Here is a 72,089-nt window from a genome sequence, read left to right as displayed (position 1 = left end):
ATGCATCCACCCATCCATCCACCCACCCACCCTGCATACATACATCATTCATTCATGCATCCACCCATCCATCCATCATGCATCCACCCATCATGCATGCATCCATACATCATTCATACATCCACCCACCCATCCTGCATCCATACATCATTCATTCATGCACCCACCCATCCATCCATCCACCCATCCATCATGCATCCACCCATCATGCATGCATCCATCCATACATCATTCATGCATCCACCCATCCATCCACCCACCCACCCTGCATCCATACATCATTCATTCATGCATCCACCCATCCATCCATCATGTATCCACACATCATGCATGCATCCATCCATACATCATTCATGCATCCATCCATCATGCATCCACCCATCATGCATGCATCCATGCATCCATCCATACATCATTCATGCATCCACCCACCCACCCACCCTGCATCCATACATCATTCATTCATGCATCCACCCATCCATCCATCATGCATCCACCCATCATGCATGCATCCATCCATACATCATTCATGCATCCATCTACATAAAATGTGCCGTTCAACCCTTTTATCACTTCACTATTAATATAAAAAATCCTGACCAATCAACTCCCACTAGGCTAACACAGAAAATGTAAACTTACCTGACCCCAGGGTCGTGCCTTCCCCGCCCCAGGACCCACCTCAGTTGAAGAAGGTGCCACAGTGAGGCAGAGTTTAACTGCCCGTGAATCCGACGTCAGAGGGCGCGATGAGTGACGTGCAGCCCTGGGCTGGACATGGTTTAAGCCCAAAGCGCCCGCTGCTGCATTTGAAAGTGACACTTCTGATGTAATTAAAGGGCTGGCTCTGAAGACCCACCAAAACGGCAGGCCTGGGCTGGAAACAGGAAAGCACTTAGCCTGCTGTAAATACAGCACTTAAAGACAAGCACTAAAGCGAGGGCCAGAGAATGATAGCTAGCCAATTTTGCGTTGCAGCACTGGATTTACAACTTTGACACTAATTTTAAAAGTGCTACTTTTAAAAGCTGTGTTAAAGATGGCAGTACAATACGTGGTACAGTAATTCACAAAATATGAAGGGTGGAGCCCCGTGCCCATGTAAAGAAGTGTTAAAGCAATGGATTCGAGTCAATGTAATTTTGATTACTACCTACTTTAGCATAGCCTCACTGGCTTCCAGTTGTAAATACTTGGGCCCAGATTTACTTTAAAAGTCAAACAATGAAACGCCTCAACCAAAGTTTGTGTGACAGGGAGAGAGCAGGAAAGCACCATATCTTCTAAGATATGGCACTATCCTGCTCTTCCTTAGCTGTGGACTAAAATCAGACAGCCGAGTGCCACACATACAGTGTTGCTCCACTGTGCAAAGGCGTCTGCATGAGTCTAACATAGGTCTTGTGCTGCAATTGTCCCCATCCCATAAAAAATATTATGATTAGACTGACTTTAAACATTTTCTGACTTTGTTTGTGTGCTGACCAGCAAAGCACACATGCAAAGTCGGGAAAGAAGGGGGAAATTAAAGCACTTCTCCCTTTTAATGCATGCTTTCAAGTGGTTTTAATTTTTAGTGGACAATCCTATATACTATTGTTAGTAGGTAGGGTTTTGCGTAAAAAACCTTTGGTATTACCCAGGAATGCCCACGTACCACCCATGGAACCCCACTTGGCCTAGAGTGTTGGAAAGCATTGCTTCACACTGGCTTGGGTTACCTTTTCTTGCAAACCAATGGAAATATCAATTTGCATTGGTTTATAAATCCTAAATAGAATTTTTAATGGGGTCTTGTTAAGTACTCCGGACACAGGTAAGTGAAGAATAAGTACTTTATTGTCGGAAATACACCACCCTCTGGTAACACCTCCAGCTCGATGTGGGCTGTGACAGCAACTGGCAAGTAGCGGAGCTTGCACTCCAAAATGGAATGCAGAATGGAAACTTGCCAGCTTGCACGAGCCACATACGAGCAACACATAAACACCCCCCCTACCCCTCTTTCTTTTTTTTTAACAGAGATAAAAAATTACAAAAGAGATAGAACAATAATAAAGAAATACCACAAGGAAATGATGGGCAAGTACATTTAGGAAGAAGCACTCAAGATGAATAATTAGACATTCATGCAGATTTCTTCCTGATTCTTCTGCCCATCACGTTTGAGCCCTTCAGGATTTCCACAGTAGAGCAGTTGCTGGAGACCATGGGTTCAACCGGAGTAATATTGACAGGTGAGCTCTTTACCTCCTTATCCTCACATAGAGAATCAGTGTCATCCCAAATATTATTCTTAATGCAAGGAGAAGTTTTAATATAAACACTTTTGTCTCCTCTGAGGATAACAATACGTTTAGGATTCCAAATCTTACCATCGCTTAATTTGATAGCATTTTTTAAAATATGTATTACTTCAAAAGGACCTAAAAATTGGCTAACATCTTTTTTTACTCTTCATGGTTTCTTGAACCTGACAAACATGCCAACCTCAACATTGGTGTTTACTTTAGAGCCTCTCTTATGATCATACTTAGACTTATGCACCTCATGAGTGTCCTTGATCCTTCGTCTCACACCATCCAAATCCATGTTGGAAGGTGTACTCTCTACTAACCATGCAGGATTTATTTTTGTTCTAGCAACTTTGCCCCTAATAATTACAAAAGGAGTACATTCAGTTATATCATTAATAGCGGTGTGATACATCCAAACTGTTTTGTGAACATGTAATTCCCAGTTATCATCTTTCATACCGGCAGATTGGACAGCACCTTTGAGTACATTGTTAAAACGTTCAATCATGCCGTTTCCGCTGGGATTATATAAAGATGTAGTGTGATATTTCAAACCTAATCTATTGAAATAGTTCTTTTCTTTAAGGGATAAAATTGACACCATTGTCGGATGATTTGCGTAGGAATCCATTCTTCCGTGAAAATAGTGTCTAAAAAAGACAATACAACATCTGTATCTACCTTGTCCACAATCTTGACAGTAGGCCATCTGGAAAACACGTCTATGGCAGTGATAGAGCGCAGGCTCACCTGCTCAACATACTCACCTGGGCCCGTATATCTATGTATATATTATACAAGTAAACCTACACACTCTATTCAATTGTTTTTTTTTACCATTTGGATTTTTATACCATTTATCTTACCAATCCAAGTCACCGATACCTAAAGTCCTAAAGGATCAAGGGAGTTAGAGAGAAATAGGTAGCAATAATAACATTTAGCATTTCATAAATAACCACAAACTCGGGAAAGGTTTTAAAATCTTTCTCTAAGTAAATCTTGAAAGACTTATAAAACATGAAACTCAAATTAATTTCTTATTATGTTTTTAGACTAATGCAGATTTAAAAACAAACATTTGAAATAACTTGGAGAGAAATTGTCATTAAGCATTTGAACAGAGGGGGAAGAGAAAAGGGAAAACAGTACAATGACAAACCCACACTTAATAGTTACCTTTTCCGGCGTGATGACCAACCCTGGTCATAGCCTGAGACAAAGAAATTGGATCCCTATGTACAGGTGCCAGCAAAAAAGAACAGGTGCAAGCCAGAATCAGGACAGGTTACAGACCAAATTGGATCAAGACAGGACCACCACAGGTTAAGACTCGCACCACAGTTAAAGTTCAAAACGCCAGCGTTGAAAACCCTCTATGCAGCTAACATTCGAACTCCGATTGGGGCATCGATCTCCTTCCCAATAACCCCAAATGGATTATCAAATCTTCTGACAGAGTGCTCCGCCAGCAACTCTGCTCTCGATCACCTATTGAGTGCGTTAGGTCAGTGACAGGTCAGCTATTCGGACAGGTCTCGACAATCTAACTAACTAAGCCTACCCTAGTTATACCATTTTTCAGGTCAGTGTACCACCCCCAAATGTTACAAATGTGTAAATCCCACATTTTATTGGACAAGAATGAGGAGTAGCCATCACACCATATTTTTTTAGAGGCAACTTGTCAATCATGTATTCATGACATCCCCTCCCATAACTTTATCAACCCATGTTCCTTTTATGAAATGTATCAAATGTTTTATTTTAATAAACAATTTTAGCAATTCAGCTTCCTCTGTCAAGGCAAGAAGTTCATTCTTCTCCGACTTCCATGTCCGTCTTGTCCATGATTCAAGGTTACAGCTTCTGTAACTTCAGGACTTGTCGCGCAGTGCAAGTTTCTCCATAGATGGAGTTCAGCAAAGCATTTAGGCCCATTCAGTTTATCGTGTAAAAATAGAAAAGAACAGTTTTAGAGACACAGAATAAATGAATACACTGTATACCACTTCTTTCTACTTTACTCCCATTATTTTATTTTATACTATTGCGTTAGAGATTATGCGAAACAGACAGCTTAGCAAGGCAGCGGTGCACGTTAGGACAAATACGGCCATCTTAGTTCTATTGCGCAGAAGCAGATGTTTTTCCTCCAAGCATATCACGTGGGCATGACAGACACATGCGCAGTAGAAAATCCTGCTTAGCAGCAGCCATTTTAGTGCAAGCGATTATTGTTAGTAAAAGCACATTGACAAGCTTCCCCTAGATACCTAATATGTTGTGTAATGCAATATTAATAAGACAAAAACATGTTAATTAGTACATTAATGTTATTACGAGAGGGTTGAGTGCAAGCAAGTCACTTTACGTGTAAAACCTTGCTCCATTAATACCCTCTTTGATGATATTTATATGACAGGGGTGCATCCTGGCACCGATCCTGTTTTGCCTCTATGTCAACGGGGTAATCGCCCACCTGAACTCGGTACCGAATTCTGATGCCCCCAAGCTTGCTGGCAGCACGATTATGTTCGCAGATGATACGTTGCTATTGTCTAAATCTCCCATGGGGATCCAACGAGTACTGGATGGTTTTGAGGCATTTTGTGTTGAACGGGGCCTAGAGATAAATGCTCTCAAAACTAAATTCATCATTTTTAATCCCCCAGCAACTACATGCCCAAATACGAGTATAGGCACAACCAGGCTGGAAAGGGTCCAGATCTTTGAATACTTGGGGGTAATCATAAATGAAAGCATTGCCTGGGCCCCACATCAAATTAAATCTTAACTTAAATTGGCCCAATTAGCAGGAGTATTCTCAAGCTTTCCAATAAATCTACCATCAAACCCATTGGCCCACCCCTAGAGATATACAAACTGCAGGCAAGGGGGGCAGTAACGTACGGTGCAGAACTCTGGGGTTACTCGTGTAGATCTGAGATCGTTGTCACAGAAAATAAATTCCTCAGACAGCTGCTAGCTTTGCCCCCCAGCCCGCCTCTCCTACCGCTGAGGCTCGATCTGGGCCTCAGACCAGTAGACGAGGACTTGGGTCTTAAACTGCTAACATTTTGGCGAAGGGTCTGGACCACACCGGAGCTCCTCAATTACAGGCAGGAGCTTCTAGAAATCCTAAGCCTCCAAATGTGGGGAAAATCCCATGGTTTAAGTATATAAAAAATGAATTTGGGAAGTTGGGAGTTCCCCTACTGTGGTCTGACCCGGAGATAGCTTGCAATAGGGTCTCACGCAAGCACCTGGCAAAACTGTATTATGATAGCAAACTAACTGCCTCCATAACTCACAAATCGGCACCGTATCTGAAATTTTTTTAATGACCAAAGACTTTTATCATTTTGAGTATGTTTTAGATGACATTTTTCCCATTTTAACCAGAAAATTATATTTACAATGGAGATACAGCACCCTGCCAATTAGAGCTCGTACGAGCAAATGGTGCCCGTCTTCACCAAAAAACTGCCCTGGTTGTAACTGCGAGCAGGAAAATGATTTGCATATATTATTTTTTTGTCCAGCTTACCATAAGTCTAGAAGGTATTGGATCATACTTCTCTGTAAAAATTTGGGTTTTACACATTGTATGCAAGCCTACAGAATTCTTAAAACAGATTTATCCAGTGCGACTGTTTTTGCTGTAGCAAAATTTTTGGCAGCTATGTGATATAAGTGTAGGTTTTTAACAAACACTGGCTAAATTTAAATTTATTCGCACAAGCACTTTATAACTGATTGTTATAGATGATTGGATGGATGTATTTTAACTGTTAGGTATGTTAAGTATCAACTGATGGATGTATTTTAACTGTTAGGCATGCTAAGTAGCAACTTGGCTTTTGATATCTTTATTCTGCTTCCTTTTACTGCCTTGACCATTCTTGTATATTGCATAATTTCTTTTATTTGTAAAATGTTGCGAAATCTTTTATGGCAAAAATTTGCCGAAATAAAGAAACAATGATGATGATATTTATATCATCACTAATTAATGAAACAGATACCAACTTTACACTTCACCCATTTCAATTTCTTCAAACTTTCTGTTCTTATTCCTTTCATTCTTCATATGAAAGTCTTTCGCCTTTTTGTATAAATGTCCATTATATTCTTCAAATTCTATTTCATTGATACTTCTTTTCTTTTCTTTTTTATTTACTGCATCTGTCTTCTTATGTTTACGACATTTACAACAAATTATTATTCCTAAAATCATTTGGGCTATTCCCACCATTGGCATCAGTATTTTACCTACAAAGCTTTTCCCTATGTTAGAAAACGAACTACCTATGGAGAAGAGACCATCCGTTAATCTATTCCGTGCATTATCAACCTCCAGTGGTTTAAGTTCTTTTTCTAAATATGTAATATTCCTTACATACCTTTTCAGTTCTACACTTTTGTCAGGTATGTAAGTGCAACAATGTTGCGCCCTTATCATTCTGCAGACACCGCCCTCTTTTGCCAACAATGTATCAAGAGCAAGTCAATTTTGTAAAACCATTGATCTTACTGCAACTAATTCAGTATTGATCATCAAAAATCCTCCAGCAGTGTCAGTTGATAAACGATCCACTACTGTCGACAATTTGCAAATTCTTTCAGTATTTAAAACCACTCCCACTGACGGTATCAATGCACTAAATATGTCACCTACAATTTCTGCTACACTAGCTCTTTTAGTGCGTATTAGTTCATTAGTATCTTCATTGCTTCCAGTGATTCTATTTATGTGGTATACCTTTGGGAATACTATTCCAAAATAGCAAATCCCATACCAATGATCAGGCAATTTGTAATATGCTTTGTTCCCACAAATATGATAAATAAAAGGAAATACCGGTTCAGTTCCATCTTTGAAACCCCAACCCCCAATTACCTTATAATTGTGTTCACATTCACTAGAACCAATGAATATATTGTTATAATAACTTGTTTTCTCCCTATGGAGACAGAGTTTCCCTTTCTTTTCAAAGTCCAGTAACATAGCAGCATGAGTCTTGCCAATCAAGGTGTATTCTTTATTTTCTGCCCATTTAGGAATTTCTCGTTTCTTTTCTGTAACTTTTCTTTGGAAATCCTCTCTCCTTTTCTCAACTAAATTCAAAAATATTTTCTTTTCTTCATGTAAAATGCATGTTAAATTATTCTTGTGCCGAGGATAAGTCTAACGTAGGAAACCTCCCACATCCGGTTTTGACTCACGCAGGCAGTGTTGCAGGCTGAGTGTTGCGGTGAGCACAAGTCGCTGACCCGGTCGCGGTAGCCGCGCAGTCCGGCGGTCTCAACAGCTGTTCTGACCCAACGGCCCCGGGGGCCTGCAGCCCACTAGAGACAGCCCAGTGAGAGCCAGGACCCCGCGACAGACAGCCCGGTGAGAGCCTTGACCCGGACCTCAGCCAGCCGGACTCCCGGACCCGAACCTGATCGGACCGGGCTCAGTCGGGCTCAGTCGGGCCCCACCCGGTGGCAGCGAGCATCAACATCAACATCCCCCCGGCTGCTCCCCCGGCTCCCAGCCACCTCCTGCACACTCAGCATACTTGGCGGCAGAGGCAGTCCCGCGGCAGAGGTAACCCGCAGCTTGGGGGCTGCCGACTGTTCCCCCTGCCGGGGGTCCAGATTTTGCTGGGATTCGGTCGAGGCGGCGGGAGCCGTAGTGGAAGCAGTAAAAGGCAGGGGCCACCTCCACCCAGGGCCACCTCCACCCAGCTGCCCATATCAAAACGAGCCGACCTCCCGTGAAAGGAGCAGGGAAACGCCGCAGGAAAACCCAGAGTGGCCAGCTGCTTCTATCACACGCAGCGCCGGACTGCGAGTCAACCACCCCCGTGGGGTGCAGGAAAACGTCGCAGGTAAATGCCGGGGACGCAATATTTTGCCTCTCCCCAGAATAGCAGTAGCAGCGTGTGGTGAGCCGTGGGCTGGCAGCGTGAGCCTCATCAGTTACGCCGAGGTCCCCGACTGCGCCCCTCCTGCAAGGGGAGCCCGCAGATCCCTGTGTTGTTGGAGGGGGGAGAGGCTAGCTCCACCGAGCCCTCTCACCCAAGTTGTGGGCGTTGTGCCAGTCAAATCTGGCGAGATAATCAAACTTTGAAAACAATGAGGACCAGAAATTCGAACCTAATACAACTACAGGAGAAGCCCGCCCCCACAGATCAGCCAGGAGACAGAAGGTGAAGCTATTCTACCCTCCAGGGATAGGGGGCTCCTACCTAGGGCCAGGGCTCAGAGACGGAGAACAATCAGGAGGAGCTGGAGTAACCGGAGCAACACCGACGTCACCGGAGTTTCCAGCGGAATTCCCAGCTTCGATACCAGCAGCCCCATCAGGGAAGACCCACAGCCACCTAATTCAACAGCCCACAAGTCTTGCCTTAGCACAAAAGAAACATCCATTAGGCCAGTAGGATACAGAGATATAAGAGATTTTCTGAGCCCTAAAGTACCCATACCAGCCGAACCCCGCCCGACATCAATCAACTTATCCACTAAAAAGGCAATGGAGGTCGGGCAGACTCCAAGCCCCACAGCACCCCGGGCATCTGGCATTCCTCTTTCACCAAAGATAATCACTCTTTACGGCGGAACATCTCTCAAATCTGTGACACTAAACGTGGTTCCACCTAGGCCTTTTCATACAAGCCCCCCAGTTTCGATCCATCAATGCCCAGAGGACTCTCAGTTGAGTCCCACCCAAAATGGAGCGACCACGCCCAACATGCCGAATAGCATCTATGTTGACAATGAAGGAAGAACACCGACATCACCTGGCACTCCACAAACCCACCCCTGAAACCGTCAAGACCGAGTGCCCTGGAACACGACGAAATGGCCTAACTTCCAACTTCCGCGAGCAGAGGTGCGGATAAGTGGGAGAAGCCCCCTTTGATCACAGCTCATCTATCGCTGATCAACGAGGCCCTCATCTCAATGACAGCGCAGCAATAATGCACGCGGACAAGCTCAACGCCCAAATTAACATTTTACAAATTGTGGCGGGTCTAATCTCCGGGATAGACTCTAAATTGGACCACCTGAACTCTCTGATCCGCAGAGCACAGGACAGTCCACACTTAAAGCCAGAGTGGCTGCAGTCCAATTCTGCACAGTCTAGAAAAATTACCAAACATCATGACCACATTAACCCTTCCCATGCTCGTGATGGAACCGTTCCGTCACGAGCCTCGGGTGGGCTGTGCTGGTGACGGAACGGTTCCATCACGGCCCGCCCACCGCGCCTGCGCTGATGTTCTAATGGGCGGGCTGGGCCGTGACGGAACCGTTCCGTCACAAGCACAGCTCACCCGAGGGCCGTGACGGAGCGGTTCCGTCACGAGCACGGGACCGCCACGCGGCCCAGCCTCCCCCTTAGCGCTGCGGCAGAATAGCCGCCGCAGAGAAGGGGTTAATCGAGGATCTTAAGAACGAAGTAAGCAAGAATCAGAATTCAACCGCACAGGACATTGCCCAGGCATTTTCAAAAACACAAGGTATAACAAATCCTCAAATCTGTAGCACAGAAATTCCTGAAGGGGAGAAGACCGCAGGCCCGGTGCCTTCAGCGATAACTAACGTTAGCGGAACAAATGTATCCAGGAAAAACAAGAAAAAACTAAGAAAACTCAACAAGGAGAGAAAAAATAAATCACACGTCACCAGCTAAATTCGGCAATGGCTACTGCCCGACAACCAGATGCCCGGTCACATTGAAACTCAGAAAGTGACCCACCCGGCAGTCATAATTAAAACGACAGGAAAAACGGAGTTATCCGCGGAAGCCTTACATACAACTAATTCAGCAATAGACCCGAGCATGCTGGTCCATCCTGCAGCCCCCCAGCTAGCTCGGGCATTGAAAACACAAAACCAAGTGCCCGCTCCGCAAGGACAATGTGATGGGGAAGTAAATCAAGCCCTTCTAAGTGACTGCGAGTCTTGCCCAACAAGTTATCTGCCCTCCGCTCACACAAAGACCACAATTAGCAGAGTGACTCAAGCGACACCAGTCGCTAATAAATTAATAGCGACCAACGCAATGTCGGAAACTTTTCAGTGCGCACCTCAAGGCACTTTTGGCCCTAAACCCGAGCAGGCCGGGAATTGGACACTCAACATCAGTCCACTTAGCCCACCTCTCGCGGCGGCACCCCAGCAGACAACAGGGCCATTTAATCAGGCAAACATCCATTCGTCCAGCGCAGCACAGCCACCACTTATTGGCATACAGGGCAAAATTTGGAAGGACGCGGACTCTGCTAAAAACTTAACTCAAATAACATCGCAGGACCGGAAAATAATGTTGTACCCAGAATACATCTCACAGGGCAAGTGGGACATTCTCAACCGTAGCAACCTCCTAACACTCTGCGCAAACATCACAGGGCTGGAAGGGACAAAAAACACAGACATTGAGACCATTTCCTTCCTTCCGCCGGACCCGGAGGAGATAAATGAAACTACAGAGCTAACTTTTACCAGCGCAAATATGGTAGATGTATTGAAGAGACAACACACGCTACTTGAAAGCTGGGGCATAAAAATAAAGCCTCAGCCCGTACAAAATTACCCCTCAATCTTAAAAACTCATTACCCGCTCTTCAGTTCGGAAATCCAGGAACAGCCCACTGGGGGGAACACATTCTTGAACGCTCTCCCTGCCCACGCCCCACATGTGGCGTCCATTCTTCAGGGGTCTAAAGGCAGCGCGAGCACAGGCTCAATCAACGGAACCCCAATTAAGCTAACAACAAACTTGAGTCAAGGCAAACGCTTGTGCGTAACAAGGGGGTGCACGAGTAAAGACTGGTCCTGGCTGCCGTTAGCGTTAAACCCCAGCTCCTAACATGAACTGCCCTGGAGAAATAGGTCGTTCCTCTGAACGTACGATTAATGGGCAAGTGAAATACACAAATCAAACCCTGACCATCAAGAGCTTGAAAATTATGACCTGGAATGTCGCAGGACTTAAAACGCTGTTACAAAATCAGGCCGCAATGACATTCCTGGAGGAGGCAGATATTATCTGCATACAAGAAACGTGGGTGATTGATCCACTCTCACTAAGAGGATATGCAGAATACGGTAAACCTGCCATAAAGACCAACATATTCGGAAGACCATCAGGTGGGACATGTGTTTATATCAAGCACTCGTTGAATCTAGAATTCACGGAAATAAATAATCTACCCAACATGCTCCAGGCGGGCATTCTGAAAGGCCCCCATTTGATCAACGGATCTTTTTCTATCTTAATGATCAACATTTACTATAACCCGCATGGGTCTACAGCCAACTTGCCCACGTTCATAAATATTTTAGAGGCCCTATTATTACAGTTTCCGTCATTGGATTTCATAATTCTCGGTGACCTCAACATCCACAGTATAGGGGTCACACCCACACAAAGTCACCAGTCTGGGGCTACTAACACACTGAACGCCTTATTAAAATCTTACAAACTGGCGACAGCACATTCAGTCCATCTAAAGAACATCCCAGGGGCCTTTGTTGCCCCCACGTATAACAATCAAACGACAATCGGCTATATCATCCTAAGTGACAAACTGCAACCCTTGATGTCGGACTACTCAGTTCACCTGCGCAGCGACAGTGACCATGCCGCCTTAACAATTACATTGAACCTAACAGCAAAAACACCCCATAGGCTACAATATATTGGGGCCGCAAACGGCGAAGAACTAATAAAGCTACCCAGAAGAATTAAATGGGGGCAGGCAGCAACCATCACGTTCAATAATTGGACAAATTTGTGGGCAGGTTCGCCACCGAGTGACCACAACAGGGGCGCGATAGCATTATGGGATGGAATCACTGGGACCTTAGCGGCAATACTTCGAGGGGATACAGCTAGGGTAACCCGTTGGCACCCACCATCCACATTCGGACTCAACCGGTCAATCAAAGAAAGTGCCAAACATCTGAATATAAAACGAAAAGCATTCCGGAAAAATGGCACACCTTCAAATAAAAAACAGCTACAAGAGGCTGCAAAAAGCCATTCGAAGAAGGTGTGGGCCGTAAAACGCGAACATTGCGAAGTACAATGGCTGAAAATCTTCGATCCGCTGAGCCCCGGGAAATCGCAAGAGTTCTGGAGATATTTAAGCAATCTCGGACGAGGTACAATCACAGAGAAAACTCCCTCGAGGCCTCTACCTGGGTTGCCCATGTAAAAGCTGTATATAACGAAGACCAAGCCACCCTTCACTCAAAGAACATATCTACAGTAAGAGAAGAGGCAGATTCCATCACCCATGAGAAGGCCCCTCCTGGAAAATTGATAGTGTCTAAAATCTTTAAAAAAATCAGGCAAAACGGTGCACCGGGCCCCAACGGCCTCCCAGGTCTATTGTTTAAAGCAAACATAGAATTCTGGTCAGAAAACCTGATCCACCTATATGCCGAATGCTGGCTCCTGGGGGACGTGCCAGACTCCTGGAGAGGCTCGCTCTTACACCCAATCCACAAGAGAGGGCCTAAATCGGACCCGTCCAACTACTGAATGATTGCCCTCCTGGACATCGAGGGAAAAGCCTATGCCAGTGTCATCTTGCTAGAGCTTGCAGATTGGGCAAGCGAAGAACGCCTTTTGCCCCTCTGTCAAACCGGATTTAGACCCGGGTCTTCAACCGTGGATAACATCACCGCACTTTCTTACCTGGCCTATCAAGCACGGGTGCGCAAAAACCTCCCTTTATTCGCCTGCTTTATCGACTACTCTGCAGCGTTCGATGGTGTAGATCGCGTTATCCTATGGAGAAAGCTGGCACAATGGAATATCAACCCGACCCTGTTAAGAGCAATTCAGTCGCTGTATCAAAATACATGGGTCAGAATCAAACTTTTGAGTGATTCCGCATCCGAGAAGATTGACACGGATCAAGGTCTAAAACAAGGGTGCGTTTTAGCACCACTGTTGTTTAATCTATACACAGCAGACATGGAGACAGCCCTGTCCGGGGCAGCCTTAGCGACTCTGAGGATCGGGGGGACCAAAATCCAGTTCATGCAATACGCCGACGATCTGGTACTCCTGGATCACACTAAGATAAGCCTTCAAAAGGCGCTGACTGCCCTGGCAATATATAACATGAGGTTCCGTGAATTCTGAACCTGGATCATAAAGGTCATGGTTCTGTTACGATTTTGGTAACAGCGAACCGTAAACAGTGAGCTCAGCAAGCATGAGTGTTTTCGTCATGTTACAGCGATGGATTCACTGTGTATTTGAAGATTTCGTTCTGTACCTTTGGGTTCCATTTTGTGCATGGCAGCCACTTTGTGGTTGCCCTCACATAGGCCGATGACTTTAGCTGACTCTTAGATGACCTGAGTGAACTGACCCTGTTGCCTGAAGCTGTCCTTGCCAAACCAGTTTTTGCCCTTTAGCTGATCAAGATAGAGATCAAAGAGCAGGACATTGATGAGTTTATGGTACATGCACACACCCTTCTATCTTGCTTCTCATCTGTTTCTGTTGCTTTTCTTTATGACCTGTTTACGATATGGGTTGTGGTCTTTTATTATGGGTTTGTTCAGCTTGTGTAAGAAGGAATGTTGGATTTTTTGCATGCTTGCAAAAGCTAGGACTGCCCCTTACTTTTGTGCTGAGTCATGTAACCCTAAAACATATAAAAGGCCTCTGTCCTCTGTATTCCTCAGACTACCTCATTCAGTTGCTACGGCTTCTGTGTGACGTGGCCTCACTTTTTAAATTTAATAAAGATGTCTTTTTATATTTTCAGCTTCTGTGCCAAGTTCTTTTTTATTAGTAAGTATTCCCTGAGAATGAAGATTACCATTTCTTCAAATGGCGCCCAGTGTGGGGCTCATCAGAGAAGTGGCTTTCTGTGGGAGTGATCTTGTCAGGAGACTGAAATCTACTGAGGAGGACAGAACAGGATTCTACTAAGAAGGTACTCTGTGCACAGGGATTCTGGAGATTCTTTGATTCTGCAGCCCAGTATATTTCTGATCTTCCTGATTGTGATCCTCCACATGATGTCACTCCTGACTGAGAACCTTTTTGGCGTGAGTATTCTAAAAAGACCGTTAGGTCATGTAGAACTTGACAGTTAGAATTTGGATAACCTTTTGATTAGTAAAAGTAAGAGTTAGGTATAAGTGGGTCGCTCCCAGTCCTTTGTTCTTTGGTTCTTAGTTTTGCTTGGTCCTTAGTTTGGTTCTTAGTTTGTTTGGTCCTTAGTTTTATTTGAAGATTGCAATTTTCAAAAACAGAGGGTCTTGTATATTTACGAGTGTATCGATAGAGATAGCCCCTTGAAGTTTGAAGCTAGATTAGTGAGCTATAAGATGCCTGATCTTAGCAAATTTGGAGCTTTGTGTTGGCCAACTTTGTAAACGTTTGGATTAGCTGGCTTCCCCTAAAGGGAATATCTAAATAGGTTTAGATTTAAAAACATATTTCTTCCTTGGTGTTTTTGTATCCCCAGGGAATTAAAATATGACATAATACAAAACAAGGATCCTTTGTTCTGCGCAGTTTTATGAACAAAGATATGCAGAACGATTTTGTGTGGTGTTCCGCTAGCCAAAGCTAGTGAATTGAGTGTATTTTCGCTTCGTGGACATATGTCAGTCTGTTGGGCTGTTTTTGCAGTCTTTTGAAACACAATTGAGAAGCGTTTCTTGTAAATATGACTTACAATTAGTATTTGCAAATGGTTTGGTTTAAGTACAGTCTGTGGGCTGTCCTTTATTTCTGTCCTGAGTATTGATATGTGGGTTAAATGTGTGTTTAAATGTCTCTCATTAGTGCAACTTTTGTACGTGAATAGCGATGACGCTATTCACGAAATGCATGGCGCGCCGTATTGTGTGTCCTGAGTGTTTTTGACCCTTTTCTGTTTATGTCTGAAATGAGCTCAAATGTGTGTTTGTGTTTTTTTTATGTTTTCAGTCTATTAAGCAAAATTTTGTAAGCATATTCTTGGGTCTGTTGCTAAATAAAATTGTCCTTTTTAAAAAAAAGATAAAAAATGGCGCAAACACTTTGTCATGTTTCAAGTTAGGCGTCTGTGCTTGGGCTTATAAACGAATGCGTCTAAAAATGATAGGCAAGGGATACAGTTTGCTCTTACAAGTGGAATTATCCAAAATAATTGGGTTTATTAAAAATAATTATTAAATTAGGAAAAATATTTATTAAAATTAAGTGCTACAAAATTCGTGTTTTACTATTCATGAAGCTTAATGCTCATACTATGACATCCCAGCATTAAAATTTTATTTAAGTTGTGCTATACCGCATAATGAGAACATTAGCATATAGAATTTCACTTAGCGCAGGCGTAACAAACTCATTTTTCTAAAGATTTACATGGGATATGTCTGATTAAAAATCTCTGTAATTTGTAAACAACATTCTGAGGATGATTAATATGTATCACAAGTATAGGATATTTATTTTTAAGTGCCCCTAATATCAAAGTCGAATTTGGGTAAAATAGACCATTTACAACAGCATTCTTGCCATTTTTAATAGCTTTAAAGTGCTTTAGGCTTCAGTAAATGCATACATTTAGGTATAATACAAATTTGCAGGTTATCCCCATTTGGTCTTACTTTTAAATGGCCCAGTGAGATCCATTTAAAGTTGCTGAAATGAGTACCATTGCAACAAGTATTTGTTCTAAAAACTGGTATGTGTGTTATTAGGTTTTGTGAATCATTCACAGTAAATGTAGTAGGCCTTTTGCCTTTGTCAGCCTCAGAATGAGCAGAGAGTGGGGGCTAGAAGAAGCTGTGGGCTAGGAGAACAGGCTGCTCAAGTTGCGCTAATATGCTATCTTTTAGTTTCCCTGTAAACAATGGAAGGAGGCTGTCATGTTGACATTTGCGACCTTTTAAATTAGGGCTTGGTCTCTGTGAAATGCAGAATGACCTTGCTAAACAGGCCTCTAAAAGGAAGGGTTTCTGGTTTCTCCACAAAATTAAAGAACTTAATTCCAAAGGTAAAATATGAAAAAGGTTTCTTTGAAAGTCCCAACACATGCTAAATTCTCTGCAGAAATGATACATTTGTATTTTTGCTCTAAAAAATGATGTCCGCTAGTTGCTTTTATTTGACAGAAAATGAGGCATTGCATTAAGTTTTAGACAGAAAATAAGAGGAAGCTCTTTATTCAAATGTTAAAGGCTACATGCCCAAGTGAGAACGAATTGTGGGGCAAGGCTAACAAGGAGTGTCAGTGAAAGAATTGTACTTTTGGAAAGTTAAAAGGGCTTCATGTTGCAAGGTGACTGACAAGATGGTAACAGTTAAGTAATGGACATTTATTTTGTGTTTGTTAATGTGTATCACGTTTTGTCTTCTGCTTAAAAGTCATAATTGATGTCTGTTTGTTATGAGAAATGTCTCTCTTTTGTGTGCTGTGTATTTTTTCTTTTTGCTTCTGCTCACAGATCATTCATGAATTGCTCTGGGGGATTTTAAGGCTGACAAGACACGTGAGTTTGGTTGGTTGAAATTAGATGTTTTTTTTGCGTAACTCCTTTGGAAAGAAATGTCCATGCATTTTTCATATTTGTGTATTTGGTTCTATCATGAATTGTTCTTGCTGGTTCTGTGTGTCTGAAAGTTGTATTTGACAGCAGATATCCACTAATTGGTGATCTACTGTCAAAAAGGAGGGTAAGGATTTTAAACCTGACACGGTATTATGCGTCACCACTCATTTATATATGCTATTGTTTTACAGCGAGTATATCTGATGGCATGTCCGTTTTGTGCGTTTTTTGCATGTTTTATGTTGCTGCTTATGATACTATTACAAGTTTACCTGTGTTGTGAAGGGATATACATGACGATGTGTATCCTGCAAACAGTTGGGTAGATTTGCTTTAACACTAAATTTCACAGAAAGACAGACAACACTTCATCAGTGTATGTCAAATTTGGCTTTAATGGTATTTGAAGGAAAATAAAAAAAGATATGCAGGAAACAAGGTTTCACCTACAGTCACATTACTGCCCCCTTTCCTGTAAGGAACAGGCAGCCCTAAAATTATGTATCCTGATTGGACATAAGGATAAATTATAGATTTGTGACTCTTGTACATGGTGACCTAATTTCTATATTACATTAGTCAGTTTAATTCTGCTTCCTAAGTAGTATATGGCTTTGTACCATAAAGGAAACCAGGTTTCATTTTTCCCTGAAGAAGGAACTGGAACATTAGCTGAGCTTACCGTATATGGTGTAGCGGCCAGCGGTAGAGTTAAATTTGTAAACTATTGTGATTTTTTTTGTGTATCTCCCATACTCTTGGTATTGTGTCACATGCCTGACTATCACCCAAGCGCATCGTGCCTAGTTATTGGGGATTTTAGCTGTGTCCTAGTCCCATTTCTCTTTTCCGTATTCCTTTCACCAGTCAGATTTTATTATTATTAGTGTATTGTTCAGGTTCACACTTTCAGATTGCAGTAATGTACCATGGACCCCCATCTTATGTATAATTCCCTTTTGCATAACCAGACTGTTTTCCCTGATAATCTGCATTATGTGATCCCTCTTTTGAGGTGTTCTAGATAAGGAATTTAGGAACACCTATATGTAATAATTGAGAAAATAAATGTGTTTACCCCATTAGACAATGCCACTATGTGTGAAGACATCCATTTAAATAGAATTCTCGTGTAGTTATCTACCCTTAGATGATGGAGGATATGCTCTCACAAGGAAACCCAATTGAAAAGCCTAGAGGCACTGTTTTGCCTACTGCCTTTATATTTGTATTGCTTTTTGAGAATGACAGTGTATTCTAGACCAAAATTGTCCCATGGCCTGTGGCCACTCCTTTGAAGATCGGAGGCCACCTGTTTGCAGTCCCCGTGTTATACAATGAACTGTTTAAAGCATCGCACTTGCTTCATCAGAAGGCGTTCAACATCAGAAAAGAAGGAGGAGCTGGTTTTGCCACAGAACCAGAATTTCAGTGCAAAAGAGCGCCTGTCATGTGCTGGTTAACCTCTGACAGTGTGCAGTCCCTTGAGCCCCTTGGCCTGAGTTTTGGCCACGCACCCCCCTTTTTCCTGTGCTTCAACGGAAGTGTAGTGCACCGGAGGATCCAAGATTGGCAAAAGACACTCCATTCTGGTGCCCATAAAAGAGCAGCCTGAGCGTCCTCTGACACTCAATGATGAGTGTTGGAGTCTGAGAATGGTCCCGGGTCTGCACGAGATGATTTGTGCCCATGATCAATGAAGATTATGCTATCTGTAGTGTCTGGCGCAGTGGAGAGATACTGGTGCACTGCATTGAGATATTGAGACTTTTAAGTGAGCATTGAGTGTTTGCCAGGAGGGCACTCCAACGGATACTGAGAAGCACCATTTACATGAAAGGCCTGAATGAAGAGGCCCATGCGGAAGAAAACAACAAAAGAAGATTTGATGGACAATAGAAGCCTGCCAGAGAGGCTTTTTGAACGGACTCTGGGCATAGTTGGTTTCACAAGTGGTTTCCGTGCGATTGCATATAATAGGTGTTAGGAGACTAATTTTTGCTGTTTTGCTGGCATTGTTTTAAAGTAGCATTCTGTTTAGTAAAAGCAGAATAAAGTCCATTCTCTGTGGAAGAGTATCCCTTTTCATCTGAGAGCATTAATAAGGATCACCACTGTTTCACCTGAACATATGATAAATTACTGAAATGCATAGGAGCCCTAAAAATGTTACTAGATGATTTTAGGATTTACTTTTTGCTTAGGGTTATGAAAAATTATAATTTCGTTTGTAATAGTGGTCACTACTTTCTCCTGTTGTCTATATATTCTTAACAACGTGTTTTCTAGTGTTTTTAAACATGACATTGTCTTTTATGGGTGGGATTGTTTTTGCTACCTAATTGACATCTGTACCCACCTCCCAACCTATGTCTCTTCCTACTACTACTTCTTTGCATTCTTTCCATACTTTACCTGAACATGAACTGGTTAGGAGGTCAGAGTTTATTAATAATTCCTTTGTACAGCTTCTGCATCAACACCAGTTAGTAGTGAACATCACTAATTGTTGGGTGTGTGGTCTTATGCCACATACTACAGATAGAGGTATTCCTTATTTTGTCCTGCCATATGCGGCCTTTGTGCTACTACGTGTGTAAGGAGACCTGTCCCGAAGAGAGTTGCTAAGTAATAGGATTATGCTCCAGCAACATCTTGATGATCTGATGAATATAGACCTGGATCCAGATTGACGTGAGTTTAGGTTATTGCCTATGTAAGGGTAAAAGGAGGGTCTGAGGTTCCGTGAATTCTGAACCTGGATCATAAAGTTCGTGGTTCTGTTACGATTTTGGTAACAGCGAACCGTAAACAGTGAGCTCAGCAAGCATGAGTGTTTTCGTCATGTTACACCGATGGATTCACTGTGTATTTGACGATTTCGTTCTGAACCTTTGGGTTCCATTTTGTGCATGGCAGCCATTTTGTGGTTGCCCTCACATAGGCCGATGACTTTAGCTGATTCTTAGATGACCTGAGTGAACTGACCCTGTTGCCTGAAGCTGTCCTTGCCACCAGTTTTTGCCCTTTAGCTGATCAAGATAGAGATCAAAGAGCAGGACATTGCTGAGTTTATGGTACATGCACACACCCTTCTATCTTGCTTCTCATCTGTTTCTGTTCCTTCTCTTTATGACCTGTTTACGATATGGGTTGTGGTCTTTTATTATCGGTTTGTTCAGCTTGTGTAAGAAGGAATGTTGGATTTTTTGCATGCTTGCAAAAGCTAGGACTGCCCCTTACTTTTGTGCTGAGTCATGTAACCCTAAAACATATAAAAGGCCTCTGTCCTCTGTATTCCTCAGACTACCTCATTCAGTTGCTACGGCTTCTGTGTGACGTCGCCTCACTTATTAAATTTAATAAATATGTCTTTTCATATTTTCAGCTTCTGTGCCAAGTTATTTTTTATTAGTAAGTATTCCCTGAGAATGAAGATTACCATTTCTTCAAACGATAAAAACAGGTTGGTAGCCAACCCTTCCAAGTCAAAAATAGTATTCTTTGGGCGATATTAAAAAAAAACTAGCCAAATGGAGGCTTGGTCACCTGTCTTTGGAAAGCACACAGCAATACACCTATTTGGGTGTCTGCTACCACGAGTCGGGGTTTTCCGGCACTCATTTAAAGAAAATCCAATGCAAAGGGAAAACCATCACCTATGCCCTCTGCAAATTACAAACCACCTTACATAGTCCATCCACAACGGCCATTCAAAGAGTACTCAAGGCAAAACTAATGCCGGCCCTTAATTATGCCCAACAAGCGTTCCCGGGTAAACTCAATAAGGAACTGGGAAAAATTAATTGCAGAGCTTACAAGAGACTATTCCATCTACCCAAGTGCACTAGAAACACTCTTGTCCGCCTAGAATTTTTGCTAAACCTACAATAGCTGGAAGAGATGGCTGCCTTGAGCAAATATTACTATCTCACAACAGCGGCACAAGACAAGACACTGAAGGCAGCTCTGAAATATATTTTTACGGAACCTGGGAACCCTTGGTCAGCCACTCTTACCGCGGCGAAGGATCTCCTCAACCTCGCCATTGAGCTTTGGGATCCTGAGCTAGTCAATTATAATTATACGGCAATCAAAAATGCGATTAAAAAACACGTTCGCATCCGCTCCCGGGAACTGGATTTGGAGTCGCTGGCAAAACGAGATTTCCATGAGTCCCTATGCCTGCCGCACACAGTGCACAATCCCAAACACCATCTCACGCAGGCCGTGGGTCGCCCAGCCCTTCACAAGATTTTATCCTATAGACTACACCCCTTGCCCCTTAAAGAACTATATGCCCTTGAATGGGCAGGATTGGGAATTCCGGAATGCAGGCTCCGCAACTACAAACGTGAGTCGCTGGCCCATCTTTTACTTTGCTGCCGGCCTTGCGCGTAGCACGCAGCCTTTACCTCAAGCCTATCTTAAGACAATTGGGGTCACGAACCGCAAATCAACTATTTATCAACTATACACATTTACCATAGTTAAGCAGATGGCCTCATTTGGTAAGTTCATTCAACAAACACAGTCCAAGCTGATGGCCACCTAGGGCACAAACGATTTGAGACTTTGCAGATGCACGCTGGGCCGCCTTATCATGGACACTATTCCCTTTGAACTTACCAGCGCCCAGGGACCCACCACATAGACTTGCCTGCTGACTTACTTGCTGTTTTAATTTTTGTAATTTTGTACTTTGGTTTTAATGTAATGGTTTTGAGTAACCAAACAATAAAAATGAATGAATCAATCAATTATTCTTGTGTGCCTCAGCTATATCTATTGTACCTATTATTAGAAAATATTCTCCCATATAACAAGCTATGTTACTTTTACTATGTACAGGATTCAGGTTACTATGAATAGGAAATTCAGAAAAAATCACATCTAAATTAGAATAATAATATTGTAAGAGTCCTTTCTGTAAAATAAACTAGCTAAAATACTACATGAAATACCATATGTCCGGGGCAAATGGTGATAAGTAACGCCTTCTGCTACAGACAATTGTAGCTTCATACACACATAGCAATCGCTTATTTCCATTGCCTCTACATAATGTACTAATAAATTTGCAAATACATTCAAATGTGTTCTATTTATAACTTTATCGTAATGCAATCCTTCCTCATCTGATGCTTCTACTTCTATTCTTTGCTGCCTAACATTGTCTATATTTCCATGTGTGTCTAATTTTTCAGTTGCATCTACCTTCTCATGAATGTTAGTATCATTCTTCTCACGTTTACTCAATCAATCAATCAATCAAAGCATTTGTATAGCACACTACTCACCCGGAGGGTCTCAAGGCGCCTGGGGGGGGGGGGGGGTCCGCTACTGCTTGAACAGCCAGGTCTTGAGCTGCTTCCTGAAGGCGAGGTGGTCCCGGGTCAGGCGGAGGTGGGTCGGGAGGGAGTTCCAAGTCTTGGCGGCGAGGTAGGAGAAGGACCTTCCCCCTGTGGTGGCTCTTCGGATGCGGGGGATGGCGGCGAGGGCGTGGGCGGTCGATCGAAGCTGGCGTTTGGGAGCGTAGAAGTTGAGGCGGCTGTTGAGGTATCCTGGGCCTTGGTTGTGCAGGGCTTTGTGTGCGTGGGTGAGGAGACGGAAGGTGATTCTCTTGTTGACCGGGAGCCAGTGCAGGTCTCTCAGGTGTCCGGAGATGTGGTTGCGACGGGGGATGTCCAGGATGAGTCATGCTGAGGCGTTCTGGATCCGCTGGAGTCTCTTCTGAAGTTTGGCGGTGGTTCCGGCGTAGAGGGAGTTGCCGTAGTCCAGTCGGCTGGTGACGAGGGCCTGGGTGACCGTCTTCCTGGTCTCGGTGGGGATCCACCGGAAGATCTTGCGTAGCATGCGTAGGATGTTGAAGCACGACGAGGAGACGGCGTTGACTTGTCTGGTCATGGAGAGGGAGGAGTCCAGGATGAAACCCAGGTTGCGTGCGTGGTCTGTTGGTTTGGGTTCGCTGCCTAGGGCGGGGGGCCACCAGGAGTAATCCCAGGCAGAGGGTGAGGATCCCAGGATGAGGACTTCCGTCTTGTCCGAGTTCAGTTTCAGGCGGCTGTTCTTCATCCATTTGGCTACCTCTTTCATCCCTTCGTGTAGGTTGGCTCTGGTGGGGTCGTTGGTGAGGGAGAGGATCAGCTGGGTGTTGTCGGCATAGGAGATGATGTTGAGGTTGTGCTGGCATGCGATGGCTGCGAGGGGACTCATGTAAACTTTGAAGAGGGTTGGGCTGAGCGAGGAGCCTTGAGGAACACCTCAGATGACTTCGGTGGCTTCTGATCTGAACGGGGGAAGGCGGACTCTCTGTGTCCTTCCGGCGAGGAAGGAGGTGATCCACTCCAGTGCCTTCTGCTGGATTCCGACGTTGCTTAGGCGCTGTACTAGGGTACAGTGGCAGACAGTGTCGAAGGCCGCGGAGAGGTCTAGGAGGATGAGGGCCGCTGTTTCTCCGTTGTCGAGCAGGGCTCGGATGTCATCGGTTGCTGCGATCAGGGCGGTCTCGGTGCTATGGTTGGCCCGGAAGCCAGATTGCGAGAGGTCGAGGGATCCGTTCGTCTCGAGGAAGGCGGCCAGCTGCTTGTTGACGGTCTTCTCGATGACTTTTGCGGGGAACGGGAGCAGCGAGATGGGTCGGTAGTTCTTGAGGTCGGTGGGGTCGGCTGAAGGCTTCTTTAGAAGGGCGCTGAGTTTGGCGTGCTTCCAGCTCTCCGGGAAGGTAGCGGTGTTGAAGGAGGTGTTGATGATGTCCCGCAGGTGGGGTGCGATGGCGGCGTCGGCCTTGTTGAAGACGTGGTGAGGGCAAGGGTCGGTCGGAGATCCAGAGTGGATGGAGTTCATCGTCCGGATGGTGTCTTCGGTGCTGATCGGGGTCCAGGAGCGGAGGGTGGTGGTGGGGGGCGGCGGTTCCGTCGTGGCGTGCGGCGGTTGAGTGCTGAAGTTGTTGTGTATGTCCGCGATCTTGTTGTGGAAGTAGGAGGCGAGGGAGTTGCAGAGGTCTTGCGAAGGGGTGATGTCGTTGTTTCCGGCGTTGGGGTTGGAGAGCTCTTTAACGATGTTGAATAGTTCCTTGCTGTTGTGTGCGTTGTTGTCCAGTCGTAACTTGAATGCTCATTAGATAAGGAATAGTTACTGTCAATCCTGACCATACTATCAGTATTATTACTACACTACATGTGGATATTCTACAGCATGTTTCTAGGCAATTTCTTTTCGGTTTACCTTTAACAGTATTATCAGCCATTTTTCGATTAAGGAGACAACCCCTCTTTGAGTCTTTTCACAGAATTTTAACCTGCGAATTTTCAAGTTGGTCTTACTTCTTCGTCTGCTAGTTCATCAATTAGTTCATCATCTTCTTCATCACTCAATTCTAGTTTTTCAAGATCTTCAAGAATGACATAAGTCCATTCAGGGTCTCGGAACTTATTATTCAGTCTTTTCAAACGCGGACTTCTTCTTTTTGGTTGTTCTGTGGAAAACCCAGTTTGACTTGATATTTCGTTTACTTGCTCTGGTTCTTCATTTATTGATTTGAGATGAAATTTTAATTTCTTAACAAAACCAGGCCAATTATCTCCTTTTCTGAGTCTTTTAGCTGGCACTATGCTTTGTTTTTCTTCAATTGTTCCTTTCTTTTCATTCAGTTGTGGTACAATTTGTGTATCTTCGTCATCTGTATCCCTCTCTATCTGACTTGGTCCAGGGTTTTCTTCTGTTTCTTCTGCCTGGATACTAATCTGGCCTTGTTCAGGTATGTGCTGCAATTGACTTTGATTTGTTTTGTTTTCTTTTCCCACACATTTATCTACATCTATCTGATCCTGCTCCGGTTTGGCGATCTCTTGCTCTTCTTCTTCCTGAGCTCTCGCCCTTTTACCTATCTGTCCCTTCTCAGACTCTGGAACTGTGACAGGTATTTGGAACGTCTGAGTATATTGATCTTTCCTTATCTGTTCCTCCTCAGAATTACTTTTGACTTTGATTTTTGTAATCTGAGTACGTTCATCCTCACTATCACTCTGTCTATCTAAGTAGGTTTGGCTTCTAGTTCTCACAACATCTACAGGAATGTCAATTACTAGAATCCAATCATCCTGACTAGTGCTCAGTTGTTCATCATCAAGTACTTTGGAATCACTTTCTTGAGACTCCTCAGCTGCACAACCTTCAGCTTCAGTTTAGTCAGGTTCAACCACTCTTTTTGTATGGCTCGCATGAATCCAATTTGGAACTCCTTTACATTTTACTGCTGTAGTATGTATGTATGTATGTATAAACCATTTTGTAACGCGCTCTGTTACTTGGGAGAATCCTGGCGCGATAGGGAAGAGGCAGAGGAAGACAGAAAAGAATCAGCTTATGTCACACTCCTAAACAGATGGGTTTTCAGATTTTTCTTGAACTGTGCCACACTTTGCATGGATCGCAGAAAAAGAGGAAGAGCATTCCAGGCACGAGCAGCCACCATAGCTATAGACTGGCCTCCAAGTCTTGTTCTCTTAAAGCGAGGAAGAGACATTCTGAACAGGGTGGCTGATCGGAGAGCTCGTGAGGGGGCATAAAAAGTGAATCTCTTTTTTAAGTAAGCAGGTCCCTGATCGTGGGATGCTCTGAACGAGAGCACTAAAGCTTTAAACAAGATGCGTTGGGACACTGGTAGCCAGTGGAGATTACACAGATGGGAGCGAACACTCTTCCATCTCGGAACGTTGAATATGAGACGAACTGCAGCATTCTGAATGACCTGCAGGCGTTTCACTAGGTAGGCTGGGATACCGCTAAACAGTGCGTTCGCATAGTCCAGCCTTGCTAGGACAAGTGCGCGAGCGACCGTCTCTTTAGCTTCTCTAGGAAGCAGTGGGAAGAATCTGCACAACATTCTTAACGTGGCAAAGCAAGTCCCAGATAGCTTCTTTATATGGTCCTCAAATCGTAGGTCTTCGCCAAACCAAATGCCCAGATTTTTCGCAGGACCACCCATCACCTTGGGACTAGGAATATTCGGGGGCCACAGCAGATTCCTAAAATTCGCGGGGAAAGAACCATAAAAAAGCACCTCAGATTTGTCCTCATTGCATTTCAGCTGGGCCAAAGTTAACCAGCGAAAGACTGAGGACAGGCACAGCTGAACTGTAGTGGTAACCAATATCACTTGTGTTGGTTTTCCACACCTTTTGAGCTATTTATTTTTATTTTCAGGTTTGTATGGTGCTGTGAATCGACTCCCGAAGGAGTATCTCCGCGCCTTAGGCCACAACCAGAGAACAGAAACTCGTCATCATTTTAATGAAATAGGCAAGAGATCAGTCAAATTAGAGATTTGAAGAGGAATGTTTTAAGTTTTTTCCTAAAAGGGAAATGTTCCCTACATACTCTAATTTCCTTCGGGAGTAAGTTCCACAACTTTGGACCCGCTACCGATAGGGCCCTTCCCCCCTTTCTTGCCTTCATGGCCCTGGGGACACATAGTAGTTCCTGATCTCCTGATCTCAGGAATCTGGACGGCACATAAGGGATACATTTCTCAGTGAGGTAACCAGGACCTATTCCAGTCAAGCATTTGTGGATGACGCAGCAGATCTTAAACATCACCCTCTGCTTAACTGGAAGCCAGTGCAGTTTGGCCAACAATGGTTTTGAGGGAGTGCGGGGCGGGACATTCAGAACCAGTCGTGCAGCCGTGTTTTGCACAACCTGCAATCTAGCAAAGATGCCCTCGTTGGCAGCTAGCATTAACCCATTGCAGTAGTCCAGCCTGCTTAAAACTAGCGACTGGACCAACGTTCTCCTGGTGGTATCTGGTAGCAGGGGGAATACTGTCCTGAGAAGCCCGATGACATGGAAGCATGAGCCCACCACTTGATTAGTTTGTTGTGTGAGGGTAAGCTCATGGTCCAGTTTGACTCCCAGGTCTTTTACCACGGTTTTGGGCACAGGGACCGGGCCAAGATCTTGAGGCCACCAGTCCGGGGTCCACAACCGTTTGGCCTCTCCGAATAGCATGACCTCCGTTTTGGAGATGTTGCACTGCAAATAATTAGCTGCCATCCAGCGGGCCACCTCCTTCATCCCTCGGGCGAAGGAGTCCCGCACCTCAGGAGTCATCGTTTTAAAAGGGAAGAGGAGTTGGGTATCATCCGCGTATGATACTGGAATGAACCCGTGGGATCTCATGATGTTAGCCAGGGGGGCCACGTAGATGTTAAATAACGTGGGGCTCAAACAAGAGCCCTGTGGCACCCCCTTTGAGATCACCACCTCCTCTGATTGGTATGGCCCCAAGATGACTCTCTGGGTGCGTTCGCTGAAAAAGCTCCTGAGCCAGGCCAGGGCCTTGCCTTCCAGACCGATGTCAGCTAGTCTGGAGGTCATGATGTCGTGTGACACAGTGTCAAACGCCGCTGACAAATCCAGAAGCATCAGAACAACGGAATAACCCTTGTCCTGTAGCCTCTGGAGACTGTCAGCGACAGACAGCAAGGCAGTAGGCAAGATTCTCGTGTGTGCTCCTTTATTACAACCCAGTCACCTGGAATCAGATCGTGTGCTGGAGTTGTTTGCCTGGTGACGGCGTCTTCTCCAACATGGTGAGAGATAGAATGCACTTAGTCAGCCAGTTCTTTGCAGTACTCTAGTACTAAATCATCAGATATATTTATCAACTTATGTCCTGGCACCCACGCCTGTCTCGTTGCTCTTCCCACGAGTATTTCATGAGGACTCAAGCCTGTTTTTCTGTCTAGAATGCTTCTGAGTCCCATCAGAACAAGAGGTAAAGCATCTGGCCACTCTAAACGAGTTGATTCATAAATCTTTCCCAATCTTGACTTGATTGTGCCATTCAGTTGTTCTACCACTCCAGAAGCCTCTGGTCGGTATGCACAGAGCAGCTTTTCCTCAATTTTTAATGCTTCACAGATTAGACCAAATATTTAATTATTGAAATGTCTCCCTCGGTCTGACTCAATCATTACTGGAAAACCGAAACTAGCTCTCCTAGTAGTAGTTTTGCTACTGTGATGCTATCATTTCTACGTGTAGGGTAAGCTTCCACCCATTTTGAAAATAGGCAGACAATGACAAGAACGTACTTCATTCCTCTGCAAGGGGATAACTGAATGAAATCAATCTGAAGTCCAATAAAAGGACCTTCTGCTTTTCCAATCTTTCCTGACAACACTACAGTTCTTTTCCCAGGATTCATTTGTTCGCACACCAAACACCTATGACAAAGACTCTCTGCAATGTTCCTAAACCTTGCACTGAACCAAGTTTGTCTGAATAATCTAATCATAGCATCTCCTCCTAGATGAGAATCACCATGATAAATCCTAGCCATAGGAGCAAGCATACAGTTTGGCAACACAGGCCCCTAATCACGGTAAACAATGACACCATCTCCAGCCCTTCTCTGACATCCTATTTTTGCCCATTCTTCCTTTTCTTCATGGTCTGCATCATTTTACAAATCTTTCACTTCTTCCCACGTTTTTACTCTCTCAAGCAACATAAATTGGCAGCTGTTTCTCTTTGGTTCAATGTTCTTGTATATTGCCATTTTATTTTTGGCATAATATTGAGCTAGTTGGTCAGCATATCGATTACCTGCTGTCACTTTGTCGTTGCCAGATTGGTGAGCAGCACACTTGACCACAGCTACAGTTTCTGGTAATTGGATTGCTTTTAGCAAATCTTTCACAAATTTTCCATTTTTGAAAGGAGTACCTGATGAAGTCAGAAACTCTCTTTGCATCCAGAGTTGAGCAAAATCATGCACAACTCCATACCAATATTGACTATCAGAAAAAATGGTTACTTTAAGATTTTTCTGATTTTTCCAAATTTACAAGCTTTTGTCAATGCAATTAGTTCAGCTACCTTAGCAGATTTTACTCCTGGTAAATATGATGCTTCAATTGGACCCCATAGAGTGCAAACTGCATAAGCAGCACTTAAACCTCCTTCTTCATGTCGCATTCATGAACCATCTACAAATAGCTCATGTTCTGCATTTATTAATGGCTCTTCTCTTATGTCTGGGTGTGGTTTAGTACAGTATTCTGTAAGATCAATGCAATTATGTTCGATTTCAAAGTGCGATTCAGGTAATAATGTTGCTGGGTTCAGAATAGTACACCTAGCAATTTTTACATTTTCTGCACCTACAAGAATCCGTTCATACTTAGTCAGCCGACTAGTTGTTAGGTACTGAGTTTTTGTCCTTGTCAATAAAATCACAACTGCATGTGGAACATACACCGTTACTGGATGTCTCATGATAATAGACTCACTGTGCTCAAGACTTGCACAAGTTGCTGCTGCTGCTTTCAGACATCCTGGCAATGCTGCTGCCACTGGATCCAGAGTAGAAGAAAAATATGCAACAGGGCGTCTCATCAGACCATGAGTCTGAGTCAAAACTGAAAGTGCACAATCCTCTCGTGTATCACAAAATAATGCAAAGTCTTTTGTATAGTCAGGCATTCCCAATGCTGGAGCTGAACACAGACAATCTCGACATTTTAGAAAGATGACATGCTTTCATCTTCCCATTCTACTGGGCCCTTTGCTCTTTTTTCTGTCATTTGTATCAATGGTTTTGCTAAAACTGCAAATCCCACAATCCATTGCCTACAATAACCTACAACTCCAAGAAACATTCTGATTTCTTTCTGTGTTTGAGGTAGATTCATGTTTTGAATTATTCAGATTCTCTCAGAGGTGACCCTTCTGACACCTCTATCTGGTGCCCCAAATATTTCACTGATGTGGTACAATACTGAAATTTCTCAGGCGATACTTTGTGTCCACCTTTACCTAAGTGATTCAGCAAAGCAATTGTATCAGTAACACAGTTTTTTCAATTCTTAGATGCCACTAGTAGGTCATCTATATACTGCACCAAAACTGACTGTCCGGGCAATATTAGAGATTCAAGACATTTTTTCAAGATCTGATTGAAGATCGATGGACTTTCTGCGTACCCCTGAGGGACGCGATTCCAAACGTAGATATGATCATCAAATTTGAAAGAAAAAAGATACTTACTGTCTGGGTGCAGTGGTATGGAGAAAAATGAGTGACAGAGATCGATTACAGTGAACCAATCTGCTGCCCATGGTATTTGATACAGAATCACAGCAGGGTTTGGGACAACAATTGTATTTATTTTGCGGAGTTCCTGTACGACCCTGTATTTTCCACTTGGTTTCTTGATGCCAGTTATGGGAGAATTACATGTGCTCATTATTTCCTGTAAAATTCCTGCTTCAACCAGACGTTTTATTTCTAATACAACTCCTGCTTTTATTTCAGGGCTCATTTTGTACTGATGAATATTTGGATAAACTGCAACTTCTTTTACTGTCACTTTTACTGGGTCAACGTTTGCCATTAATCGTACATCTTTTCCCGTGAAATCCCATACTATAGGATCTACCGTATTCTGTCATTCTTTTGGCAAGTCTTCAATGGTAAACTTTGTTTTTTCAGTTGTTTCTTGTTTTGCTAACATGAAATTATAAATTCCGTCTTCATATGGGGTTTGAATTTCAACACCATTTGGTGTACAAAAGATAGTGCAATTCATTTTACAAAGCAAGTCCCTTCCTAACAGATGTACAGGACTAGAGTCACATACGACAAATGTATGCATTTCTTTAAAATTGCCTATTTTGACTTTCATTGGTTCTGTAACTGGGGTACTAATTTGTTTATTAGAAATGCCCACTACTTGGATCGCTTCTCCCGAGAGGGGAAGGTTTGCAACATCTGCTGTTCTCACAGTAAAACGGGTAGCGCCAGTATCCAACAGGAAAGTAACATAATTTCCTTCAACCTTTCCCTCAATGTATGGACCTCACTGATCTCCCTGCAAGGATGCGCCAAGTACGCATTCCTCGTCCTCCCCCCTCAGGCACCGTCAGAAACTGTCTTCAGCAAAGTACGAATCACTCAAAAGAAATTGGGGTGTCACTGTGTCCCTTTTATCACTTCCTTCCCAGCTTGTGGTATGTACACTGTATGCTGGTTGACTCCCAGGGTTTGGCATAGGCGCTAATGGTAACTGATTTTGTATTACCTGTTTTTGCTGCTTTTTCAATACCTCATTCTGTGTCTGTGGATTCAAATTATTATTAATATTTAGCACAGCCTTACACTCGTTCTTCCAATGCCTCAACTTGCCACACCCATGATAAGGATTTTTTTTTTTAGCTTCTTCACGATTAAATTTCACTCTTGGTTTATTACCATTTCCATCTCCTTGAGTCTGCATATATTTCAATTGTTGTTCTTGTTGTTCTACTAATTTTACCTGTGCCCACATTACTTTTGCTTCCAAATTCTTTCGTTTACTGTCCAATTTATCTTCACAATATTTTGCATATTTCAGTATTTCATCTACAGGTTTGGCATGCCAACAGATTTTATTATCTTTAATCCATTGCGAAATTTCTGGTCTTAGCCCAGACACAAACCGATAGATAAAATGTGTCATATCTTTGGTGTCAATATTCTCCAAACCACTATACTGTTTAAAAACCTGTAAAAGACATTCATAATATGCATGCACAGATTCAGCTTTGTTCTTGGTAGTTATGTCTATTCTAGTCCAATCTGTCTCTTTAGGTGGTACTTTCCCTTTCAAATACAGTATAACCTGATTATACTTTCTCATCACCTCATCTGACAGTGCTCCTGTTTTTGGGTCTCTAGTATATTCTTCATTTGGCTAATTTACTGCAATTTTACATTCTGTCTATATATCAACAGGAACAACAATGTCGAATAATCCATCTAGATCCTTTAATAGCACTTTTGAAACCTTCATAAATCTTTCGACCTGTCTGTACCAATCTACAGGTTTCTCTCTAAGTTTTGGAAAGTCATTTGTATATCACAATATATCTTGTCGGGACCAAGGAGCATGCACATAACCTCCACCTGGTACTTCTCTCATTGGACACAATCTTTTCACTTTTTCTGTTTCCTTCATTATATATTCTGATACAGCGCTTTTTCCTTGGGCTTCTTCCTTTTTCTTTAACCACCTAGCTTTCCATCTGTCTACGTCACCCCATTTTTGCAACAATGTTAGCAATTCATTGATTTGTAATTTACGACCTGACACATTCATATTTTCTAAAACCTTGTCAGAAAATTCAGCTCTATATGGTTTCTGTAACACTTTTGATTAACCAATGTCAATTCCCATTTCACTTGCCAAACTCGTTAATTTTTCATGAAATGTTTTTGCATTCCGGGTGATACTTCGACATATAAACAACAATTCATCTTCATTTAATACATTTAATCGATCTGATCCCACATTTCCAGCAATCATTTTTTCTAGTTCAACTCTTAATTTAAAAATATCCAATGTGTTTGACTGTGATTTTGGTTTTTCTATTTCGCGATACCATCTTTCAATTTCTTCTGGAGTAACTACAGTTGCACTTCTCATACCTGAAGAGCTTTCTATTTGTACCTCTCTAGTATTTACAGGTGTGGTTTTCCTAGCTGAACTACTTACTGGTTCTCTTATAGGTAAATCCATCAAAGACATTTCTGACCCACATTCACTTGCTTGGTCATCCACTATTAATGTTTCTTTGCTTGGTTGTACTACAGGTGTAGTTAGAACAGGAGGTCTGGGACTGGGACTAGTCTGTTTTTCTCCATATAAAGGAATAACTGGACCTATAGTTACTGGAATTGTCAAGGCTTCAGGACTGACATTTAGCTGTGTAATTTTCTGAATTAATTCATTCCTTTGCCTAATTATTGCTTCTTGTTCTTTTTCCTGTAATGTTTTTTCTAATGATGCCTCATGTAATACTTGCAGAACTAAAGATGGTGACTTTAAGAACAGGGCACTAGCATTTGTCTGATTCTGCTCTTCATTATAAGTTGGCGGATTTTTCAATAATAAATCCTCCTAGTAATCATCTTCTGGATCAGTACTTGACATTAAATTTTTTGTTTTCTCAGTACTTTTACTCCCTGTTTGTTCTTCTAGAGCTCGGACAGGATATAATCATTCCACTAACATGGAATGTCTCCATTGTTTCATCTGCTTATCTCTTGTCTCTTTAGGAGATTTAGGATAAAATGTACTAATACTTTTATCACTTCTGACTCTGTCTCGCTCAAAAGCCACTGTTTCCCATTCCTCCAATGCCTCATATTTGGTTAATCTAGGTCTTGGATCTAATTCATTCATGCGTGTTCTTAAATTATACAAAACTCTACCACTAAAGGTACCATTTTCTGGAAATGCCGAAATTCCATCATCTTTTGTATATTCTATCCAGTTTTCTAACCATATACAAGTATGGTAGCCCCTTTCGACCATCATGTATGATGCGGGCGTGTTCGGTGGTGGAATAATAATCCCTTCTCTGGTTTATATTGACTTATCCTTTTTAAAGAAATTTTTAACTTTCTTGGCAAACAACATTGTTCTTTTATCTCCTTCTTCCTCTTATCATCTGTTCTTTAGCAAAACCTTTATATTTTCTATCTGGTCAATTTCCTATAAATCCTGGATCTAAATACCACATATATTTGATGCCGCTTTACTTTGTGATGACACTCAGTTTGTTTACGAAAAACTTCCACTACAAAATTGTTTCTTATTTACAATGACCAATCAATGATTAGAATACAAACAAGTTCAACCAATGGTTGCGCTGCTTTTCCGTTAGATGAGTTCTCATGCTCCTGTGCTCACCCCTCCTTTACAAAATTACCTCAACTACACACCCACTGTATCAACCAATACCAGCGCAGCTCTGAGTGACGTCAGCGCAGCTCCGCAACTGACTCCCTCCTTTGCACGGTAATACGAGAGTTTATTTCGACTCACTTTAAATGCTTATTTTCATTAATTAACAACGTAAAAACATTCACCACTGTGCCTGAGTAACTAATTCAAAAGGAAAGAATGAATTTTCATTCACTGCGATTAACTCCCTTCCGTTTACTCTTCACACACTACAAGTAGATCCCTTCCGTCTACCTTTCACACAAGCATCAGAGAACCTGTTACTCCTTCGGGCTAACCCTATCTAGGTTATATAAGGCCAAAGTTTCACCAATGAACCCCTTTGCTGTCAATCAAGCTCAGAAGAACCTGCTACTCCTCCAGTGTGACCCTTTCTAGGTGATATCACACCAAAGTTTTACTAGCGAATTCTTTGATATCAATTATTCACACATTTATTCAGAAAAATCCCTAAAACAGTGCTTCCGGTTTTACCTAACCATGCATTTACTAACTTAACAAGTGACCCCACTACAGAATGACTCCCATTTACCATCTGCTATTCTGCCCCCTGGGTTTCCAGACGAAACATAAAACAGATACGAACCATTTTGGTTAATGCATAAAAGCAATAAAATCAATAACTAATAATCAATATATACTATGTATCTATCTACACTAATCCCTAACCATCCTCTGCTACCAAAATAACTGATCGAGCGCGGGCTCACCTGCTCAACATACTCACCTGGGCCCATATATCTATGTATCTATTAAACAGGTAAACCTACACACTCCATTCAATTGTTTTTTTTTAACATTTGGATTTTTATACCATTTATCTTATCAATCCAAGCCACCGATACCTAAAGTCCTAAAGGATCAAGGGAGTTAGGGAGAAATACGTAGCAATAATAACATTTAGCATTTCATAAATAACCACAAACTCGGGAGAGGTTTTAAAATCTTTATCTAAGTAAATCTTGAAAGACTTATAAAACATGAAACTCAAATTAATTTCTTATGTTTTTAGACTCATGCAGATTTAAAAACAAACATTTGCAATAACTTGGAGAGAAATTGTCATTAAGCATTTAAACAGAGGGTGGGTAAGAGAAAAGGGAAAGCAGTACAATGACAAACTCACCGTGAATAGTTACCTATTCCGGTGTGATGACCAACACTGGTCATAGGCTGAGACAAAGAAATTGGATCCCAAAGTACAGGTGCCAGCAGAAAAGAACATGTGCAATCCAGAATCAGGACAGGTTACAGGCCAAATTGGATCAAGACAGGACCACCACAGGTTAAGACTCGCAGCACAGTTAAAGTTCAAAACGGCAGCATTGAAAACCCTCTCTGCAGCTAACAGTCGAACTCCGATTGGGTCATCGATCTCCATCCCAATGACCCTAATTGGATTATCAAATCTTCTGACAGAGTGCTCCGCCAGCAACTCTGCTCTCGATCACCTATTGAGTGCGTTGGGTCAGGGACAGGTCAGCTATTCGGACTAGTCGGACAATCTAACTAACTAAGCCTACCCTAGTTATACCATTTTTAGGGTCAGTGTACCACCCCCAAATGTTGCAAATGTGTAAATCCCACAATTTTATTGGACAAGAACGAGGAGTAGCCATCACACCATATTTTTCTAGAGGCAACTTGTCAATCATGTATTCATGACATCCCCTCCCATAACTTTATCAACCCATGTTCTTTTATTCCTCCTGGTAATGAAATGTATCAACTGTTTTATTTTAATGAACAATTTTATCAATTCAGCTTCCTCTGTAAAGGCAAGAAGTTCATTCTTCTCCACCTTCCATGTCCGTCTTGGCATGATTCAAGGCTACAGCTTCTGTAACTTCAGGACTTGTCGCGTGGTCGCAGTTTCTCCAACGATGGAGTTCAGCAAAGCATTTAGGCCCATTCAGTTTATCATGTAAAATAGAAAAGAACGGTTTTAGAGACACAGAATAAATGAATACACTGTATACCACTTCTTTCTACTCTACTCCCGTTATTTTATTTTATACTATTGCGTTAGAGATTATGCGAAACAGACAGCTTAGCAAGGTAGCGGTGCAAGCTTCTTGCACGTTAGGACATATAACGGCCATCTTAGTTCTATTGCGCAGAAGCAGAATTTTTCCCTCCAAGCATATTACATGGGCATGACAGACGCATGCACAGTAGAAAATCCCGCGTAGCAGCAGTCATTTTAGTGCAAGCGGAATATTGTTAGTAAAAGCACATTGACAAGCTTCCCCTAGATACCTAATATATTGTGTAATGCAATATTATTAAGACAAAAACATGTTAATTAGTACATTAATGTTATTACAAGAGGGTTGAGTACAAGCAAGTCACTTTACGTGTAAAACCTTGCTCCATCAGCAGCAATAACATACTTGGATTCATTGCCTACAGGGCCCATGATGTCTACAGCAATGGCTTCCCATGGACCATTAGCAATTAGCAGTACAAGGAGTACTCATGTTGCGTCTCAAATGCACAAATCACACAATTCCTAACAGTACGTTCAACTAGTAGGTCCAAACCAGGCCACCCAAAACTATTTTTAACTGATTGCTTAGACCCAACGATGCCACAATGGCCCTCATGACAAAGTTTGATATTAGAATTTCTTAACTCAAAGGGAGGAAGAGCTTTATCACCTCTCCACAGAATAACATTAGTCGAAGATAATTCATTACGCACTTCCCATAAACACCTTAAATCAGGACTTAAAATATTTTTCTGGGTCATCCAATATTGATAAATGACAGGTCTTTTTGTACCGTCGTATCCTTGGTGTATGCATCTAACCAAACCTGTTTTTCAATAAAAGGGATGCCCTCATCATGTACCAAGGCAATATGAAAATCATCCCGAACATTATCTATGTTCTCCTTTATTTTTAAAGGCATCCTAGATAGAAGAATTTATCAATAAAATCTTGAAGTCTCATAAACAGTCTTGCACTATGTACTGAGGCTTTAATCATACCATCAGGGTGAGGAGATTAACTAAAGGTTTGTGATCGCTTCTAATATCATACTGTTTGCCCCAAACCAAGGCCCTGAAGTGCTGTAGGGCTCACACACAAGCTAATGTTTCCCTTTCTGTTACTAGGGACTTTTCCTCAGCAGCAGTAAGTGCTCTGGAAGCATAGGCAAAAGGCATTCTTTTGTATTGATAACACACCATGGGAGTGATAAATGCAGTACATTTTTTGCAGTCCTTGTGTAAAACAATTTGGTGGTACCCTGCAGATAGGTCTATTGCTAAAAAATATTTGGCACCCTTTAAGGAAGCCAGCATTTCTGAAATGTGAGTTAAAGGAAACTGATTAATGAGAATATTGTTATTCAGATACCTTAAATCTATGCATAGACGAAAATTACCATCAGAACGTCTGGCAATAACAATGGGAGATACCTATTCAGAAGATTCAATTTTTTCTATAATATTCTCAGTGACCAAATGATCCAGTTCCTTTTCCGCCTCCCTCCTGACTGTAATAGGTATGGTTCTAGCTTTAAAAAGTTTAGGACAAGCATCTTTTTGAAGAACAATATTGTGTTCAAAACCAGATAATTTCCCAATATTTCCATTAAATACTCTAGGAACTTGATAAGCATATATTTCCCAGTAACTTCACCTTCTTCTAAAACCATATCTGGTTCAGGGCTATTGGGGTCAAGCAAAATACCAAGGTCACCCTTATCAAAGCAACCTAAAACTGAGGGTCCTTTTTTAGAAATGTAAAATTTGCCTAGACTTTCACGGTTCTTGAAGCTAAACAATAAATTGCGAAAACATAATAAATCAATCCTTTCTCCAGAATACCCTTCAGGAGAAATATCTTGTTCCTCCAGATCTGAGCGTAACTTTTCTGAGAACTTGGTAATCCAAACATTTTCATTGATGATGGTGTAGGGAGAACCAGAGTCAGCATACATTTGTATATCCACCCTACCAATGGTCATATCACAAACTGTGTTTTTTATCCAGAAGCATTGTTCACATTAAAAATATGGTATCCTAAACTATCTTTGTTATTAAGAACACATTTTTCATTGACACAAAGTGAACATTTTTGTTTCAAAGCAGGACAAAACTTACTATAGGCAAGGTAAGATTGGCTATTGCACCTAAAACATTTCAGAACTTTGTTAGTGCGGACTCTGGGTTTTTCTTTACTTTTATTAATTTAGTTGTACTCTTTTTTAATGGTGCTCTTAATAGACCGTGAGCCAGCACTAACTTTGTTGACACATTCATTATGTTTAGCATCTGATTCAGATTGTATGACTTTGGCACTTCTGCTGGACATTTCTGCCTTCCTAACTAAGGCTAGGAATTGTTGAAAGTTGGAATCCCCATTAACCCATAACCTCACTTGGATGGACGCATCCTTGACATTCATAACTACTTGATCTCTGATGAGATCTTCTTGCAGCAAACCAAATTGACAATCTAAATATAAGGTTCTGAGCGCAGCTACATATTAATCAACACTTTCATTAAGCTCTCGTTTTCTGTGACAAAATTGTATCTTACAATACCAATACAAACCTTGGGAGAGAAACATATATCAAAATCTGCTATAGAACACTCAAACACATTTGTGCCCCCTTCCCCACCAATTACTTTAGACATTTTATTGTTCTGGAGACATCTTTTCCTGGTCATCTAAAGTCTCAATATAGTTTAATAAAAAAAACTTTTTCCATTCTACCCCCTTCATGCACGGTACTCCTCCAGCAGGCCAAATGATTGGGGTGGGTTTAATGAAAATTTCGATGCTCACATATTAAGTATATAAAAAAATGCAGAGGAGAACAAGTTTCAGTAGAGAAATATGAATCACAAAGGAGGGACTAGTGGTAATGCAGCTGGAGGCAAGTAACAGTTGGAGGAAATAAATGAAGCGCTTTATCAGTGTCCCTTCTTCACCCCCTGAATGCTCAAAAAGAAATAATGGCGAATGCAAAGAAGAATAAATAGTTGCCCACTTCAGTTAGTAAGTTCTTACCACAAGTTACTTCATCGATGAGGAGAGAAATTGAACCAGAAACTAGTGGAGGAAAAGCGGCATGTAGAAATCCAGGAGACTGGAGACAACAATTGAAATTGATGGCACTGGATGTGACAATACCTGAGAGAAATGAAAAAAGAAAATCCAAAATGGTGTCAAGCAGGTGCACTCCTAGTACTCCATGTTGTACTACTTTCTTTACCATTATGCTAATGACTGCGTGCCAGACCTGCTTCGCCTCTTTGCGTTGTGACGTAGTACCATCACTGTTAGAATCAACTGTCAGATTCCATCAGTCGGCACTGCCTTGTTACACCTTAGGTTTAAACCCATTGGATCAATTTCTTATATTCGTTTTCTTCACCTTTTTCTTTGTTTAAACGTACAATTTTTCACCATTTACTCTCATTTTATCTTCAATTCATTTTATTTAAACTAAGGTATCTCACAAAATCTCAGGAGTCAGGAGTGGGTTCCACAAGCAGTTACATTTATTAAAACCGCCCAATGCATTTCCCTTCTTCAGGGGCATCTATAATGTACAAAAATAGAATAATTTAGCTACCTTTATCCTCTTTCATAAAGCGCTTCATTTAAATTAAAAAGACAAGGTATTTGAGTTATAAACCAGCAACATAACATCCACTCGATTTACGCAGTGCATTTAACTGTTTTCAGGCCCTAATGGCATTCTCATTTCATTCATATGCCCCAGTTTATTTACAATATTTTCCACAAGGTTCAACCCCTTTTTACATTGCACAGTAAATGTTATTGCTAAAATATATACAAATGTGCGTTACTTTGCCTTTACCCGAGCTTGTAATTCACCAAATTTAGTGTAAAACGAATTCTATGTCAGGACAGGAGGCCCCGATTATGCTTTTCTCATTTCTTTATAGAAAATGCTCAGCAGCCAATAAACAGTAACCAAAAAACTACAATACCCATAACCACCAGGGTAACAACCATAGAGTACTCAGTATAAAAGGTCCCAATGATAGTCTTTCTTCCTCTTTCTTTGCTGCTCCGCAGCCAGTTAAGTGCTTTTTTGTTCTTACCTGTCTTTGCTTGACTTTTCAGTATTGTTGTGCTTATCTGTTGCTTTGTGCTTAACGCTTCCATTGCGCTGTGTGGCGCGTCTTTGCAGCGCATTCTGGCTCCGCTTACACGTTTCTTTGCAAATTACCGTTTTTCGTCTTCTCTGCCGGCTTTCATGCGCGCATTGCGGGGAGCGTGTGCTCACCTCCCGTAGACCGGGCGCTTGCTGCCGAGGTCTTATTTGGTAAAGTGGAGCGGGAGTTTGGGGTTTTTTGGTGACTCGCGCTGGGTGCGCGAGCTCTTCCAACGCTATTCTGGTGGCGGCTGTGTCGCGCATGCGCGCCAGCTATTTCCGGCTTCTCGCAGTGTCTCTTCACTACGCCGGTTGAGTGCAGGTCGTCTTTGACGTCGTAGCCCACAGCCTGACAGAATTTAACCCCGTGTGACGCCTTGGTTTGCAGAGAGCTTGGGCAGTACTTGTGTGCATAGGCTTTGCCTAGAGTGTGGTTTTCTGTTGTTTTCAGCAGGCCCTCTCCCTCCACATTTGAATTACTTGTGGCAAGGTTTATTCCTGCGCTGTTGGCTTGCTGAGGGGTTCTCACGCTCCCCCTGCATAGCGCCTTTGGCATTCCTGGAATTTACTAGTCATCTTGTGGGCATTACTGTACACTTTGTGTATCATGGAAGAATATGATTATGACGATGATGACTATTATTATGGGGAGGATGACACAGGCTCTTTGGAGCAGGATTTGGTCGCAGAATTGGACAAAGGTGTCCAACAATCAGTCAATAAGGCACTGGTGCGTGCCATCAATCCGCTGAAGCGCCATTTAACCCTATATGCGCAGCAACAAGGTTGGTTGCCTGCTTCTGGAAAGTCCTCCAAGTCTCCTGTAAATCCCCACAGGTCAGATTTTAAAAAATTGGCTCAAACTTTGGCGGCAGGTGCTTCCAAGTCTTCTGTACATAAGTCCTCCGTTCTTCAACACACTGACACCGAGGACACTCACTCCGCTGCTTCTTCGGATCACGACGATCCCCCACATAGAAACAAGGTGTGCAAAGAACATTTTGTTGATGCTCCCACACATCCCCCTGTACTGACCTTTGAGCCTTCTGAAATTGTTCACCCTCATTCTTCAGCTTGGTTGCCTTCCCCTGCGGTCGCTGCGTATGTCCAGGCTCACATACGCCAACCTTTCGTCAGGGATGTTCGAGCCAGGCTTCGTTCGGAATGCCCTAGGCCGGATCTTGCTGACCATTTGGCTGTGACACCTGAGGTTGACCCAACGATGGTCACCTATCTGAAAAAATACTCCAAGGACCCAAAGAAGGGGCCTGACAGATCTTGGCGCCCCTGTCAAGACAAGGTGCTTGATTTGTTGGGTCCGCTGACCAAAATACTGGATCTTGGGTTCCTGGCCAAGGAGTCTGCGACTCTGGTGGATCCCGATAAATTGATTGAGTGGGCGCAGAGGGCACTCTGCCAATTGGGTAACGCCAATTGTGCAATTTCCTGCGAGAGACGCCGTTCTATCCTGTTAAAACTTGATCCTAAATTGGCTGAGCTCTCTACATCAGAATCGGGTCCAGAGGCACAGGGCCTATTGTTTGGACAACCATTCTTGAAGGAACTTACGAAGTTTGTTGCCGCTTTCAGTGGTATAGACAAAGCGCAGGCTTCGTTGCGACGAGCATTGCGTGCGGTTTTTGCCAAGGCCGGACGACATAGAGGACACTCGTTCGGCCGAGGTTCTCAGCAACAGTCCCACAGAGGTTCTCAATCTCAGCGAGGAGGAGGTCAGGACTCCGGTTATTCTTCCAGATCGAATTTCTATCCCTCTTGCAAGGGTAAAGGATATTTCGGAAAAGGACGTTCCGGAGGTCACCAGGGCAATTACCAGGACTCCAACACTTCAGGTGAGCCTGATTCCTGCTTGCAATGTGGTTTTGGGGGGCAGAGTACTTTTTTTCTCCACAATTGGCGTATGATCTCCAGCGATGCATGGGTGGTGGAAACTGTTCAAGGTTTCAAAATAGAGTTTTACCAGCCCCAGCATCAGGCCCACCCTGCCGTTCCCCTATGTTTTCCCTTCGAGATCAGGATTTCATTTCGCAGGAAATAGAGGTTCTCCTCGAAAAAGGGGCGATTCTTCCTTCTGTCGGTCATCCACAGGGGTTCGCCAGCACAGTGTTTCTGGTCGAGAAGAAAGGGGGCGGATTGCGCCTTGTTCTCAACCTGAAAGACTTCAATGGGGGAGTCGTTTACAGACATTTCAAGATGGAGGGCATCCATCTGTTGAGAGATCTTCTTCGAGAGAGGAATTGGATGGTTCGTCTGAACCTCAAGGACGCATATCTGTTGATTCCAATCTTCGGGCCTCATCGTCGGTTCCTCCAATTCCTTTGGAAAGGAATTTGGTACAAGTATTAGGTTCTCCCATTCGGCCTCTCGTCAGCACCCTGGTGCTTCACGAAACTTCTACAGCCGGTCGTGGAGCATCTCCGAGCTCGGGGTGTACGCCTCATTCTCTACTTGGACGACATTCTGATTTTGGCAGACTGTCCGCTCAAACTCCTGACTCATATGGAGTGGTCCATCGCTCTATTACAGTCTCTGGGTTTTCTGGTCAACGTTCAGAAATCCGTTTTGACTCCGACACAAACGATAGATTTTCTGGGTTTCCGGATCGATTCCATTGCTTGCCAACTTCTTTTACCCAACCAGAAGATTAGGTATATCAAGAGGAAGTTACCTTCCATTATTTCCAAACCGACTGTGTCATTGAGATCGTTAGCACGTGTTGTAGGTCTGCTAGCGTCCTCCATACAAGCGATCGTCCCGGGTCCTCTACATTACAGAGCAATGCAGCGCTTGAAGATCCGTCATCTCCAGAAAGGCCTCAGATATTCAGATCTGATTCCTCTTTCGGAGGAGGTGAGGTGGGAGATGCAATGGTGGCTAGATCACATGGAGGCTTGGAATGGTCGAGCCCTGTTCGGGGCGTCGCCGGAACTTGTGATAGAGTCCGATGCCAGCCGCTGGGGTTGGGGTGCCCGGTGCGGTCCTGTCTCGACGGGGGGTTGTTGGTCTCCACAGGAGTTGTCTCTCCACATCAATTGCCTGGAACTCCTGGCGGGGTCCTTCGCAATCCGATCTTTTATTCCCCATCAGTCCAATTGCTGCATACTTCTCCGCATGGACAATGTATCAGCAGTCCGCTATGTCAACAAGCTGGGCGGAACTCGGTCCAAGGTTCTGGCGGAGATAGCCAAAGATTTTTGGCACTATTGCCTGCAACAGAAGATCACTGTTATTGCAGAGTATCTTCCCGGCCGCAACAATCAGATTGCGGATTGGCATTCATGACCTCTTCGGGATTTCAGCGACTGGAGGCTTCACCCTCGCGTTTTCCGTTCTCTCCTTCGGAGCTGGGGCCAGTGTCACATCGACCTGTTTGCCTCTGGCCTCAATACCCAACTCCCGCTGTTTTACAGTTGGAGGCCGGATCCGAAGGCTCTGGCCACGGAAGCCTTTCTCCAGGCTTGGCCGACGAGCCTGTGTTATGCCTTTCCCCCGTTCATGATGATTCCCAGAGTCCTGGCTTACACAAAACGTTATCAATCGGAACTGATTCTGATTGCTCCCCTTTGGAGGGCTCAAGCATGGTTCCCGGTTCTACTGGAAATGTGTTGTGCTCTGCCAATCCTTCTTCCCCAGAAGTGGAATCTCTTGCTGGATCCTCTCGAAGATCCGCATCCCCTGATTCTGTCCGGCAATCTCCAGCTGCTGGCGTGGCGAATTTCGGGGATCGCTGGTCGCTCCCAGGCCTTTCTCGAGACGCTGCCAGATTCATTTGTGAGGCTTGGTCTCCCAATACTCACAAACAATACAAAGGATCTTGGAAGCGTTGGTGTGACTGGTGTGTTCAACGGGAAGTTGATCCCACTTCGGCGGATGTCTCCTTGATCATTAACTTTCTGGCTTCTCTTGCCTCTTCTGGTCTGGCTTATGAAGGTAAACAATTTTCGTTCTGCTATTTCGGCTGGTCATATCCAGGTAGATGGTAAGCCTGCAGGTGAGCATCCTTTAATTGCCAAATTACTTAAGGGTATCCGTCTGACGAAACCGCTGTGTCCTAAGTACTTCTCTTTATGGGATGTTTCCATCGTCCTGCGGTTTCTAGAGGCTTGGCCCCCTAATTCTTTGCTTTCCCGCAAACAACTATCGGCAAAATCGACTATGTTGTTGTGCCTGGTTTCTTGCAAGAGAGTGTCTGATGTTCGGGCATTAGACCTGGCAGGTCAAAGCTTTATGCCCGAGGGTGTTACCTTTCTCCTTTCCAGACGTACAAAATCTAATACTACTTCTATTACCTATCCATCCTTTCCTACTCATCCCAACCTTTGCGTTGTTCAGTGTGTCAAGGATTACGAAGTAAGTACTGCTCCTTTACGTTCAGATATGCATGGTCAATTGTTAATTGCTTTGCAGAAACCCTTTTGCCCTGTCACCCCCGCTACATTAGCGCGCTGGGTACTATGGCTCATGTCAGAGGCTGGCATTGATGTTTCTGTTTTTGGTGCACATTTGGCACGTGGGGCAATGGCTTTTAAAGCTTTCTCCATGGGTGTCACTCTTTTTGACATTATGAAGGCCGCAGATTGGTCTTCTGATTCTGTTTTCAAAACATTTTACTATAAACCAATTGATCATATTGCATCTGTTGTGGTGGATCAGCTTTGAACAAGCATAATCGGAGCCTCCTGTCCTGACATATAATTCAAAATTTGCAAACATACGTGACAAGAATTTTCAATTCTATTAAGGACAAGGAGGCGAGGATTATCCCACCCAGTATTATTGATTTGCATTGTTATATTACTTTGATCTTTGTTGTTGATATTGGATGTTTTCATATCCCTTGTTTTCTTTCCCCCCCTTATTTGGATTGCTGACTTCATGCACTATGTGGGTATTAGATCTGTGTGTCTCTTTTCAGGTTCTGACCCGAAATAGAGGTTTGCCAGTGCCATCTGCCTTCGTTTCCATTTTGTGGCTTTGAGAATCCGGTGTTCTTCTGCTGTCTGCATCCAGTTCGTTTGGACATCTGCGGCGTTTGTTCCTTCCGTCCCTGATGATCCACGTTTGACTTTCCTGTTTGATCTGAACTGTTTCCTCGACAAAGAAAGAGGAAGCAAGACTATTATTGGGCCCTTTTATACTGAGTACTCTATGGTTGTTACCCTGGTGGTTATGGGTAATGTAGTTTTTTGGTTACTGAGCATTTTCTATAAAGAAATGAGAAAAGCATAATCCTCGCCTCCTTGTCCTTAATAGAATTGAAAATTCTTGTCACGTATCTTTGCAAATTTTGAATCCACCCGTCTTTTCTTTCAGCACATTAGAGCGCTCATGATGTCGGTTAAACCAGTGCTACAACAACATCCTCATTTAAATTGCCGCCCGATTCTACCTCAGCCTGAAATTCGATGCACGTGTGCATTTCCCATCTATGTACTGACATTAACAAAGGACTACCTGAACTTTAACACAAGCATTACTACAACTCCCAGAAACCATCCTACGAGTCTTTATTTGTAATCCAGTCCTCCTTAAGTGTAAATTGTGCTCCCGTTGTGTTCAGTAAATCCGTTCATGACTGGTTTATATAAAGTAATCAGTTTCTTTGTAACAGTTGCTAGCATGCACCCACTGGAAGGCTAACCCCAAAGCAAAGTGGAGCGTAGTTCATGGGCGGAAACACGACGTCATAGCATCACACAATGGCAATAAAGGTGAGTCATGTAGCATAGATTGCGCGTGAAGTTGCAGCGTCACAGTGTCAAAGGCAACAGAGCAGGTGTGAGGAGGTGACGTGATGAATTATTTAGGACACGCGCCGTTAAACTCTCAACTGTGACTGAAATATGGAAAATGAAGGAAAATGTACAACTCGTGCTAGGAAAGGCGTCAGTGAGTTGGGTGAACATCCAAAGGCTTCTCTTGAAGAGCTGTGAAGAACTGAAACTTGTGGTGCAGCTGCAAATATAAGACAGCCAACGAGGTACACAAAATGATGATGCACAAACTGCAGGTTTTGTCGGGTGGTATCACAGCTCGTCACCACAATTGTAAAGTATTCCGGACACAGGTAAGTGAAGAATAAGTACTTTATTGCAGGAAATACACCACCCACAGGAAACACCTCTAGCTCGATGTGCAGCCACGGCTCGTGCAGGGCGTTACACCGGGCCGTGATGTCAGGTAGAGGAGGGGCAGGGTGGGGGGTTGTAAAATGCGGGACATAGACAATGTTAGATAAGTACCGAAAAAAAAATCGTTGCGCGCGCTCCATCACATTTGGCGATGCAGCGCGGGTAACGAAATTTGTTTTATTTGTTTTTGTCGGTACTTACCTGACATCGTCCATATCCCGCATTTTACAAGACCCCACCCTGCCCCTCCTCTGCCTGACGTCACCGCCCGGTGTAACGCCCTACACGAGCCGTGGCTGTCGATGTGGATTGCGACGCAACTGCCAAGGAGCAGAGCTTACATTCCAAAACGGAATGCAGAATGCAGACTTGACAGCTTGCACAAGCCACATATGAGTACACACAAGCGGCATATAAACACAACAGGGATGTGGTGATTGAGCACCTGGAGGGGTGCACTTATAGGCAGCTTCCGCCCTCCTGGGAGTCATGTGCACTGAGATTGATTCCCCAGGGGAAAACACACTGGGCCACAAACAGATAATGTAATGACAGAGTGCTAAAGATTAGCAAAGAACAGAGGATACTGTAGAGTTAATGTAACAGGAAAAGAGGAAGGCAAATGTTTATTCTTATTATAAATGTTACAATTTCTATGTTTTTGGTTGAATAATCTACAGATCATGTTGTTTTACGGGATCATAGCTGATTGCAGAATAATTAAATGGGCAATGTACACGGCAAACTTATACAGCTGTATCACAAATTAATGTAATGAACAATATAACATGTCAATAAAAAGATCAAACAAAAAACATGTTAACACAACAGGTCTGCATTATAAAAGTGACACAAACCCAACACAAAATCTTAGTAAATCTGGCCATAAGAGTTGCTGCTTAAAGACTTCAAAATCCATTGCCTTGCTATCAGAAAGAAAATCCACCTCTCCATCCTTCAGGAAACACCTGAAGATTTGCCTCTTTTCACCTGATAAATTCAAATTCCACAGCCTTATGCATTATTTCCATTCAAAGTCCTCTCATATGGTCTTCTTCTACAGAACCAAGAAACATTGTATGTGCGTGTGCTTTGTAAATGAATGTTTGGTGAGGATCATTTTTAGACAGGAAACAGCTATAACAATGAATTCAATACAATGCATGCCTGCCAATACAAAGCATGCCAACACAACGCAAGTACCATTACATCGCAATACCATTACAATGCATTGCATTATTATGCATATGCCTTTACCACGCATGCCTTTTCAACGAGACATAAATGGTAAAGGCATATGTGTTTCACATGTAAGTATAAGGTAAGTATACGGTTTAAGGTGGGTTTAGGTTTTGCGGTGTAGGGGTATAGGTTTTGTGGTGCCAAGGTTAATTTTAGGGTTGAGGGTGGGTTTGGGTTTTGGGCTGCCCAGGGTAATTTTAGGTTTCAAGGTGGATTTGGGATTTGGGGAGCCAAGGGTCATTTTAAGTTTTAGGTTGTGTATGTTCTGGCCCTGTGTTTCTCAAATCCCTTATCCGCCCTCACTGCCCAATACGTAACCTCCGCTCAGCCCACCGCCATCTGTTGGTCACTCCTAAGAATAAAACTAAGAAATTCGGTGGCCGCCGTTTCTCCTATTTAGCTCCTGTGCGCTGGAATCTCCTTCCTCTCTCAATTAAATCTTCTTCCTCCCTCCTGCATTTCAGAAAACTATTAAAAACTCACCTTTTCCCCTCCCTCAGCTAGAACTTGCTACTCACGCTTCCTCCTCACCCACCCATTCTGTCTACCAGCGCCAGGAAGCTTCGGCGTCAGTGCGCTCTACAAATTGCACCTACGATAAGATAAGATAAGATAAAGTATCAGTTTTGGGGTAGCAGGAGTAATTTTAGGGTTCAGGGATGGATTGGGTTTTGGGGTGCCCAGGGTAATTTTAGGGTTAAGGGTAAATTTGGATTTTGGGCTGCCAAGGGTAATTTTAAGTTTTAGGGTGGATATGGGTTTTGAGGTAATAAGGGTAATTTTAGGGTTCAGGGTGGGTTTGGGATTTGGGGTGCAAAGGGTAATTTAACGGTTCAGGGTGGGTCTGGGTTTTGGGGTGTAGGGGTAATTAATTTTAGGTTTCAGGTTGGGTTTGGGATTTGAGGTGCTCAGGGTAATTTAGGGTAACGGGTGGTTTGGGTCCTGGGGTATTAAGGGTAAATTTAGGGTTCAGAGTGGGTTTGATTTTTGGGGTGACCAGGCTTATTATAGTGTTAGGGTGGGTTCGGGTTTTGGGGTGCCCAGGGTAATTTTAGGGTTCAGGGTGGGTTCGAGTTTTCAGGTGCCAAGAGTAATTTTAGGGTTCAGGGTAAGTTTGGGTTTTGGGGTGCTAAGGGTAATTTTAGGGATCAGTTTGGGTATGGGTTTTGGGGTGCTAAGGATAATTTTGGGGTTCAGGATGGGTTTGGGGTATCAAGGGTAATTTTAGTGCTTAGGAGGTATGGGTATTGGGGTGGTAAGGGTAATTTTAGAATTTTAAGGGGGTATGGTTAATGGGGTACATAGGTTAATTCTGGGGTTTTAGGGTGTATTAAAAATGGATATATATATTAACTACTGGCTAGTTATAGTTAGGACCTAGTTTCCATAGGAAATCCGCAACATTCTATTTGGAATAACTTTGGCGCCGGTTGACGAATCTACTCGAAATTCTCAAAGAACCGAGGCACAAGAAAACAGAAAAAGAAACGCGAAAAACGCAAAAAGGGGCAGGGTAGAAACACCCTGACCCCCTAGGCCTGCTTAGGGGGTCCCACAAGGACCCCCAAGGCCCGTCAATTTTTTTTTTAAATCACGGGTTACGCGTAGGGTATGCGTACCCTGCCGATACAAAAAAAACAAGCGCGGCTCCCACGCTTTTATGGAAATTAGCCCCTGGGGGGCCAATTCCCGGGATCTTTATGCAAATTAAGTGTGGGGGGGGCCGATCCCGCCGACACAGCCCTAGGGACCGCCACCCCTGGGACAAAGTACATAATAAGCACCACCGGGGCTTAATTGTATAATGATGGGGGGCCTCTAAGGCCCTCCAAGCCCCGGGGACGCCACCCCCGGGGCTTTAATATGAAGTATGCCCCGGGGACAGTCACCTCCCCGGGGCTCTAGTATTTATAATAGGGGGGGTCCACGATGGAATTCCAGCCCCGGGGACCACCACCCAGAGGCTTATAGCTGTTGTGAGGGGAGCCTTGTGGTGGCCCTGGGGACAGCCACCCCCAGGCCAGGCTCCTGCAGTGTCCCGGGGTGCCTATCCCCGGGACATTGCTGTTTGCTATGGTAGGGCGGGGGCCTCGTGGCTCCCGCCCTACAATAGCAAACTGGTTTGGTTTTTTAAAGAGAGAGCAGGTTTCAAAAACAAAAGCCGATTGCTTTTCTGCATGGGGAGCAGCATGTTAGCTGCTCCCCAAGCAGAAAAGCAATGCCGGCTCCCGCAGGATGCGGGGAGCCGGCAGGGACCATGGGGGGCTTGGGGACCCCCCACGGTCCCCAACGGAGAGGGCCAGGCCCCAGGGGATGGGGTCCCCGGGACCAGAAGTGGGCCGGGAGGGGGGCCACACGGCCCCCTCCCCAAATAATAAAAGAATTTAAAAAAAACAAGAATGTAGGCCAGCCCCGGGGGATGGGGTCTCCGGGGCCTTAAGAGGCCTGAGGAGGGGGGCTATGCAGCCCCCCTACTTAAAAATTAAAAGAAAAATGCGGCATGCCCCGGGGAATGGGGTCTGGATTAGCCATGGAAGGGGGGCCACGCGGCCCCCTTCACGTTAATAAAAGAAATACTTCTTAGGGGTCAGGCACTGGGGGATAGGGTCCCCAGGGCCCAAAAAAAAGAAAAAGAAGGGGGCTACATAGCCCCCCTTCTTAAAAACGATATATTTTTTTTAAACGGGAATCGGGGAGGAGGCCACGTCCCCTCCCTGCACCACTCTGCAAACGTGCCCCCTAGTGCTGTTGTTGAATGAATGGATGTGTATGTAGATGTTGGAATTACTGAATATGTTGTTGTAACTGGTATTGGTATCTCAATTTTTTGGGAAATTTTAGTTTCTATTTTTGAATGTGTGTATCAAAGGTTATATTAGGGTGAGAGGAGGTCTGCCACTGTTTCACAAGGATGATGTCATTAGTGATGTCATTTGAGATGTCATCAGTCATGTCATGAGTGATGTAATATGTGACGTCATCAGCAGTGCATTGCGGGCGTGCAAGCTATAGTTAGCTGAACTAACTATAACAGGGGAATTTCAATGGTTTTGTATGAGTGAAATGTCCAGCTAATTATAACATGTGTGAAACCTATGTTTTTTTCAGTGAATGTATATATATTTATACATATATATATATCTATATATCTTCATATATACCTATATATATATATATATATTCAAACAAAGAGTTTAGCCCTCAGTGGAAGAAGCCACAAGAATGGTAAAATTTGGATCCATTTCTTTAAGGAGCAGCTGCAACAGGAGATGCAGAGAGAACAGTCACCATCTGTTCGTGTACAGCCAGACCGGTTTCGGGAGTCTATCCCTTCTTCAATGGCTCCTGCTTGGCAATGATGATGCAGTATGCACTCGTGATATTAAAGCCTGCCTTCAAGGGCGTGGTCAGATGAAATGGCCTTCTGGGTCCTGTAGTGCATACACCATGTACCTCGTGTGAGTTCATCATTGTGGCAGTTAATAAAATTACATGTGGGCTGGTGAGCCTGTGGCTCTGGGTGTCCTCTTGTCTGTGGTCAGCTGCTTCTGGACACCACTCCCCCGTGTAATGATCGCACCGTTAGGCGCAATTATATATATAACGCTCAAAGACTTCTCCGTGTTTGTAAAGAAGAAAGAGCAGCACTCCGGGGAGTTACTTAAACAACGTGCAGTTTATTTAGCACAACAAACGTTTCGGCAAAAAGCCTTCGTCGGTGTCATGAGTGATCTCACTGACCACGTCATGAGTGATGTAATATGTGAAGTCATCAGCAGTGCATTGCACGCGCAAGTTATAGTGAGTCCAACTAACTATAACGTGGGAATTTCAATGGTTTTATGCGAGTAAAATTTCCTGGTAACTATAACTGGTGTAAAACCTATGTTTTTTTCGGTGAATTTCATAGTTTTTTTAAATGCTACTTCCTAACTATAACGTGTGTAAAACCTATGGTTTTTTCAGTGAATTTCATAGGTTTTTTAAATGCTACTTCCTAACTATAACGTGTGTAAAACCTATGGTTTTTTCAGTGAATTTTCAAGGTTTTGTAAATGCTAGTTCCTAACTATATATGGTCTATAACCTATGGTTTTTTCAGTGAATTTCAATGGTTTTTTAATAATAACAATAATAGCAAATATCAAAAGCTTTAAAATGTCAAGTACGTGGTAGGTAAAAACATTTTTGTGTTTATGCACGCTGATGTGCTTTGAACGCTGCCCCCCCCTCTTTTCTTTTAGGAGTATTCTCTCTTTGCAGATAGTGAAGGGTAGGTAACGCAGGCATTTGCCCCTGTTGTAATCCGTCGTGCCTGCTTCCCTCTCCATTTTGATTGATTGTTATCCAAGCATTTACTGTTTTGGAATTGGTTCTCTTTGGTTCATTCTCTATTTACAAACAAGCACAGAGTCGCAATACTCTGTTTAGTCTTTGCAGATAGTGAAGGATAGGTAACGCAGGCTTTAGCCCCCGTTGTAATCCGTTGTGCCTATTTTTATCCCTCATTTGATTGATTGTTTGGCCGAACATTGATCGTTCAGAATTGGTTCTCTTTGGGTGATTCTCTATTCACAAATAAGCACAGAGTCGCAATACTCTGTTTAGTCTTTGCGGATAGTGAAGGATAGGTAGTGCAGACTTTTGTCCCCTATGTAATCCGTCATGCCTATCTCTGCCCCGTTTGTTGGTAGTTGATTCAGCCCGGACCGTTTATTAGAGGTAGATCATCCGACTCCACCGGAGGACACCCCTAATAAAAAGGACATATATATAAAATGCGAACTAGCCGCTGTATCGTGCAAGCAAACTATAACATAAAAATCGTTAGAAAAAACAAAAGGAATCAAGCAAAATCAGTAGGCCACTGATGGGATCTCTTTTTGACCTCGCTAAAATAGAAACATTAGGAACAACCCCTCATAAGAAATATGAAACTAGTGAGAGGAACCGAGCTCGACGCCATGATGCCTGCAAGTCAGCTTGGCTCCGCCGCCCACCCCGCCCAAAATAACGACAAACCCTATGCAAATATTATAAATATATACAACACACCAGCAAAGTAACAGGGTAAAACGTTTTATTAAATAACTATTTACATGGCAGCCTGCTGCAACATCCATCCAAATGCATGACGCTGTTCCTGTCCCTCCTTGTGCAGCAGGTCCGTGGCTACGCCCATCCGGAAGACGAGACCCCCGGCACATATAGGGCGGGGTCTTGCTGGCAGCCATCGGCCGAAGAGGTCGTTGGGTGGATGGCCCGGAAGCACCACGGCCACGATGTTGTTGTACTGGCCTTCCCATTTGTCCACCCTGAGGTGGCATCCAGCGAGCCACGGGTGGGGGGGGTGAATGCCTTGCTGATGACCCCCCCTCTTATTGCCTGGTCCGACCATCACATATACCTGCGCCAGGAGACGGCGTGGGGTGCACTGGGAGGGAGAGGGGGCGCGAACGAGCCTCCCCCACCTCCCCAGGTGGAGGTTCCTCAGCTGCACCCCAGCGCTTCACTCGGCCAGCTGAGTTGCGCCCGCTCTTGCGGCACAGTGCCTCGCTCAGCCAGCTGAGTTGCGCCCGCTCTTGCGGCACAGTGCCTCACTCGGCCGGTTGAGTTTCGCCTGCTCTTGCGGCTACAGCGTCTCACCCGCCTCCGGCCGCAACCACAGCGCCAACGATCGCTGCTGACGAAGGGGAGCCTTGCCGGTGAGAGCCACTGATCTGAAGAACCGCTGCCTGCGGTGCCTCCCTGAGCCGCTTGACGGAGGCCCCCGACGGGCGGTGTGGTGGCGCGGACTCGGAGGGGGCACTTGGCTCCTGCCCCCTCCCCAAGTCTTGTTGCCCTGGTGTGGCCTGAGATCGCCCCCGACATAGGCGGCCGGCTCCCGGGGTCCGACGGGACTTTGAGCCTTTTGGTGACTCTTCCATTCTGGACCCTGTCCCACAATTCGTTTGACCTGGAGACACGTCCTGTGGTGCCCTCGCAATGCGGCCTGGTCCCTGAATGTGTGCGGGGTGACGGTGTTGATTGGATCAAGATGGCGGCTGGTACCCTTCTTCATTGGTTAACGTCCGGACCGGGCGACTGTTCCACGCCCCCGCCGGGCGGTGTGGTGGCTCGGACTCGGAGGGGGCGCTTGGCTCCTGCCCCCTCCCCAAGTCTTGTTGCCCTGGTGTGGCCTGAGATCGCCCCCGACATAGGCGGCCGGCTCCCGGGGTCCGGCGGGACTTTTAGCCTTTTGGTGACTCTTCCATTCTGGACCTTGTCCCACAATCCGTTTGACCTGAAGACACGTCCTGCGGTGCCCTCGCAATGCGGCCTGGTCCCTGAATGTGTGCGGGGGGACGGTATTGATTGGATCAAGATGGCGGCTTCACACAAAGCTGACTCAAGTTTTGCTGCTGATGCTATGCAGACAAAAACTGGTTTTCAGTTTGTACATTCTTCAGGATTTTTCCATCCAAGGCTGGTTGAGAGTTTGTAGAACGATGGCTTCAGATTTTCAACATACTACTCTTCAACATTCTTCATAAATGTAAGAATGTGAGACTCACTAGGAGAATGGCCGTTTATCTTTCCTTTCAAAATGCTGCCAACAATATTTTCTGTATGGAAGACACCATCTTGTAGCATAAAGGGCTGCGTCAAGGGTGGTATTGCCCAGAATGTCTTGTTTTCAAGTGCTCGTAATGACGAAGCCAGGACTGTTGCAGAGCGTCCAAAATCTACAAAAAACACCACTGCCAACTCTTCAATAACTTCCATCACCCAGCACCGCATTTCCAAAGAAACAGCATAGCAAGCTTTTGTGGCCTTTAGAGTTTTCGGAAGCAGTTTCCCAAGACCATCACTGCAGCCATTGCAATCCAACAGAGGAACTTTTTCCAAGATCGGCATATTAACAGGGCTGCTGGTATAATCGGGGCTCTTGCAGCCATTCAACTTAATTGAAGCTTTCACAATGACATACCGCCCACTGAACTTCGTGCCATGACATTTACTTATAACATTCTGCTGGGTCTTCGCCGAACTGAAGTCTACAAATGCAAAGCATTTCATTCCGCTTTGACATTTCTTGACATGTAGTGGGTTGAAGTCTTTAAAGAGGTCCACAATTTGCTCCTCAGTCACATCACTTGAAAGATTCCCCAAGCCAGGCAGGTCCCACACCACTTGAAAGGACCTGCCTGGCCTCGACCAAAATGGCGCCAGTATGGGAGCGACTTGCAACTCCTTATGACGTTCTAGTTACTTAGCCTTGACATTATGGGGGATGTATGCGGTCTTTGTGCACATAGCGGGTGGGGAAGGGTACTGACTGGGCATACGGACAACCCTATTGATGTTGTTTTTTCATTATTGATTATTGTATTATTAAAGCTTCAAAGTAATGTTACCCATGATTCTCGCCCTTGGTGTGCGTATGGACGATTTTATTGTAACTGATCCTGTTATACTTTCGAATAAAAAATCAACCTTCACTGATCCTGCAACCGTTTGTCACGTTTATTTTTTTCAATTAAATGGCTCGCTTGTTACATGCTCCTATACCCCTGGCTTTTGACCCTTTCCTACGCGCGGTCTGTACTACCGCCCTCGGGCGATCTATGTAATGAACAGACTACCATTGCCGAGACACAAGGGAATGCAACTCAGGGAGATAAGTCAAGTACGTGGTAGATAAAAACATTTTCGTGTTTATGCACGCTGATGTGCTTTGAACGCTGGCCCCCCTCTTTTCTTTTTCTGCAGGTTACATTGGAATTTCAGCTAAAGTATGGAGAAGACCTAAACCGCACCGTGTTCCACGCGAGGAAAAATAGGCTAGCTCTGTGAGACGGTACATTATATGTACGAGCTATCTCTGGGAGCGTGAAAGATTGTATGGTATGAATGTGCGCATGGGCCCTGATTTGTACGGTATGAATGCGTATGTGTGGCGCACGACTGGGTCAATAAAAGAATGCTTTTTGTATGACTGAGGCGTTGATCGAACGGTTAATGGAATGAGAAAAATAAGCCCGAACATGGTATCCGCATGTGAAGGACGAAAAAGAATATAGCACTTTCCTTACTTAGGAACGACTCTCTCTGGAGCTAGTGAATGGGAGAGTAGCCTACACCAGAAACTTGAAGGGTTATTTCAGTACGACGAAGCCGACCCCAACCGATATTCCAAATGTACACCCAAAATAATGCGCACCAGTAAGTCAATTTATGTGCTGACTAAATAAGAGAAGTTAGCTCGGCTCCGCCGCCCACCCCGCCCAAAATAACGACAAACCCTATGCAAATATTATAAATATATACAACACACCAGCAAAGTAACAGGGTAAAATGTTTTATTTTATTAAATAACTATTTACATGGCAGCCTGCTGCAACATCGATCCAAAAGCATGACGCTGTTCCTGTCCCTCCTTGTGCAGCAGGTCCGCGGCTACGCCCATCCGGAAGACGAGACCCCCGGCACGTATAGGGCGGGGTCTTGCTGGCAGCCATCGGCCGAAGAGGTCATTGGGTGGATGGCCCAGAAGCACCACGGCCACGATGTTGTTGTACTGGCCTTCCCATTTGTCCACCCTGAGGTGGCATCCAGCGAGCCATGGGTGGGGGGGGTGAATGCCTTTCTGATGACCCCCTCCCCTCTTATTGCCTGGTCCGACCATCACATATACCTGCGCCAGGAGACGGCGTGGGGTGCACTGGGAGGGAGAGGCGGCGCGAATGAGCCTCCCCCACCTCCCCAGGTGGAGGTTCCTCAGCTGCACCCCAGCGCTTCACTCGGCCAGCTGAGTTGCGCCCGCTCTTGCGGCACAGTGCCTCGCTCGGCCAGCTGAGTTGCGCCCGCTCTTGCGGCACAGTGCCTCACTCGGCCGGTTGAGTTTCGCCTGCTCTTGCGGCTACAGCGTCTCACCCGCCTCCGGCCGCAATCACAGCGCCAACAATCGCTGCTGACGGAGGGGAGCCTTGCCGGTGAGAGCCACTGATCTGAAGAACCGCTGCCTGCGGTGCCTCCCTGAGCCGCTTGACGGAGGCCCCCGAGGGGCGGTGTGGTGGCGCGGACTCGGAGGGGGTGCTTGGCTCCTGCCCCCTCCCCAAGTCTTGTTGCACTGGTGTGGCCTGAGATCGCCCCCGACATAGGCGGCCGGCTCCCGGGGTCCGGCGGGACTTTTAGCCTTTTGGTGACTCTTCCATTCTGGACCCTGTCCCACAATCCGTTTGACCTGGAGACACGTCCTGCGGTGCCCTCGCAATGCGGCCTGGTCCCTGAATGTGTGCGGTGTTGATTGGATCAAGATGGCGGCTGATACCCTTCTTCATGGCTCACGTCCGGACTGGGCAACTGTCCCACGCCCCCGAGGGGCGGTGTGGTGGCGTGGACTCGGAGGGGGCGCTTGGCTCCTGCCCCCTCCCCAAGTCTTGTTGCCCTGGTGTGGCCTGAGATTGCCCCCGACATAGGCGGCCGGCTCCCGGGGTCCGGCGGGACTTTTAGCCTTTTGGTGACTCTTCCATTCTGGACCTTGTCCCACAATCCGTTTGACTTGAAGACACGTCCTGCGGTGCCCTCGCAATGCGGCCTGGTCCCTGAATGTGTGCGGGGGGATGGTATTGATTGGATCAAGATGGCGGCTTCACACAAAGCTGACTCAAGTGTTGCTACTGATGCTATGCAGACAAAAACTGGTTTTCAGTTTGTACATTCTTCAGGATTTTTCCATCCAAGGCTGGTTGAGAGTTTGTAGAACGATGGCTTCAGATTTTCAACATACTACTCTTCAACATTCTTCATAAATGTAAGAATGTGAGACTCACTAGGAGAATGGCCGTTTATCTTTTCTTTCAAAATGCTGCCAACAATATTTTCTGTATGGAAGACACCATCTTGTAGCATAAAGGGCTGCGTCAAGGGTGGTATTGCCCAGAATGTCTTGTTTTCAAGTGCTCGTAATGACGACGCCAGGACTGTGGCAGAGCGTCCACAATCTACAAAAAACACCACTGCCAACTCTTCAATAACTTCCATCACCCAGCACCGCATTTCCAAAGAAACAGCATAGCAAGCTTTCGTGGCCTTTAGAGTTTTCGGAAGCAGTTTCCCAAGACCATCACTGCAGCCATTGCAATCAAACAGAGGAACTTTTTCCAAGATCGGCATATTAACAGGGCTGCTGGTATAATCGGGGCTCTTGCAGCCATTCAACTTAATTGAAGCTTTCACAATGACAGACCGCCCACTGAACTTCGTGCCATGACATTTACTTATAACATTCTGCTGGGTCTTCGCCGAACTGAAGTCTACAAATGCAAAGCATTTCATTCCGCTTTGACATTTCCTGACATGTAGTGGGTTGAAGTCTTTAAAGAGGTCCACAATTTGCTCCTCAGTCACATCACTTGAAAGATTCCCCAAGCCAGGCAGGTCCCACACCACTTGAAAGGACCTGCCTGGCCTCGACCAAAATGGTGCCAGTATGGGAGCGACTTGTAACTCCTTATGACGTTCTAGTTACTTAGCCTTGACGTTATGGGGGATGTATGCAGTCTTTGTGCACATAGCGGGCGGGGAAGGGTACTGACTGGGCATACGGATAACCCTATTGATGTCGGTTTTTCATTATTGATTATTGTATTATTAAAGCTTCGAAGTAATGTTACCCATGATACTCGCCCTTGGTGTGCGTATGGACGATTTTATTGTAACTGATCCTGTTATACTTTCGAATAAAAAATCAACCTTCACTTATCCTGCAACCGTTTGTCACGTTTATTTTTTTCAATTAAATGGCTCGCTTGTTACATACTCCTATACCCCTGGCTTTTGACCGTTTCCTACGCGCGGTCTGTACTACCGCCCTCGGGCGATCTATGTAATGAACAGACTACCATTGCCAAGACACAAGGGAATGCATCTCAGAGAGATAAGTCAAGTACGTGGTAGATAAAAACATTTTCGTGTTTATGCACGCTGATGTGCTTTGAACGCTGCCCCCCCTCTTTTCTTTTTCTGCAGGTTACATTGGAATTTCAGCTAAAGTATGGAGAAGACCTAAACCGCACCGTGTTCCACGTGAGGAAAAATAGGCTAGCTCTGTGAGACGGTACATTATATGTACGAGCTATCTCTGGGAGCGTGAAAGATTGTATGGTATGAATGTGCGCATGGGCCCTGATTTGTACGGTATGAATGCGTATGTGTGGCGCACGACTGGGTCAATAAAAGAATGCTTTTTGTATGACTGAGGCGTTGATCGAACGGTTAATGGAATGAGAAAAATAAGCCCGAACATGGTATCCGCATGTGAAGGACGAAAAAGAATATAGCACTTTCCTTACTTAGGAACGACTCTCTCTGGAGCTAGTGAATGGGAGAGTAGCCTACACCAGAAACTTGAAGGGTTATTTCAGTACGACGAAGCCGACCCCAACCGATATTCCAAATGTACACCCAAAATAATGCGCACCAGTAAGTCAATTTATGTGCTGACTAAATAAGAGAAGTTAGCTCGGCTCCGCCGCCCACCCCGCCCAAAATAACGACAAACCCTATGCAAATATTATAAATATACACAACACACCAGCAAAGTAACAGGGTAAAATGTTTTATTAAATAACTATTTACATGGCAGCCTGCTGCAACATCGATCCAAATGCATGACGCTGTTCCTGTCGAGGTAGAAGAATAATGGCATAGATTTTCTGTCAATACACACTCATATATGTCTCCTCAACCAATCATATTTGTTCCCGCACAATTTCATATTCAAATTAACATTTCAGTTGGTTATCCTTTCAATATTTTCAAAGTCACATAACGGTCACCCTTCAGCCTTGCCTTCTCTGGCTGTTACCATGGTAACAGCTCAATCTCCACCTAGCTGAAGGCACAGGTCAAAAGTTCATATCTCAACATTCTAAATCCAAGCAAAAAGGATAATTTCCCTCCAAACACACCTGCCTATCCACTCTTGTTTTACATTTCTTTATTTTCCACGACCAATAGAAGATTTGTTTATAATAAAACTATAACATACAGCGTAGTCTTCAATCTTGAAGTATATCAATTAACCAATCATGTTCAGTTTTTCTTTAACACCAAACCTCACACACTTTTTTTATCGTGACTTTCACCATCTACTTGCCATTCCACTTCACGAACCCATCGGAGTACTACTGCATCTACCTTGAAAATGAAGGTTTGGCTTGTAGGACACAGTTATATTTACTGGAGTGAAAAATATGCTGCAAACAGACAAATTTCTAACCTTGACTTACCAAATGTGCAGATTACGTGGATTGGCCAAAGAGGATTAAGATGTCACCAATTGATACCATTGGTGAAAACTTTTATGCATCTCCCTGAACCTAACCTGATAATTGTGCACTGTGGTGGCAATGATCTAGGCACATTAACAGGGGTAGGTCTGGAAATGCTTCTAAAAGACACCTTTCGTCAATTGATGTCACTTTTTCCTCGAACTGTCTTGGTGTATTCAAATATATGCCAAAGACAAAAATGGAATTGGTCCAATGAACGTTGTCCACAGATTGAGAAAGCAAGGAAACATGTAAATAAATCTGTTTCTGCTTTCCTCAGAGAATATAACATGGGTTCTATATACAACAACAACCTACGTTTCAACATGGAAGGCATCTATCGGAGAGATGGTGTTCATTTCACGGATGAGGGAAATAGAATTTTCCTCTGTAACATGAGACTCTGCATCGGAACTTACTTATAAGTTCAGCAAAAACTCAATTAACACAAGGGCTCTTTTAAGAGCCACCTTAGATCTAAACACTCAAACTTGTAATTTATCTCCATCTTTCCTTATGTTTTTTGATCGCCGTGCGCGACCGAGTGCGCGCACCTCCTAACTTATTTGCGAAAAAAAGCTACTTTTACACTTTCGTCATCCTTAATAAACCCCTCAAGAAACCTACGAAATCAAACACTCTCCACCCTGCTCCCTTTCCATTCTCACCACTATAGTTTTTCACAGTCTTGTAAATAGGGGGGCGCGACCGAATACATGCACCCCGCAAATGTTTTCTCCCAAAAAAAATAGTATTTTCGCGTTCAGGGTCCATACTGTACCCCCTTAGAAAACCTACCCAGCCAGACAATCTCTACCTTTTCCCCTTACCATGTACTAACCCTTTGTTCTGTATTATATATTCACTCGCACTAACAAAATGGCGGACAACACTTCCTGATTTCCTCTGAATCGAATGTTGACAGACGTTAAACAGCAAATCACAATGCCGCTCGCGCACACCCGCATAGGTGCGCGCACCCGTGCTCGCTTACAGATATATAACTGATTTCAACTTTAATTTTCTCAGCAACTACTGAACGGATTTACACCATTTAAACAAAAGCGTGATCTGCGACCCACACTCTACCTTTCTACCAAATTTCTTATAAATCCATTCAGCCGTTCGAGCTGTAGCCGTGTCTAAACGTCCTATGGAAAATAACATGGGAAAAACACGTTTTGGGACCCCCCTTTTATCTCAGCCCCCACTTCACCAATCCCCCCAAAACTTTCACAGAATGAGCGCAGCGGACCTAGCCATCTTCTTTGAGAAATTCGCAAACATTCGTCCACCAGGGCCAAAGTTATTCCCAATAGAATGTTGCGGATTTCCTATGGAAACTAGGTCCTAACTATAACTACCTACTGGCGACCGCCAGTAGGTAATATATATATATATATATTTATATATATATATATATATATATATATATAATATATATATATATATATATATATATATATATATATATATATATATATTCTGTACGGGCGGTCGCCAGTAGATAGTTATAGTTATGACCTATTTTCCACTGGAAAATCGCAACTGTCTATTCCCAATAACTTTGGCTCCGATTTCGGAATCTTCGTGAAATTTTCAAAACTTGTGGCCCGCTCCAGTCCGCTCCTATTTTGAAAGTTTTTGGGAGATTCATCAAGGGGGGGGCGAGAAAAAAGGGGGGTCCCAAAACGTGTTTTCCCCTTGCAATTTCCCATAGGAAACTTTAGACACGGCTACAGCCCGAACTGCTGAACGGAATTATACCAAATTTGGCAAAAAGTTAGCCCTTGATTCAGAAAAAAGCCTTTTTTTTAAATGGTGTAAATCCGGTAAGTACTTGCTGAGAAAATCAAAATTAAAAATGTTTCAATATCCATGGCCCTGCAGGATCCACGGACCCTCCCGACCACGAGCTTTATGCTAATTGGCTGTCAACACTCCAAGTCAGGAAGTGTTGGCAGCCATTTTATGCCTCGGTAGAACAAAAGCACAAGAAATCAGTGAAACAAATGCATAAAACACGAAAAAGGGGCAGGGTAGAAACACCCTGACCCTCTAGGCCTGCTTAGGGGGTCCCACAAGGACCCCCCAAAAATAAAAAAAATTAAAAAAATCTGCAGAATCGGCAAAATCCACAGAGAATCCCCGGATCCGGCCGCCTAAAAAAAAATGAAGGGCGGGCTCCCACGCTTCGTTAGTATTTAGCCCCCGGGTGGGCCAAGTTCCGGGGGCAATATATTTATGGTAATGGGGAGCCCAGAGGGGCCCCCAGCCCAGGGGACTGCCACCCCCCGGGGCTTTTCAGAAATATGTGCAGGGGCTCACAGTCCCCCCATGCCCAGGGACCGCCACCCTCGGTGCTTCTAAAATAAATGGTTGGGGGTCTCAAGGGCCCCCCAAGCCCCAGGACCGCCACCCACTGTGGCTTTCTGATTATATTTGCAGGGGGCTCACAGTCCCACCAGCCCCGGGGACCACCACCCCCAGGGCTACTAAAATACATGGGTGGGGGGCTCAAAGGCCCCCCAAGACCCGGGGACCGCCACCCACTGGGCTTTAAGAAAATATTTGTGGGGGGCTTATGGCCCCAACCCTGCAGCACCGGGGACTGCCAAACCCGGCGCTTGTGTTTTATTAAAAAAAAGAAACCTGTGTGGGGGCTCGAGCCCCCCCACGTTCCCCGGGGACACCGACCTCCCTGGGCTTTAAATATTAAAATTGAGGGGGACCACCAACTCCCTGAGGCTTTGTCACTGATGGTAGCCCTATCATGTCCCTGGGGACTGCCACCTCCCAGGGCCTGCTCCTGCAGTGTCCTGGGGTGCCCACCCCGGGACACTGCAGTTTGCTATGGCAGCGCGGCTCCTGCCCTGCCATAGCAAACTCTGCTTTGGTATTTGGAAGAGAGAGAAGGAAACCTGCTCTCTCTTCCGAATACCAAAGCCGATTGCTTTTTCACATGGGGAGCTGCATCTTAGCAGCTCCCCATGTGGAAAAGCAATGCCAGCTCCCGCAGGACGCAGGGAGCTGGCTGGATCGTGGGGGGATTGGGGACCCCCCCACGGTCCCCAACAGAGAGGGTCAGCCCCGGGGATATGGTCCCTGGGGCCATAAGTGGCCCAGGAGGGGGGCCACATGGCCCCCCTCCCCAATTAAAAAATATATATTTTAAAAAGGAAAGGCATGGCCCGGGGATGGGGTCCCCAGGGCAAATTATGGTCTCGGGAGGGTGGCCACTGGCCCCTTCCAAATTTTTATAAACAATAAATAAAAAAGGGGTTAGGCCCTGGGGGATGGGTTCCCCAGGGCCAATAAATTAGAAAAAGAAGGGGGGGCCACACAGACCCCTTCTTAAACAAGAAAAAAGACCAACATCGTGCCGGAGGCCCCGCCCCCTCCCTGCACCACTCTGCAAACACGCCCCCTGGCGCATTTGCAGATGGGGAACTAATTCCCCTTGAATACTGAAGGTGCCTGTGGGCCAAATAGCCCACCAGGAACCTCCAGAATGCGACAGGGAGCTGCATTGCAGAGAAGTGTTCTGAGGCCATGCCCCTTTTTACACCTCTCTGCAATGCAGCTCTGTGGCGCTTAATGGAGGTACATGGTGGGCTAGTTGCACCCCAGGGACCCTCAGGATTCAAGGGGTGTTAATCCCCTAACTTGAAACGCAACACAGGGCGCATTTTTACAGTGGTGAAGGGAGGGGGTGGGGCCTAAGGTGACATATGTGCAACCACGCCCTGTGGCGTGTTTTAAGTTGGATGATTTTGCAACAAGGCCTCTTTCTGCTCCTCTGTTTGTTGTTTCTGCACGTCTTCCTTATTCCTGCACTTTTCTTCGCCTTTGAGGACTTCTGTTGCTTCTTTCTGCATTTCTTTTTCTTCTTTCTATGTGTTTTTTCTTCTTTCTTCACATGTCCTACCTCTGTAGGCATAGTTAGAAACTAGCATTTAAAAAACCTTTGAAATTAACTGAAAAAACCATAGGTTTCAAGCACCTTATAGTTACAAATTAGCATTTAAAAAACCTTTGAAATTCACTGAAAAAATCATAGGTTTCAGGTACGTTATAGTTAGGGATTAGCATTTAAAAAACCTTAGAAATTCACTGAAAAAACCATAGGTTTAAGGGGCGTTATAGTTAGTTGGACATTACACTTGTACAAAACCACTAAATTTCCCAGTCATAGTTTTTCAGCTAACTATGACTTGCGCGCCCGCAATTAACTGCTGATGACGTCACATATTACATCACTCATGACATGGTCAGTGATATCACTCATGACATCACTCATGACATCTCAAATGACATATAACACCTTTAAATAAACATATGATTAGTCAAACATATTGCGTCACACAATGTTGACTACAACAATATCTCCAAAATAACTACGTTATTGTTATTAAATACATTGTCATTAATCAACATAAAATACCTACTTTTTACAATAAACAAAACATTAAAATGAACCCTGATCAACACTGATCAACATATGCATATGTTTTAAACAATACAAAAATGACATTCCCAAAATAACTATAAATCACCACAACTAAAAATATAACCAAATACATAAAATAATGAGGTAAATTCTTTTACATACACTGCAAACATTTATACAACAATCTAAATGTAAAGATAAATACATATACACACACTCACATATATCTTAAAATTCAAAAGTATCAAACTACATGCTACATATTAAACATAAACAAAACATAAATTAGCAGCTACCATAGGAGAACATAACTGAAACAAATTCTAACCAAAAAGAAAACTAATCAATACAATTAAACTATAAATAAACATAACCAATAAAATCACACAAATACTTAAATAAACATTATAAAAGCAGCACAAATGTTATCAACTTAATACTTCGAAAACAACAAAATCAGCAAGAAGAAGAATATATATATATATATATTTCTGTTTCAGGTTTTGGTCTGAGAATTTCTTCACAGTGTCCGGTCAGGAAACCGTGACGGATTAGCTTGCACTGCACTTGGAATCTACTGAAAAAAAAACAGTTTTTAGAAGGGAACCCCTAAAAAGAATTAATGATGGATATTATTCGTCATCAATCTTAAGTGTACCCTGATCTACGGTCCTCGATAATACTCTGGATATATTGCGGTTGGATACGGGGTGATCCTGTGGCAGGATCGTGACTTGAAGAAGTTTGGTTATCCACTTCAATTCAATCTCTCAAAGCCTGTCCCCAATCTTTTAAGTCCTGAGAAAGACCCGCTGTGATGCATAAACATTAAAGCATAACTGTAGGGTCGAAACGTCAACGGCATTGTGTAAAGTCCTGCATCAGCTATCATAAGATAAAGGCTGGTCTGACCGTTGATTGTTGGACATCAGATATTGTTTGCTTTCATCTGTTTGCATTTTGTACATGTGAACATTGCTCACCATGTATCAGATTTATTCAGTTTATTGTATATTTTATAATGCACTATGGTCAGCTTATATATAGTTTAAAAAACAGAAAGAAAAAATTGTTTTGCTTCAAATTAGTTTTGTTTATTACAAGTTGGTATGCATGTTTTCTTATTTGTTTGATGGATTAGGATTAAGAAATAATTAAAAATGTTAAAAAAACAATTTTTTCCTAGACCAAACAAAGGGATACATTCTGAAACCTTCATCACTGATGTTGAAAGTTCAACATCTTTCACTTTTGAAGAATTGTGTTACCAAACCGAACTATTTGTAGTTTATAACTGTGTACCCAGGTCATAAGGGACACAGGGAAACCCCATTATATTTAATGTCTACTATTTTCTACAGCAGATAACCTACTAAAACTAAGTCATTGACAAACTTGGATGATGGCTAAGACCTTCCAAATGTGCTCCAAGCCATTCACTCAGCTTTGTATACACCACAAATTGTGATTATCACAATTCAAATAGCCATTTTATATATGCCCTACTACCAAATAAACAAAGTAGTACTTACTACAAACTCTTAAATCACATCAAACATAAAACAAATAACTACTACTCACAAAAAGAGTCATAGATTTTAAAGAAGCCATGATTCAAGCCATTTTAAAAGTGTACTCACACACAGCCATGCAAGGCAGTTACTACCATTTCAATCGAAGCATATGGAGGCATCGCCAACAATCCACACTGTGTGGAATATGCTACAAAAGGTCAATTTGCCTTTGAAATAAAAAATGGTAGCACCAGCCTATGTTCCTATCACTGACATAGCTAACCACTACAATTCATTTAATGGAAAGCCCTTTCTACCAACAAACGCAATCTAGGCCCGTTAATGGAATATTTTGAAGATACTTGGGTATGCAGAGACACTAACGCCAACCCAAATTCCAAATACCATTATGGAATGTTTATGACTACACCTTGTCACCTTGTCTCAGGAAGGCGAAACAAATAACACAGTGGAAGGATGGCACAATGCCTTCCAATCCACACTAGGTAGAACCAGTTCACTGACAGAATATCGACAAACAAAGTATCACAATACAGAAAAATCACGGCGAAATTATCGATGGCAAAAATATTGCCATCATAAATTTATAATGGTAAGTATAAAAATATTGAGGGGAAAATATCAGTCATTAAGATCATTGTACTAACTATTGTTTTTTAAATATGTATAAAATAAATTAATAAATATATTTAATAATAGCATTAATTAAAAAAATAAAATACATTTAATCTATATTTTAGCAAATATAACAAATGAACCTAATTTAAAACAGTTAAACAGACATATATAATAATTAATATATATTTACATATATCTGCTGAAATCAATTTTTCAACAAAATTTTTTAATTTATATTATGATTTCAAAATTAACAGGGGGCAAATATATAAACACCAACAATTGGGCCTGTCCGCTTTTCAGCCTCGTTGATGCATCTGGCTCCCCCTTTGAGAAAGGTCAATGTGACCGAAATGCATCAGGGACACAAACGCCAGCGCTGTTTACCATGCATTTAAATAAGCTTCTTTCATCGTGGTGTGTGAGGCTCACTCCCTTCTTGATGAGAGAGGTTTCCTTTGATGTTTACATGGCTTGGTCCTGCCGCGAGCGACGCACCACCAAGAGAATGAACGCCATCATTGCCCGAACACTGACCCCTTCTGGTATGCTTGTGAAAACAATAAGGGCATAGGCAGCCGCCAAGGACTGGACCTTGGTTTTTTGGCCCGAGCAACTTTAAAAATAGTATGCAAGGGGACCACAGTGAAAACACTGACCAGCAATAATTTTCATGCATCGCCCACAGAAGGGTTTGCACTGCGGGACTAAAAGCGAACTACGAGAACCAGAATGCCCCGTTGAACCAGCTTACCACAGGCACCCACCAGGGGGCAAATATATAAACACCAACAATTGGTCCTGTCCGCTTTTCAGCCTCGTTGATGCATCTTGCTCCCCCTTTGAGAAAGGTCAATGTGACCGAAATGCATCAGGGACACAATCGCCAGCGCTGTTTACCATGCAATTAAATCAGCTTCTTGCATCATGGTGTGTGCGGCTCACTCCCTTCTCGGTGAGAGAGGTTTCCTTTGATATGTATATATATATATATATATATATTACACTCCATGGGGTTGTCCAAGTAGCGGGTAGCACCCGAGCCTGCGTGCGCCTTCCCCAAAGCGTTAGTTGGTATGGGCAGTTGCGTGTTTGAAATAGGCCCGACGCGTTTCGGAAATTTATTTTCCTCATCAGGGGCCAGCAGTAAAGTGCATGACGTCTACCATCTCCCTGTATGAAAACACATATTGTGCTTGTGGGAGATGTAGTCCATATATCCTGGATGGATGCACTCTCAAATTACTGCTCGTTCCAAGGCTCTACCATGAGCCCCAAACATCACTCCTGTCCTCATCCATCACGCAGCTCCACATACGAGACTCCTTGGATAGCGAGTCTCGTGGCCCCCGTTTCTTCGGGGTGGTGCAACCCAGCGGCAGGACCGCCGCTAATGTATTACGCTCCATGGGGTTGTCCAAGTAGCGGGTAGCACCCGAGCCTGCGTGCGCCTTCCCCAAAGCGTTAGTTGGTATGGGCAGTTGCGTGTTTGAAATAGGCCCGATGCGTTTCGGAAATGTATTTTCCTCATCAGGGGCCAGCAGTAAAGTGCATGACGTCTACCATCTCCCTGTATGAAAACACATATTGTGCTTGTGGGAGATGTAGTCCATATATCCTGGATGGATGCACTCTCAAATTACTGCTCGTTCCAAGGCTCTACCATGAGCCCCAAACATCACTCCTGTCCTCATCCATCACGCAGCTCCACATACGAGACTCCTTGGATAGCGAGTCTCGTGGCCCCCGTTTCTTCGGGGTGGTGCAACCCAGCGGCAGGACCGCCGCTAATGTATTACGCTCCATGGGGTTGTCCAAGTAGCGGGTAGCACCCGAGCCTGCGTGCGCCTTCCCCAAAGCGTTAGTTGGTATGGGCAGTTGCGTGTTTGAAATAGGCCCTACGCGTTTCGGAAATTTATTTTCCTCATCAGGGGCCAGCAGTAAAGTGCATGACGTCTACCATCTCCCTGTATGAAAACACATATAGTGCTATATATATATATTCACTGAAAAAACCATAGGTTTTACACCAGTTATAGTTAGGAATTAGCATTTAAAAAACCTATTAAATTCACTGAAAAAACCATAGGTTTCACACCAGTTATAGTTAGCTGGAAGTTTTACTCGCATAAAACCATTGAAATTCCCATGTTATAGTTAGTTGGACTCACTATAACTTGCGCGTGCAATGCACTGCTGATGACGTCACATATTACATCACTCATGACATGGTCAGTGACATCACTCATGACATCACTGATGACACCATCCAGTGAATGTGTGTCTTTCTGAAAACTAAATATGTGTTATATATGTATATGTAAAAGTTGATGGAAGAATAAATGTTTAAATAAGTGTTTACATGAATTTTTTTTACAAAAAATTGATTGGTTAACTGGCTTATTAAGTGTATCTTAGTGAATACATATATTAGTGAGCAATGTTTAAATATTTAAATATATGTATTAGTGTTTCACTTTGTAAAACTTCCAGCTGACTATAACTGGTGTGAAACCTATGGTTTTTTCAGTGAATTTAATAGGTTTTTTAAATGTTAATTCCTAACTATAACTGGTGTAAAACCTATGGCTTTTTCAGTGAATTTCAATGGTTTTTTAATAGCAAATCTCTATAGGTATAAAAAGTAAAACATTTTATAACGAATTTTATATTGTATAATTATGTAAATTTTTAATTTTTTTTGCCCCGGGGCGCTCCCGGGGCGCGTACCTGTGAACGCACGGGTAAGCGCAATGTTACGGCGCGCCCCGGGGAGCGTCCCGTTAGCGCTATTCCCGCGAACGAAAACAACATCGTGACGTATGACGCACTGCGTAAGCGCACTCGGAAGCACGCGAGCGCATACGATCGCGCAACGTCCTGACGCACTTACGCGCCCCCGGGCGCGACTACGGGCGTAGCGCGTCGGGTCATGTGATCTGAAAATAACACTTTTCATTGGTGCAGATCAGTTTTGGTTTCCAAATGATTAAAGCCCGGATCATGTGACTTGAAAATAACACTTTTCATTGGTCCAGAACAGTTTTGTTTTCCAAATGATGAAAGACCCCACCTTTTTTCCTTATTCTGACTTTGTCCTTTGACTGAGGAAGACCTGTTTCAGCAACTTAGAGAAATATTTTGTACTTTAAAATGGCTACAGTAGCAGCAGCAGCTGGAGCATCTGCACCACCACCACCACCACCACCACCAAGAGGACCACCACAACAATACATTGGTGGTCAAGAAGAGGAGGAGGAGGAAGAGGAAGAGGAGCAGGGGAGAAGATAGCTGCAAGAAGACAATACCCCATACCAGCCAAGGCCCCACATTGTATGGGAGTTTTTTTCTATCCCAGAGGGCAAGAAAAAAGTCAATGCGGCCAAGGTGACTTGCCTATTCTGTGGAATGGAACTTTCTAGGGGGAACCCTATCAAGAAATATTCTTTTGGTAATAATACCATGATTAGACACATGATGCGCAAGCATCCGAACAACTATTCTAATGCAGAGATGAGGGAACTGGCCAGAAACCTCCCCCAATCTTCAAGGAACTTCTCCAAAAGAAAGCAACCCACTCAATCGGGACCAGAGACAACGGAGATGATGCCTTGCATTCAACCACGATTTGCGGATTTCCGAGTTACGTTGTATATATTTTGGTAAGCTCATCTCCTATGGTGAAAAGAGCGTAAAGCTCGTCGTCCTTGCTGGTGACAACCACAATTGCCCCAAAAAACCCTAATTTTTTAAGTTTTTTGTTTTTTGCTCCAGTTGAGCCATTTTCACTTCCCTTTTTTTGTTTCTCCCCATAAAAAATACAAAAAAAATATAAAACTGTTCAGAAAAGCCAAAAAAAGTACAAAATGTTCAAAAAAACATTAAAAAAATATAAAACAACAAAAAGAAGAAAATAAACAGTTCTTTTTAGAACTACCTCTAATTTATAAAAATAAACATATATTTTTCAAGAATCTCTGTCAATTTTTTTCCCTCAGGGTACGCGCACCGGGGCGCGCACCCAAAAAAAAGAAAAAAAGATTAATGAAGGAGTTAGCATGAGGGAAGAACACAAAGAGAGTAATGTTAAGAGAAAGAGAGCTAAAGGGAGAAACACAGAGGGATTGTTTATTACATAGTAAAAAATGGAGAAGATGTAATAGGGTGAAAGTGAGAAAAGTAAAATGAATAAGGGAGCGAAAGAAGGGAAGAGAGAGGAAGAAGACTAAAGTAGAGGTACTGGTAGAATGTGAGTGGGTGTTGAAAGTAAAAGGAAGGACAGTAAAGAATGGGGAATGAGGGGTAGTGACGGAACCGGAATAAATGAAGAACGATGAGGGAGGGTGAGAAAAGAGCAGTGAGTGTAAGTAAAGAGGGGTGAAAGAGGGTGGATAAAAGTGAATAAGGGTAAGACATGGGGAGTGACAAAGAGAAAGGACAGAGAGAGTAAAGAAAACAGTGCCTGAATGGGTCTGAGTGAAACAGAAAAAAAAGGTAAGTAATGCAGTGTGTGTGACTTATAGGGAGTCACTGGGTGTAGGTCGGGGTGTGGGTGTGTAAGGTGTGTCTGTGGGTGTGGGTGTGTGGGGTGTTTCGGTGTGGGTAGAGGTGAGGGTGTGTGATATATGTGTGAGGGGTGTGTGGGTGTGGGGGGTATGTGTGTGGGATGTATGTTTGTATATGGAATGTGTGTGTGTGTGAGGAGTGTGTGTGGGGGTGTGTGTGTGTATGAGGTGTGTGTGGTGTGTGTGTGTGGGTTGTATGTCAGAGGTGTGTGTATCTGTTGGGAGGGGGATGAGGTGTGTGTGTAGGAGTGAAGTAAATAATTAAGAAAAAGAGAATGAGTGAGGGAGCAAAGGAAGGGAACAGAGGGTAAGTGAACTAAAAAATGGAGACTGAAAGAAGTTGAATGTGAGAGGGGAAATAGTGAAAGGGGAGTAAACATGCAGAATAAGAATAAGTGAACGAAGCAGAGTAAGGAAACAGGAGTGAGGTTGCTTGAGAAATTATTAGTGAGGTTAAAGCAAAGGGTGATGAAAAACTATATTTTTTTGTCACACTTACCATATAATAAATGTAACTTTTATTACATTTTTTTACTACACTTTGTATCTGTGAAAGAGAGAAGAAAAAATAAGTTATAATTAGTAAAATATCTATTTTAAAATAAAAGATACAAATGAAGAGGTTAAAAATCATAACAGTGTATTTAGAAATAAAGTAAGAGTGAAGGACACAGATAGAGAAATAAAGTAAGGAAGAAGGACAAAAAGAGAGAAAAAGAAATAGAAGGAGAGCAAATTACTAAGAGTAAGGCATATAGATTCACTGACAGAGAGGAAGAGAAGAAGAGAGAAATGAACTGAAGGTAAGAAAGATACTACAAGAATGTGAGTTAGCAAAACTAAATCAGGAAACAGGAGTAAGTAAAAAGATAATGACTGAGAGGGAAAGGAGTCTGATTAAGGATGCATTTAGAAGAATGAAGAATGGAAGATAACTGAGAGTAAGTGAAGAACAGTCATAGAGTGAAGGGATGAAGGGAGAGAGGATAATATAGAAGGATTGAGTGAAAAGGAGTGAGGAAGTTAGTAGAAAGACGGACTAAGAGAAAAACTGAGTGAAGTGGAGTACAATGAGTGAGGAAAGGAAATGAGTAAGGGAGCAAAAAAAGGAAAGAGAGGAGAAGAGGACTAAAACAGTGGTACTGAGAGAAAATGATTTGGTGATAAAAGTAAAGAGAAGGACACTGAAAGATAGGAAATGAGGGATAGTAATGGAACCAGAGTAAATGAAATGGGATGAAGAACGATGAGAGAGGAGCAGTGAAGTTGTTGTAAGAGAAATGATAGAAGGTAATAAACACAACTGAACATAACACAAGGAGAGTGAGGGACTGAGGACATAGAGGTAGTGAACGGAAAATAGACAGAAGAGGTCAAAAGAAAGGAGCAAACAAAGATAAGCGA

This window comes from Lissotriton helveticus, chromosome 3_1 (assembly GCF_964261635.1).
Source record: "Lissotriton helveticus chromosome 3_1, aLisHel1.1, whole genome shotgun sequence".
Classification (NCBI taxonomy): Eukaryota; Metazoa; Chordata; class Amphibia; order Caudata; family Salamandridae; genus Lissotriton; species Lissotriton helveticus.
This window is presented reverse-complemented; position numbering follows the sequence as displayed.